We start from the raw sequence: 72,089 nt of genomic DNA, 5'->3' as shown, positions 1-72,089 counted from the left end.
TTGACCCTAAGACCCAACGGGATGAGGTGTCTGAGCACCAGGTCCCTGTGTGCGCACAACTAATCGCGAGATTGTGCAAGTATGAGCATGCGCACCCCTCCCCGTTCTCTCAAAGGAACAAGGGCTGCCTCCACGACATTGGTGAAGACGCGAGGCAACAGGGACAGCCCGAAGGGCAGGACCTTGTACTGATATGCCCGACCCTCAAACGCGAACCACAGGAATGGCCTGTGCTGCAGGTGGATTGAGACATGAAAGTACATGTCCTTCAGGTCGATCGCAGCAAACCAATCTTGGGAACGGATGTACTCGAAAATGCACTTCTGCATCAACATCCTGAACGGCAGCTTGTGAAGCGCACGGTTCAAAACTCGCAGATCCAAGATCGGTCATAACCCACTGCTTTTCTTGGGCACAATGAAGTAATGGCTGTAAAACCCCAACCTCATATCGGCTGGAGGGACCAGCTCTATCGGGTCCTTCACCAGCAGGACTGCAATTTCCGCATGCAAGACAGGGCATCAATAGCCTTTACTGAAGTGATCCGGATGCCCCTGAACTTGGGGGGATGCTGGGCAAACTAAATCGCATGGCCGAGTCTGATGGTCCGCAGGAGCCACCGAGGCGGACTGGGGAGAGCTAACCAGGCTCCAAGAGACCATGCCAGAGGAACCAAAGGAGCCACCAACGTAACCATGTTGGGAAAGCGTGGTGGAACACAGGGAATCGGCCGAGGCCTGTGACGGCCTGGCCTGTGACGGCAGATGGTGGAGTCTGGGTGTGAAGTATAACACTCACCTGATTCCCCCATGTGCGGGTGGAAACACAGGGTCCCGGCTTGAGGCTTGTGACAACCCGGCGTGTGACTTGAATGCTACAGTCCTTACCTGGATCCATGAATGGGCAAGAGGGGTTCTCTTGGGCAACCCACTGCTGCCTGCTGGTGAGAGAGGAGGAGGGAAGTGACCCTGTGATGCACAGTTTACAACTCTCCTCCTCTTGAGGTTTTGGGTACCACTGGCTGCTGGGCCAGCGGCAGAACAAAGACAAAACGAAACAAAGGATTCTCCACCCGGCTCTACTCCGGGGGAAGGAGTGGTGCAGTCACCATCTCCCGACGAGCAGTCTCCTCCATCTCCGGGTTGCCCGTCTCAGGGCGAGAACCAGCGTGACCTCCACCGAGAAACAACTCGTCCAGCCCCAAATGATCGGGACACAGTGGAGGATTCCACATGAGCCAGACATTCTCGACGGCCCAGGAAATCATAGCCGTCATCTCTGGGTCTGGCACAGACAACGCTGCCACACCCGAAGCGGGCAACAGCCGGGTCGTCATCCCCAGAGAGAGAGCGCTCGCTCAACGCCCAGACATGTGAGACAGTGTTTGTTACCATCCTGAGGCACCAGATAGCGACTGCCGCCATGCGACCGTGACCACCGCTGCCATGCCGTGCCATAACGCATGCACTCACTGGCTCTCTGCTTTGCAACACTAAAGTAGAGAGCAGTAGGTGATGCACTACTGCTTGGCTTCGAAGCAAAAGGATGAATGAATGGGGTGCACCTGCTGCCTCTTACACTCACAAAGGGATCAGCGGCAGCTGGATGCAATAATCGCATGCCAATGTGCATTGGCTCATTTAGTTACACTTGAAGTGGATCTCTGGCGAGATCCCAATTCATCTGTCATCACCGACGTGACGTCGAGAGTGACCGACTGAAAGGGAACCTGATGTACTCATCTGTCATGCTGTGTTCGATCACCTTGCACTGCAGAGCATAATTGACATAGCACCACTACAGGTAGTTCTACCAGAAAGACTCAGGGAGGTAGAGATAAGACTGAAGTATTTATTTACAACAACACAAAAAATAATTATTTTGGCGTAGGCCCCATCCGTAGCGTGGATCTGAAGTTTGTAGATACCAGATAATCCTGCCGAAGACGAAGGCAGGGCGGAGCCTACCCCCCGCATGGACAGGGCCAACCTGGTGGTGGTGGGGAGGAGGAGGATGGAGGGAAATGACAGCGGCGGTATCTGCAAACACAAAATAGGATGTGAGTAGTGCGCTTTTATATCCATCGTGTTGAATGCCGATTGGTTAGACCTTAATTGTAATGTGACGTGACATTTAGTCTTCCTAGTAGAACTTACGCTTACGCTTCCATTTCTACCAGAAAGACTCAGGGAGGTAGAGATAAGACTGAAGTATTTATTTACAACAACACAAAAAATAATTATTTTGGCATAGGCCCCATCCGTAGCGTGGATCTGAAGTTTGTAGATACCAGCTAATCCTGCCGAAGACGAAGGCAGGGAGGCATTAGCCTACCCCAAAAGAAAGAAGAATAATGTAATACGCACCAGATGAAGTATTTCTTAGAGGATCCTGGAACATGAACGAAAGAGATAAATTGAGATAATTAGCCAGACAAAAATACAACATCAGATTATAGCTAAAGTATTAGCTTATATGGCAATGAAGATAGACCACAGAGCCTTTGAGAGAGGCCACGATAGGCCGGACAGTGAGGCAGATAGACAGGCCACGATAGGCCGGACAGTGAGGCAGAGAGACAGGCCACGATAGGCCGGACAGTGAGGCAGAGAGACAGGCCACGATAGGCCGGACAGTGAGGCAGATAGACAGGCCACGATAGGCCGGACAGTGAGGCAGAGAGACAGGCCGCGATAGGCCGGACAGTGAGGCAGAGAGACAGGCCACGATAGGCCGGACAGTGAGGCAGAGAGACAGGCCACGATAGGCCGGACAGTGAGGCAGAGAGACAGGCCACGATAGGCCGGACAGTGAGGCAGATAGACAGGCCACGATAGGCCGGACAGTGAGGCAGACAGACAGGCCACGATAGGCCGGACAGTGAGGCAGAGAGACAGGCCACGATAGGCCGGACAGTGAGGCAGATAGACAGGCCACGATAGGCCGGACAGTGAGGCAGATAGACAGGCCACGATAGGCCGGACAGTGAGGCAGAGAGACAGGCCACGATAGGCCGGACAGTGAGGCAGAGAGACAGGCCACGATAGGCCGGACAGTGAGGCAGAGAGACAGGCCACGATAGGTCGGACAGAGACACAGAGAGACAGGCCACGATAGGCCGGACAGTGAGGCAGAGAGACAGGCCACGATAGGCCGGACAGTGAGGCAGAGAGACAGGCCACGATAGGCCGGACAGTGAGGCAGAGAGGTAGGCCACGATAGGCGGGCCACAGTGGGAACGGCCCCGGCGGGCCACAGTGGGAACGGCCCCGGCGGGCCACAGTGGGAACGGCCCCGGCGGGCCACAAAAAGAAAGCCACGAAGGCCGCAGAGAAAAGGCCTAGCTAGCCCGCAGAGGAGGATGTCCAAATTGACCATAGTGAGAAAGCCAAGAGGCCGTAGAATGGAGTGAAATGCAGTATGCACAGAGAGGAAGGCCATGTAATTAGACCACGGTGGGAACACCACGAGATGGGTAACAGAGGGGAAAGCTACGAAAGACGGGCCACAAAAAGAAAGAACAAAGTTAAGCCACAGTAATCAGAGGTTGTTGGGAGTAATATGAAGAGGAATTGTACCACCACCATTATTTGCATATAGATTACCTTGAGGACAGCTTGATATACCTTAAGATGTTTAGTATTTCAGGTCTAATGTGGAATTCCAATGCGGAGGATGACCATCTTCCCAGTAGCTTCATATCTGATGTTTGTACTCCGAGTTCAACAGCATTAGTGACCAGTGTATAGAAGCGGTGACAGACCGCAGCTTCTAAACGTGACTACATGGAGCTGAACCAGCCGCAGAGACAAAGATAGGCCGTCAGAAAACATTACAAGAGGCCGTAGAGAGTATAGCTACTAAGGCCATGACGGAAGCCTGCGAGAGGCAGTGAAAGAGTAAAAGTAATGAATAGGTGTAACACCACCACCACCAGTATTTGCTTAATTTACCTTAAACACACGCATTACATTACATTGATGGGCAATGTACTTTTCTTTAAGCTATGTGATGTGAAAGCCTTGTGTAGATGACAACGATAGACCATTGTGTGAGAAAAACCATGATAAACTGGACATGGGGAGCATGTGAGAAGTAGTCACCACCAGTAGTTTGCTAAGAGTATTATACTGTACCTTGAGCATTACGTGAATAAAGTCTGATCTTGACGGACATCCAATGAGGAGGATCATGAACATAGCAGCCTGAAGGCAAATTACAGGAATTCTAAACCACCTCACTGAGAAGGTGATTAGGTTAATTGATAAGAGGTAGCATTAGGGTTCTAGCAGACATAAGAGCATATACACAGATACAATTCTTTAGGCTAGACTCCTGCGCACTCTTGATAAAACTCCATCTAACTGCCAGAAACTGCAGAGCAACCTATCCCCCCCCCAAAAAAAAATAGAAAATGAGCCAGATCAGCATGACCATAAAAAACTTGGGTAAAGTTGGTTTTATATTCAGTGACATGTGAAGGCCACAATAGGCCAAACTCATAACTGTAATGGACACCGTCCCTGATGACCATCATAGCAGAGTTATGCAAAGTGCCTCAGCAGTCTGTGTAAGGTGAAGGCAGCAACAGCCGGGTAAGACCAAACAAGCCTCGATTATAACTTAAAGTCTGCGTGAAATCAATTGACTTTACTAGCACACATGGCTAGTATTGATGTAAATGATCTGTGCAAGTTAATCCGCTGAAAAAGAAAGAAATAATCTTCTTTGTAATCCTTAATCAAAATCTGAACATTTACTTCCACTGTGGAATGGCATTCCTTTTCTAATGACGTCAGTTTGACGGCATGGGCAGAATATCCTTAAACACACCCCCTCCAGCCATTAGTTTGCGATAAGTGAAAGACAGAGACTAGAAGTGCAAACAAAAACCATGCCCTCTATTCAATATTCCGTTTCAGCTGGAAATACGTCACCACACTGAAATAAAGTCAGCAGCGACCTCCAGTTCACGTGGACTTTAAAGATGAGCCGACTCTTACCTAGAACTCAACTGAAAGATGACCATACACATCAGCTTGATAGAGCCTGCTTCATAATAGCGCCAATCCAGAGAGTGACCTGCGTAAAGATGAGGTGAGAGCCAAAGTTCTCTGCATCTGCAGCCATGGAATTCCCACAAAGCTTGATGACTCCATATAACCATGGGAACCCGACGAGTGACCCCCATTCCTTTACGAGGCATTCAGAATTATTGTAGATAGATGCAGATGAAACGATGACTGAATAAACAAAGACAAAAGCATATGATTAAGACAAAAAAAAAAAAAACTTAAAGGTGTGCAAAACATAGCCCCTTTTTCAGAAGGAATAATGCGAGCAACGATCTTTATCAGTAGGCTAAAAAGATTGTAAGCCTTTAATAACAAGCCTTAAAATGCCTTAAGAAAGAGTTGTTCCGAACATTGAATGTATTAGTTTGATTAACATCTTGATCATGCAGCGCAAGTTTGCTAGATAAACCATCACGCAACACCAAACGCTTTATCTTAAACGTTTGAGCAAATAACCTTGCAGAGAATAAAATGTATGCCCAAGCGCATAAAACAAAAATGATACTTATAAGGTGTAGGCTGAAGAAAGCGAGATGCCGAAAGAGACCGTCAGCAGGCCCAGAGAGATTCCATGCGTGCAGGTTCACGTGAGCGTACAGATGAAATATTTTGTTGATAGAGACACAAGCAGCGCCGCGCCGACACGACAGCTCGGAAAGCACCGGCGTTGCCATGTCCTCGATTTTCTGAGGAATTGGGATATTGTAACACTGTTGCTGCGGGTTGCTTTACATGTCCACGAGTTGAAGCGACCCCAATAATGTGCTATTTAGCGCCTGGAATGTGAATTTATTTTTATTTTTTTTTTATTTTTTTTTCCGTCAGGGAAACGCGTTTTCCCTTCTCGAAACGCGATTGGGATAGTTTTGAGTAGCAATTGGCGGTTTTGAAAAACCTGGCAACACTGGAAAGCACTCGGAACTCCGCCAATGTTTCACTTCCTCTGCCGAGGAAACTCCGAAGCCTGTGTATCATCCAACGCTACTAACGACCAAAAACATTCACGACACCAGAGCAAAGCAAACTATCTAATGTGCATCTTGAGAGGAATGTCAAACTCGCAATAGCTTGCAGGAGACGAACTTAACTGCAAGTAACCCAGTGGAAGTCAGGCAATAGCCTAAACGACAGTTTGCGCAAAAATGACAGCGGCGGTATCTGCAAACACAAAATAGGATGTGAGTAGTGCGCTTTTATATCCATCGTGTTGAATGCCGATTGGTTAGACCTTAATTGTAATGTGACGTGACATTTAGTCTTCCTAGTAGAACTTACGCTTACGCTTCCATTTCCAAAACGTAAAACCTGAGATTCAAAGATTTTAGGGGTCTCATCTACTTTCATATCACACCAGAGGACCTGCAGACAATCTTCAGTAAGCAGACAGACCTGATGAAACATTGCCTTGATATCCCTGCTTACTGCAACTGAATGTGTTACCTAAATCTAATAAGTACACCTAGCAATGAAAGCTCCAAGGGTAGGGCCTGGCAACAGATAACTGTTTGAAACTCTGCCCATGATGTTGGCGGGAACACTTGAAAACAATTCAGGACTTCCCATTATAACTGAAAGATGATGTTTGCTGTCTCCGTAGATACTTTCTGGACAGCTCACCTCTGTATGAGTTTTATTTATTTATTTATACATTTTTTCCACCTCTGCACTATAGGTTTCTGCTTTCACTGGGTCATTTAACAAACATCTCTAATAGTAAAGGCATTGCCAGTTGAATAATTCTGTTCACTTCTGTATGGATTCTCTTTGTTTCAAGTAACAAGCTGCCTCATGAAAAGTGCGGGGCCCTGGAGGGGAGGACTGGAGGTCCGAATCTGATAATAAGATAATATAAGACATAATAAGATGCGGCTGATCTGACCTGGTCAGTGGTAAGTTTAGCAAATGATTTGCATTGAGTTAAATAATGTTCTGTAATATTGCAGAAGGCTCAAATAATGTTCTGTACTTTTATTTTCATGAGATTATTTGTGAGAACGCTGGCGCATTTGTGGTGCCGCTTCATGCTGCTACCTGTCTGTTTGCTGATACAATTTTGGATATGTGTCTGCTGGGATTCGACCGACCTGGATTACTTGGAATTTTTATTTATTTTTTTCTCTGGACTACTTTCTTCACTCAGTAATACTTGGATGACTGACCTGGCAGGATTTTTCGTGATCCTCTCACACCGATCGGCTGCGAGCCCTCTCCTTTTCTCTCCATGTCCTCCTCGACATCTGACACAGTGAGTCCCCACTCTCTTTATCATTTTGTGTTGTCAATCCTCGTTATGGTTGGGTAGCCTTCCCTTCTGTGGATTGTGGATTGATACGGTTCTGGCTAATGCAGTTAAACCGATAATCTGTTCATGTTTACCCTTAAACATTTGCAATTTCTACTTTTAACCATTACCACATTAATAAACTTACTCCTCCTGAGATGTTTTTGGCTGACGTTAATAAAGTGACTTCTCCTAAGATGTCCTTGCAATTTTCTTCTGCTCAATGTAGAACTTTAAAAGGATCTCTCCGATTGGCTTCGGACACTTATAAATGGTTTGAATAACTTGGAATTTTGCGCAGACCCTGCTACATACACCATTCATGGAAGAAACTTCGGACTTATCACTGCTCGTCTTCAAATAGTATTTCAGTTATCAGTACCCACACCCGTTCTTCTAGGAAAACACAACAAGAAAATTGTGTAGTCAACTCTGGAAATCTGAGACCATCCTTGGGATCTGTAATACTGCATTTTCAGATATGCGGTGTGCGCAATTGAACACTCGCTCCTTAACTGATAAAGTATCTGTGATAAATGACATTATCATTGACGCAAAACTGGACATGCTACTTTTGACGGAAACTTGGCAAGTGCCCAATGACTTTCTGAGTTTAAACCTTTTAACTCCACCTCTCAACCTTGTCTCCATCGTAGAGGTGGAGGGCTGGCTGTAGTTTGTCATGAGAGTATCAAAATATCTAAGATCGAGTCCCATGACGTTGCATCTTTTGAATATCTTGCATGGAATATGACTGGCAAAACATCAATGGCTATAATCTTAATTTATCGACCTCCAAAATTTCATGCAGATTTTTTCTCTGAGAATAGTGAGTTACTTACTCTTGCCTGTGCTAGTTATTCATCAGTAGTTTTTTCTGGGTGATTTTAATATACATGAAAACACTATACAATGCAATGAACTGATGTCTGTTCTGGACTGTTTCAGTCTAAACTCAACATGTAACTTTTGCTACTCACTCTGAAGGTAATATACTAGATCTTATATGTACATCTGGATTATATAATATTCTTGTTAGTGGAAATGATTTTGACTTTTCTGATCACAAACTACTAAACTTTAGTTTTGGTTTTCCAATTTCTACATCGCCTGTGAAAAAACTCACTTATCATAAAACCTGTTCTGTGGATCCATCTGCTTTTTCTGATAAAGTAAGGGTTTCTACCATGTCAGATTGTTTGTTATCCAACTGTCCATCTAAAATATGCAGCATCTATAACAATACAATTTCCCAAATATTTGAGAAACATGCCCCTCTTAAAACTGGACTTATTGCACACTCTTTAGCTTTGAAAGAACATTTGCTCAATTACCGTACTGCCCTAAATGCTTCAAGATCCTCATATGTTTCTTTTACTATTAAGAATTCCATGTGCGGGCCCAAATCTCGGTTTGCTATGGTTAACAAACTCACCAACCCTCCACAACATGTTATTTCTGGCTCTGAGGTGTTTGTGAATGACTTTTAAAAAAATTTCTGAGATAAATTAAAGTTAATCACAGAATCCATTTCCAATGACACCCCTCATACAACTGACTTAAATGTTAACCTGTTGTCAGCTGACTTGGCTCACTCAGCATACTCTCTTTCTGCTTTTACTCTCACCACTTCTGCTGCTTCTGATCTAATTGTGAAGTCAAATTCTACATCCTGCCAGACTGATCCTATACCTACTGCTTTGCTGAAGATGTGTGTTGCTGAGGTTGAACCTTACATAACACAAATGATTAACTGTAGTTTAGCATCTGCCATAGTTCCAGCAGAATTAAAAATGGCTGCGGTGACCCATACTTAAAAAAACTGGCTATTGGCCATCTAGACATGAACAATTATAGGCCAATGTCAAATTTACCATTCATAAGTAAAATTCTTGAAAAAGTTGTGGCTTCACAATTGAGATCTTACTTAAATGCTAATGGCCTTTTTGAATTCAGTCAGGATTTCATTCATCACATAGCACTGAAACTGCTCTTCTTCATGTGGTTAATGACATTCTTCTGTCTATGGATTCTGGGTTAATAAACATCTTGATTCTTCTAAATCTAAGCTCTGCATTTGACACAGTTTGCCATGAAATACTCATCTCTCGTCTTTCTGATATCGGTATCACTGGTTCAGCTCTTTCCTGGCTCATTTCATCAGCGATAGGAAATATTATATCACCATACAAGGGTATAAATCTGTCATTGCTCCAGTCTCACAGGGTGTTCCTCAAGATTCAGTTCTTGGCCCATTTCTGTTTATCATTTATATATATCCACTTGAAGACATCATACGCATGCATGGACTTCAGTTTCATTGCTATGCTGATGACATTCAAATTTACCTAACCACCAGCTCTGATAGGCCATCAATGCTTGACTCACTTACTGCATGCATCAGGGATATCAAGCAATGGATGTCTTTGAATTTCCTAAAACTAAATAATAACAAATCAGAAATTGTAATAATTGGCTCTGTTACATCAGTCAGAAGGATGGACCTGTCCTGTGAAATTGATGGGGTTCATGTTAAGCCTTCTTCATCTGTCCATAATCTTGGAGTCTTATTTGACTCATCTCTATCTTTTGCCTCTCACATTTCTTCTGTTGTTAAAACTTCTTTTTTCCATCTTCGTAATATTGCACGTCTTTGACTTGGGGTCAAGGTTGTGGGTTCGAGTCTCAGGCCGGCAATACCATGACTGAGGTGCCCTTGAGCAAGGCACTGAACGCCCAACTGCTCCCTAGGTGCCACAGCATAAATGGTTGCCCACTGCTCCTAGTGTGTGTTCACTGCTATGTGTGTGTGCACTTTGGATGGGTTAAATGCAAAGCACGAATTCTTAGTATGGGTCACCATACTTGCCTGTATGTCACGTCACGTCACTTCACTTCACATTTATTTAAGAAAACAAGCAGCAATTGAATAGAGTGAAAGTCTAAAAGGGTTTTTATTTATTTATTTTTTATTTTATTTTTTTATTATTATTATTTTTTTTTTTTTAAGAATACAATTAGAATAAAGAGTGCTAGAGTTAGAGGGTCAAATAAAGATGGAAGAGATGTGTTTTAGCCGGATCTTTATTCCACCAGGAGGGAACATTTAATTTAAAAGTCAGTAAAAGTGACTTTGTGCTTCTTTGGGATGGCATAATCAAGTGACGTTCACTTGCAGTATGCAAGCTTCTAGAGGGCACATAAGTCTGAAGTAATGAATTTAGGTAAAGGGGTGCAGAGCCAGTGGTAGTTTTGTAGGCAAACATCAATGCCTTGAATTTTATGAGAGCAGCTATTGGTAGCCAGTGCTAGTTGATAAACAGACATGTATTCTTTTTGGTTCATTAAAAATTAATCTTGCTGCGCATTCTGGTTTAATTTTAAAGGTTTGGTAGAACTAGTTGGAAGACCTGCCAAGAGAGCATTGCAATAGTCTAGCCTGGACAGAACAAGAGCTTGAAAAAGGAGTTGTGAAGCATGTTCAGAAAGAAAGGGCCTGATCTTCTTAATGTTGAATTAAGCAAATCTTCAGGAGTTGACAGTTTTAGCAATATGGTCTGAGAAAGTCAGTTGATCATCAATCATAACTCCAATAAACAATAAGTTAATATCAAGAGACTTATGTTTTAGACATCATATTAGCTGTTTTTGCTCTATTTCATCAACAAAAATAATTCCAAACACAGCCACAATGCTGAATCAACCGGTTCAATCACAATGACTCACTTAACAGTAATTTGCTGCCACCTACTGGCGGTTTTAATTGTTTAACATTTACATTTAAACTATCTTTTCATTTTTTAAATATTTTCAAATATGAGTATTTAGCATTTCGTGTTTAAAATTTCAAAACCTTATTTATGCATTTGTAACTGCAGGTTAAAGCATTCCATGTCCCTCTAAGCTGCATTAACATGTGTAAATACATCTAAATGCCACTTCATATGCAACTTCTGCAAAGATTAATTTTGTTGATACTGATTTCATTTGTTTAGTAACAGCCTGAGTGCATTATTGTTATAATTTACTGATTAAATGTAAGAATTTGACTCAAAAGATAATGCAAACTTTTAAAAAAAAGGCTTTATAAAGGTAAAATGCCAATAAAAGGTAAAAATCAATTTAAACTCATTGGAAAATATAAATTTCTATCACTGCTGTGAACTGACCTCACAGAATATGAAGAATATCAAAAACTTTAGGAGTCTGCTGTCCATGGTAGTCTTTAAGATATCAGCACAATAACACACTCGGCAAAATATTGTCTAATTATCTTTATCGATGAAATTCCAGAAAATATTGAGATATATTTTTTTGTCAATATTGCACACCCATAGTACTGACACAAAATGATTTGCAACGGTCGCTTTGTCACATCCATGGGTAGACAGCCTCAAGCTGTTGATATATAAAGTCTTACCTCTGTGCTTTTACTCACAGAAATGCAAATCAATTTCTAACCATTATATAATGTGTTTTTTTTTCTGGATTTTTTTTTATTGGTATTTGGTTGGAACTAATTTTTTATTTATTTTATTTTATTATTTTATATTTTGCTTTGTTTGTATGTATGCATTACTTGGGTTGTAACCGACATCAACAGCACCTTAAAATTAGTGGGGGAATGTTAAACTCTCTCCCCCTCATTTATTTCTCCACTAGAAGTTAGTAATGTATGCAAAATTCCATCCAGATAATTTGTTATTTAGGGTGTGTTCAAAGTATGTATATTTTTATCAACAGGTACTTCAAGAGCTGTTTAGTGATATTAGCGAAGTTTTTGTTCACTGATAAAATTTTGACTCTTTCCGATATCAGAGATGGGGGCAGTTGTGGCCTAATGGTTAGAGAGTCAAATTTGTTACCTGGAGTTTATGGGTTCGAGTCTCAGTACCAGCAGGGGTTGTAGGTGGGGGGAGTGAATACCTTCACCCTCAATACCACGACTGAGGTGAGACCCTTGATCAAGACACCAAACTCTCAACTGCTCCAGCGGCTGGCCACTTCTCTGGGTATGTGTGAATTGTGTTCACTATTCACTGCTGTGTGTGTGCACTTTGATGGGCTAAATACAGAGCAGAAATTCTGAGTATAGGTTACCATACTTGGCAACATGTCACAAGGCTCCCACTCTGCTCCATTAGTCCATCTTTATATAGTCCTTGTTAGGTTTAGCTGATTTTAGTTCCTGCCTGTACAGTAGGTTGGTATAACATAAACCAGACAGTTATCAGAGATCCCCAAAGCTGCCTGTAAGACAGAGTGATATGCATCCTTTACTGTGGTATAAGAGTGGTCAAGTATATTACTGTCTCTGGTAGGGCTTGTTACATGCTGTTTGTATTTTGGAAGTTCATGTGGGAGATTATCTTTATTAAAGTTTTGCTTTATAATGTTTTGGACTTCATTTCCCAGAGTGCAACAGAGGTGGGCGGATCATTGACATGTGCATTTGTTATTGTTTATTACACTCACACACTCAACTTAAGTCTCATCAAGATCATAGGCACACATACAAGGACATGGAAGACCTCAGGTGATCTGATTCTTCGATAAAACTAATTTTGTATTAAGGTAAGTGTAAAAATTATTCAGATATTTTAACTATGTTGTTCCTGTGACATTTTAAATGTATACTAAAAAACATTAAATTTTAAAAACATTTTTTATTTTTATTTTTATATATATATATGAATGTTAATTTTCCGCTGTTCATGAATAAAGTTTGGGTAGCTGAATTGGTAGAACATTCAAACTCAAGATGATAGGTTTAATTCCTAGGGAGCATGTATATTGAGAAAATGTATGGCTTGATTCCATTGTAAATTAATTTGTGAGAAACTGTCTACCAAATGTAAATAAATGTGTGAAATTAGTGACATTTCACTTACTGAAAAGATCATCATAAGTAAAGCATTTGCTGACATATTCAGGTGTCAATATATCTAAACAAGGTTTTATATCTAAAAAAAACTACAATGAATTTTTAAAAAAAAAAAAAAAAGGCCTGAGGGTCATATTTTATGTTTAAGTGTATATAAAATTATTAAATTAAAAGATTATAAATGTTGTAGATCATTAAACGATGATGAGTACAGGCTATTTAACATGACTGCTACTTCTGAGAAAACATTCAAAGAAAGAATGCTGTTACCCCACTCTCATGCAGTTTCACAACACATGGAAATCTAATAGCATGCGTATGCAGTGTCAAGCATTTCTGTAGTTTGTAGTTTAATGGAAAGACACTAAATATAGTTGACTACACAAACATGATTGTGTTGATTCACATTTCCAGTCACTTTAGTTATTTTGAAGCAGTGTTTTTTTGCACACTGTTTGACTGATTTCTTTGTCAGTGCAGTCATATTACCTGATTTATAGCCATTGCTATGGAGGAAAAGAGAACTGTGACTTTCCGAGATGTTTCCAGGAGCTATTTCTCACAGACAAGGGTGGACTGTCGCTACACTATAAGCAGTCATCACAGCTGGAGCAGTCATGACTGGATAGGTCTTTTTAAGGTAACTCCTGTACTGAATTAAACACTGTGTTTATTTAGTACAAAACAAAATATGTGGAAAGGATTAACCTGCAAAGCAAATACATTTTCTGTTATCTTATTTCACAGGTGGGATGGCTGACAGTGAATGATTACTACACTTTTGCCTGGGCTCTAGCACCAGAAGGGTACCAAACAGGAACAGATGCAAACTGTAGTGTGGCCTTTCAATGTATGTTTATATTTGATACATAATATACTATTTTATTTGTGTTTATTTATATACAGTAACCCAGTGTTTCTGAACCGTTTTCCTGAAGGCACATAAGTACACATTTTGGATGTCTCCCTTATCCCCATCCATTTCAAGTCTTGGGCTGTGTTCAAAATCGGTCCATACCCTTATTTCCTATGCCCTACATTAGTCCATTAATACAGTGCAGTTAAAGAAGTGAATGAAAACAAGTGAGTGAATTCTGACACTGAGTGTGTTGGAAGGGCTGTGTTTGCTCTTCAATAATCATTTGAAACTTAGGTAAAGAAAACATTTGACTTAAAATCTGTCATGGACACTAGTATGTATAAACCTTAATTAAACTATTTAAAAATCAGTTAAAAAGAAACATATGTATGTATATTTGCACAACCCTCACAGTGCATTATGGGTATTCTCTAGCCATTGAGTGTACATCAGTTTTACGCATGCTATTGCAGTGCATTATGGGGATTGAATAAGTGCACTCAGTAATGTTTTGGACACCACTACAAATGGCCACCCCTGTTATGTCTGAAAAAGGCGACTCGTACTTGAGCTTATTTTGATTTTTATTGTTCTCGTCTTTAACATCACTAAATTGTGTGAAAACATTGTCAGCGTCACTTCACATTCCAAACCCTTAAAGTAACCATTGTTCATTTTATATTATTAATTTAACAAACATTTTAATTCAACAAACTATCAGATTATTAGTCTAACTAAGCCTGTCACATTTCCCCTCCCCTTCCAATGAGCTATGTGTGAAAACATTGATTGCGGGGTCACTGGATGCTAGGGGCAGAGGGCAAGAACTTGGGTGTGAACCACATCAGAAGGGCACAGTACTTTCCTAAAATGACTGACATGTCAATGGAAACCATCAGATAGTTGGAAAGTGTGAAGCGTGTTTTCTTGTGTGGCCACTGAACCCACACCCAGTTCAGCAGGACAGTTATGGAAATCCGCCACTTTTTCTTTGCATTATATCTGCCCTGTGCTTTGAGCTCTTGTCCACGTATCCTGACTTACACCACTGGGTAGGGGTGTGCAGCGAAGCCAGTATTTGTATCTGTATTTGTATCTGTATCTGTATTCAGATAAAACCGGAAGTAGGTGGAGCTTGAACCAGAACTTTGTACAGTATTTGATAAGACCGTTATGTTTATGGTTTTACAGCCTATCTTTTTTTTTTCGTATCACTGAACAAATATGCAGTGTTTAACAAATTATTTTTTTTTTTAAACATCTTCTAACAGTTGGAGCCAATTTCCTTGTATAGGCAGTGCTTCGAGATGTAGTGCGGTTCTGCTTTGATCAACGTGAGTTTGAGTCCCAGCTTGGTGAACCTTTCGTGATCCAATAAATAGATATTTAAGTATCTAAATTAAAACAGTAAGGGTTCCTACGCAATTTAGAAATATGGAAATTGATTTAAGTCATTTCCAGGAAATGGATGGAAAAAGGCAACTGCAACACTGCTATTTTATCTGTGCTTATTTCATTCATAAACTCATTTAGCTACTTCACACACTTGTTACTGCATTGTAATTTTAGAGGATTATATAAAACAACATGAATTGCTGTGACTCACCGGTTCCAGCGGAGTTTCACTCCCCCCACCTACAAAAAAAGTATTTAACTTAAGTAATTTGCAGGTCTGGAAAACCTATGGGGAAAAAAGAGAACAGAGTATGGAAAAATATTTTGACTATTTGCCCTATTCAGTGTTCTAAAATATAAAATTTATGATTTCTAAAAATAAATTGATCATTTAAGTAGGAAGATTTCATTACAAGCATTTAGTGAATGAATTAATTCAAGGCTAACATTTCTTTATGCAGAACTATTTAAACGAGTCCTTTTTAACAAGTTCACTATACAAATGTGCATGTGCCACGCAAACAGCAAAAGTTAAGGAAACATGTAGGCCTAGTAGAAAATGTATCTGTATTTAAGTTGATTATTAGCCTATACTCTTAAAAGAGAGCTGGTTTGGTTTTTGAGAGACAGAGACGCGCAGAGACGGCAACGCGGCTGTTTGATTGGCAATCGCACTGTGCTTATTCATTCATGTATCATACCGTAGCCTATAAGGTTTAAATCATTGCCTTTTATATATACACAAATAGTAGAACGTGTATGATTTAAAATTTTAGGTAATATTAGGCCTACTCTTGCCAAGCTCTGATTTCTGAGAGATGCATGGAGTGGCAACAGATTTGCGCTCTTTTTATCCATAAAGTTTTCGTTCATTCACTTCACACACTCACTGAGTTGATTTAGAGGTTTGTGTAAAATATTGCGCTGATCATCTGGCTCACCTGTGAATCTAGCAAACACCAGACTGTGCTGCAGCCTCAGACAAATATTCGGGCAGAATTATTCGTTATCCGTTATTCGTTTTTGAAGCCATTATCCGTGCCTTTCCGAATAAGGTATTCAGCTTCGGGCATACCCCTACCACTGGGTTTCTACTGTGAGAAATAGGAGGGCGAAGTCTGTAGTTGTGGCATGCTGAGAATCTCTGTAGTGTAGAAGAGTCTAAAACAAGGCCCTGTTGAAAGAGCTGTCTTGAGCCAAGTAAGCACTCAGACCATTTTTCAGTGACTGATTAAATCTCTCTACAGCCCTATTTGACTGTGAGTGATAGTAAACTCTTCTTATGTGTTTGATCCTTTTCCTTTGGATGTAACTGGCAAACTCAGCAAACACTAGTTGAGGGCCATTTTCTGTTGTCAAGTTGTTTGGCAGGCCCCAGCTGGCAGAGAGCAACTCGATGCAAAGAGCAAATCAATGATGGAACTGGACGTAATAGAGCCCACAGTGCAACCTCTGGCCAATCTGAGTGTAGATTATAAACTACCACAAGGCAATGCAAATGACAGGGCACAGCATGGAGTCCACCACAGATTTCAAGTTGAATATGGTCCCAAGGTTTAGCTGGCCAAGGCAAACACCCCATTGGGCCAGTTATCTTTGTCACAAGACATGGATTACAGTCCTGAACAAGGTGCTCAATGTCTTTGTCCAACCCTGGCCACCATACAAGATTCTTACAATGCTGCTTCAAGTTTAACTGTGCCAATATGGCCCTCGTGCATCATGGCAAGTACTTGTCCTAGTTTAACAGGGATAACGGCATAGTGTCTGTGCAGCAGGCGAAGACTCTGGCACTTGATGTATAGCATCAATATTGGAGTGGAATGGTGAATGGCCTTCAGCTGAACCATCATAGCCAATTAAGTCAACCTCTGGTACCACAAATAAGCATTTCTCCAGATTAAATGTCAGATTATGTTGACTGAGTGCAGCACAAAGTGTCCCTTAAGCACTGTTTATGAATCACTGCATTCTGGGCATGGACAATGACATCATCAAGGTGTACTGTAGACGGCAATCCCAGGGGCACCAGCCATAATAGTGGACATGATTTTCTTTAGAAGCAGCTAGGGGCCGAACTGAGTCCAAATGGAATCCATGTGCAATGGAATACACCAACATGCATAACATATGCAGTAAGATTTCTGCGGTCTGGGTGGACTCATAAACAGTTCCTTTTCTAGGATATTGCTGCCATGGCTAGTAATGTGAAATGGAAAGTTGGGCAGGTCCTTGTTGCCATACTAGGCAGGTGTGTGTATAAGACAAATATCTTCTATTACACAGCTTCCATATGCAAACAAATTCAGAGAGGGTGGGTGGAGGGGCAAGCATGGCAGGTTCATAAGTGGCCATATTAAATAGTGAGACATAAGCCCCGGTGTCCAGTAGTAGGGGAATACAAGAATTGGCATACACTGAATGGATAATAGCAGGGGTTGTAGTGCTAGCACATGGATTTCTCTAAAGTGAGATCATCATCTTCCAGTAGCAGCTGCTCGAACGCATTTATTGTTTGGTTTTCCAATTAATTGAACTCATATCATCTTATCTGATAAAGTACCAAAATAGAACAGTTTTGCCAGCCCTCTTAAGCCAACAATTTATTGAAAAATCGACTCAATACCATGCGGTCTGTGTTGTCAGAACTGCAGCCATTTCTGAAGGAGACTCTTTTTTGCCCCAAAGTGTTGATTTAATAGTGTTATCGCAGTGGCATGATTGTCTGCGTCTCAGAGTGTGGAAAAACATGCTGTCATTCGGCACCAAGACAGTGAAGGAGTATGCCATTTTCAGCTACATAAGGACAGTATCTGGGCCCATTGCTAACAGGTACATTTCAATGGATGTTTTCCATTGCTCCTGTGGGACCATAGGCTCCACCAGGATGGGGCAAAAAAGAGGCTTGGGGGAGATAATGGGGACACGGGGAAAATCATCTGCCATCCTCGTCACCAGTTGTTCTGTCTGTAAAGACGACTCATATTTGAGCTTATTTTATTTATTTTTTTGTTCTTGTCAACCTCTTTCACATCACTGAACTGTCAGAAAACATTCAAGTGTCAACATCATGTCCTGTTCCAAACCCTTGAAGTAACCTACATTCTATTTTATTAATGTAGCAAACACATTATTTTAAATAACCATATTTTTTAGTCTAATTAAGCATGCAACAGTCCCCTCAAATAGTGTTTTAATTTAGTGTTTTAGCTTTAAAAGTGTGTAGTGTTGGTGTGCCTTCAGGTATGGGAAACACTGCAGTAGCCTTTAGTTTGATACATGTATAAATGTACTAATGTTGTCATATGTCCAACACCAGCAGAAACAGAAAGTGCAATAACAACTTCAGTTCTTGGTAGAACAAGAACACTCATTTGCCATCTGATACTTTATAACTATTGCAACACTACTGCAAGTGCCTGACATCCTTAAGGCTGTATCAGGCTGTTTATTTTTGTCACGTGTTTTGGTTTTTGGAGTTTTCTGATCTTTATTCCATTCTTCCTGCCATCTTTCAGCGTCTTATCTACCAAAACCTGGTGGGGAGGCATATCAGTTTGCTTATGTGGATGAACGTGACGAGATATGCGCAGTCAGTTCTCAGTTTACTTTTTGTGCTCCAAGACCTCTGGATGAACTTGTTACACTAGAGCAGGAGAAAAATGGCGAGGAAGAGGAGGGGGAAGATGGCCTGCTGGTGGTGGTGCCAAAGGCTCTGATCCTGCAGGTGGGGCATTCTGCAACAGAAGAGACCAGAACAGATTTGACAATAACAGCTTTTCAATTACCCTAGTTAAGATTTGGATACCCATCCGTGTTTAAAAATGTATGCAATATATAACAAAATGATAGCAAAACAATAACAAAACAAAGTTTGGTAGGCTTTGAATTATGAAATAATTACTGGAATTTGTTAGTGAAAACTACACCTGTGATTACCCTTTTAGGACAACTGTGTAAACTCAAGGGGAAAGGTGGAGTTATTTAGGGTATAGTATAAATGACAGATATTCTGTATAAATCTTACTGTATTTAGCAATGACATTCAGATATTATATAAGTGTGACTTTAGTGTCCAAAAACATTTTAGGCCTGTCGTATCTGTCATTCTGTACAAAATTAAATTTTGCTAATCATCTGCATTTGTTTTTAAATATTTCTGTTATTTCTACAGGATCTCTTAGAAGGATGTCAGCATGAGTTACATGAGCTGCGTAAGAGGTTTGAGGCTGCTGATGCTGTGGTCGAGAGAGAAAGGGAGAGATGGAAAGCTGAAAAACATGAGCTTGAAAGAGTAAAAAATGAGATGAAGTGTCAGATTGATGAGCTAAAAAGCAACCTGAGGCAAAGCACTGAAAAAATTGAGGAACTCGAGCAAAAACAAAAGGTAGAAACAAATTTTTGGTCATGTTTCTTGATCACCACTAATCAGAAAAAAATAAGGACACAGACACCTGCTGTATATGAAACTTTAAACTCTGGTATATTTGCTATCAGGATGTGCAAAGCACTCATGAAAACATGGCTGCTGAACTCAGTGGGCTTCTAGCAGAGAAAGATAAAAATCATCAGCAAATCAAAGAACTCCAACAGGTTGATGCCACTCTGACTCAACAAAAACAAGACATAGAGGCCGAACTTGACAGGTGATTTGGGACCCATGCCAATCTTTACTATAGTACAATTATTCTTTATTTATGGACTGTTAATTTATCTGGATTTTAACCAACTGGTTAAATCAAATAGTGTTTAAGGAAAAGAAAAAACAGCCATTTTTCTCTGCAGAATGAAGGAAAGAGTTAAAAAGATGACCACACAAAGGCGAGATGAAGAAAAGGAGAAGAAAGATTTGCAGGTGAATTCAAATAAGATGTATTCAACACTACCAATTACAATCTACATTGCAATATTTTCTGCATTCTGTGAAATAATTATGAATAATGAACTAATTTGTTTTTACAATTTTAACTAACTAGTATTACATGGACTAGATTACATGTGAATTAATATTTTCTCTCCAGATAGAGAATAAGCAGGCACATGCTGAGCTGCGGACCTTGCAGGAGCGTCTGGAGGCCAGTGAGCGTAGCACTGAGGCCCTCCGCAGGGACCTGAGTGAACTGGGCTCCCTGCAGAGTCACAGCCATGCAGAGCTGCATCAGGTTAGGCTTCAGTCTGCACAGATGAGTTTACAACTGTCCCAGGCCAACCTGTCACTGCGTGAGGGGCAAGCCACCTGGGCCCAGGAGAGGGAGACTTTAAGACAAAGTGCAGAGGTAAGAGAGACATAAGTTATAATAAGAATTCTCCACATTTTTATCAGTACAGCCACAACACCACTAGTAAGTACAGTATGTGATTCTCAACCTCTGTGCTCTTGTTAAAGTTGGATAAGGATCGTATTCAGAAACTGAGCCGTGAGCTTCAGAAGAAGGAAGAGTGGCTCCAGGAGGAGAGAACCGAGCGAGAAAAACTGGAAGTGGAGCTGGGGAACGAGAAGGACTGTAACCGGGTAAATACTCCATGACACGTGCATGGCCTATAATTAAACTTTCACATCAGTCAGAGCTTTCTGGATAGCCAGCACATACGTGGGTCAGGTTACTGGTCTTGGAGCAACACCAGTATGAGGCAAGAGTTGCTTTAAAAAACTTGTAAATAAGCTGACCGAAATAGATTTGAAAACAATATGAAATGCATGTGTATGTTTACAGAAATGTTTTCCCCCTCATCATTTATGTTAGTGGATACCAGGCACACTGGTTAAACTGATTAATAAGAAATACTTAAAGGGGTTAAAGGGGTAATGGCATGAGGAATCCATTTTTTTTTTATTCTTTGATCTCAAGTGGTCACAAATACTACAAGTTTCATGCATCAAAAAATAGCATTTGTTGAAACCGCTTCCAAAATGTATTGTGCTTCAATCAGCATCGAAAGCAATTCGATGCATAGAAAGCAAATATGTGACCCTGGACCATGAAACCAGTCTTAAGTGTCAGTTTTGTATGGTTTATTAGGATAGATACAACTATTTGAAAATCTAGAATCTGAGGGTACAAAAAAATCTAAATATTGATAAAATTGCCTTTAAAGTTGTCCATGTTTTTATATATTTACAGTAGGAAATTTACAAAATATATTCATAGAACATGATCTTTACTTAATATTCTAATGATTTTTCGCATAAAAGTAAAATTGATAATTTTGACCCATACAATGTATTTTTGGCTATTGCTACAAATATACCCATGCAACTTAAGACTGGTTTTGTGGTCCAGGGTCACATATATGCACCCAAACCCAGAACATACGTATTTACAGGTAAACCCCCAGGAAAAAAAAAAAAAAGTGACTTTTAATGTTCTGTTGACTCATTCAGACATAAATAATTTGTGGATGCTAGCTTGTTGTCAAACATTAGCTGATACCAGAGGTCTTGTAGTTATCTTTGAAGCTAGCCGAAGTAAATATTTGCCATTGATCAGAAATCGGTTACTTGGCAACTCACCCATGCATAAACACTTCTTCACAATGAATCTTCACAATCTTCTATCTTCGGGTATCTGGTATAGTAGCTGAGGTCTTCTACATCCCTAGATGTAGAAGTGGGCTGGTGTTGAAGAAATGCAAAAAGTTTGGAAGAAAGGTTCATGATACTTTCATCTGAAACTTCCCATCATGGTCCTTGAGAAATAATCTTTGGTACCATCTTGGGTATCTTGACCCATGTTGAGTAATATTACACCGAAAGTACTAGTGTGAAAGACCCCTATGGGGCCATTCTCATGTCGTGTCTTTTGCACGCTCAAGTTTTATATTTTAAATGTAGACGCATGCCAAGCACACTCATAAAAGAAGCAACAGTGTTGAGATGCTCAAGTGCTGAACCAAGACTAGACCAAAGTGTCAGGCTCCAGACCCCATATCCTGAACATACATAAGCGCATGATCAGGTAACCAGAACCGTATACTTCCATTAGACCAGCGGTTCTCAATTCCAGTCCTCGCGCCCCCCAGCTCTTCATATTTTGCACTTCTCTCTTTGTTATTAACACACCTGATTCAGATAATCAGCTCGTGAGCTCCGTGCACAGTAGTCCCTACTCCCTACTCCCTGAGCAGGGGAAATCTGTTGAAGTTTACCTCACTTCTGAACATTCATTCACGGATTTGCGATGCGCAATATCTTCACACACAGACAAGTGTGACATCATATACCTCTGTAAATAAATACAATTTAAATTCATGTCTCGCACACTTCAGTGCACTTTGAATGGAACATATACATTTGCTTTGAACTGGAATCATGGCGGAATATCCTGTGATGTCCACTTCGCAGGGCACTTACAGTACGTTCAAATAGACAGACATCTGAAGCGATAAGAGCAACATACAAAATGTGCTGAGCAGGGGGTCTCGAGGACTGGAATTGAGAACTGCAAAAAAAAAAAATAGAAAAAAAACAACCACAGAACAAAAAAAAAAAAATAAAAAATAAGAACATTTTTAGAATTGACTCTACTGTAGAAAACAATGCAAAAACAGGATCCATTTGGCATTAAGAGTTTGTAGTCAGCAAAAGACTCTATCCATGTAGTCAATGCAAAAACAGATTTCGATTTGGCATTTGGTTAAAAGAAACAAAAGAAAGTTGTTACCCCAAATATACTTCAACCATATCAGTAGTTAGAGACACCAGGGTGATTGATGTTGTCTTCAGAAAGTCAGTTCCAGGAATTAAAGGGAATGTCAAAAGTCTATCATCCATATATAGGTGTTGTGCGACCTGTGTGGTTGTAAGCCTGATAAGTCTTCTCCCACTGGTTGCTGACAAAGTGTTGGCTGACAAGGACATACCATCAAAACATTATGATCATTAATAAAAGAGAGTAAGAATATGGTGGAAAATGTTTTGAAAACTTCTTGACTGTTAAAAAAAAAAAATAAAAATAAAACCTTTACTAACATTATATGTGAACATATTAAAAAGGCATGTCATGACCCCTTAAAATCAAAATAACATTAAAGTAAATAATGTGAATTTGAAAATATTTATAAACGTTTTAAAGTCTGATATATATCTTTATTCATGGAGACACAAATAGCACCCTAGACCCTTAGTATTTTTTGATAATGACACTTGCATATTTTCATGATAAATACACTGAAAATTAGCCCCACCACAGACAGCATAGAATGTGATGTATGAAGTTTTCACTGTAGTCTTTGGATATTACTGCATCATGTGTGTAAAACATACAGGAACTGAGAGCCAGTCTGAGAGCCCTGCAGAAGGAACAAGAGCAGCATCAGCTGGAGAAACAGGTGAAACCATGCTTATTTCTGACTGGTGCTATCTCATCTGATGCCATGCTGACTGGTAGTGTTTTATTCACAAACAGGAGCTCTTAGATCATATCCATGTGCTGGAGCTGAGACTAGAGACAGAGACAGATGCTAAGTGGGCTGAGGCTGCAGCTACTCCAACATGTCAGTCATGTCGTTTCTTCTTAAACATTGTGTAGGCATACAAATAAGTTTAGTAAATGTAGTTCTAGTGATACTGTAGTAAATCTTCTTCTTATTTCTTGCAGCTAGCATTGATAGCCCTCCATCAGTTGAAGAAAAGCCACTGCAAGAGTCTTTATCTGAGCAGTCTTTATGTGTGGCAGATCATGAACAATCCAGCTTTCATGCATCAGCAGAGGAAAGCCAAAAGGATAATGAGATCGATATGAGGGTAAGTAACAAAAATCAATGCAGTTCACTGCGCTCTCTCAGCTGGTTGGGTGCCAAGACCTATATTTATTTAAACATTGCAGAGCTTGGTCTGCACTCTGAAATGTTTTGTTTGAATTAAAGCACGGGATAAAAGACAAATGTTTCAGCTATCTGCTATTGTCAGTGTGGCAATGATTATATAGTAATCGACAAACATCAGGTGATAATAATTAATAATTATTCAATCCACAGACTCCAGCTTAAAATGAAACCTAATTAATTGTAACAATAGCACAATGGTTATGAAAGTTTATTTATTTAGTTATTTTTGTCTGATTTGCTATTGTTTCCAGTAATTAATCTTTGATGTTAAACTGTAGATTGATTAATTATGATCACCTGATGTTTATTGATAAGTCATTATCAATTAACTTATTATTGAGAAACAAAGAATTGTCAGACTGACAAAGGCCCACAGCCAAAATTTTTGTCTGCTTTAATTCAAATAAGTTTTTTTTTTGAGTGCAGACCAACCTTTGCAAAGTATCACAAAAATGAAATTTGCTTAAAAATCAACCAAAACTTCAAAAAACATTTAAAAGGGATTTTGCAACAAATTTACAAAAATTTATTATTTTCAAAAATATCCAAAAATGAACCAAAAATTTTAGTATGATGTGGTACCAAAATAAAGTGAACCAAATCTATCTACAGTGCCCTCCATAAGTATTGGAACAGTAAAGACAAAATTGTTCTGTTTGCTGTGTAGTCAAGAAACCTGTAAATATGATTAAATGATGAATATGAGAAAAAAAAAACTACAGAATGAACATTTAAGAAATGTAACCCCATTGTTGTAATCTCTCTTAAGATGTGGTATCAGATTCGAAAGGTCTTCAAACTTCCTTAAACATGTTCTCTTACTCCTATAGCCTATAACCACGCATTCCCTCCCTCGCAAACAGACAAAACTTTTTTATCATGGAAAGAAAACGGAATTGTATCCATAGGTGATTTATACATTAACAATGTATTTGCTTCTTCTGCCCAGCTTAGACAAAAGTTTGGACTACCCCTTTCTCATTTTTTCAGGTATTTACAAGTACGAAGCTATATTAAAAGTAATATACCTAGCTTTGAAACCTATAAACCCCCTAAACATCTTTATTATTGTATGACCTCTGAACTTAACATGAAGGGGCTTGTTTCTAATTTTGTTGAATGCTTAAATGACTCCAGAGTTCCTCCTACACAACATTTAAAGATGTCCTGGGAAAAAGGCTTTGGTATAGATATTTCAGAAGACTCCTGGGCCGAGGTCCTCCGGGGTATTAAGTCTTGCTCCATCAGTTCTAATTTTCAACTGATACAATACAAAGCTGTGCATAGATTGCACTATTCCCGTACAAAGTTACATTCTATATATCCCTCTGTCTCACCTCTGTGTATTAAATGCAAGTCCAATGAGGGCACACTGGCTCACTTATTCTGGTTCTGCCCAAAAATATGTAAATTCTGGTCTGAGGCCTCTTGTAGAGACCTTTATCTTTAAGATGTTCTTCATGATCCTCTTGTTGCAATATTAGGCTGGGCCCCTTCTTTAGAGACCTTTAGCTTTAATCAAATAAAGACGATACAATATGGGATGACAATAGCGAAGAAGGCAATTTTGTTGACATGGAACAAAGAGTTTGTACCTAAATTTGAGATGTGGCTGGCAGAGTTTAGCAGTGTGCTACATATGGAAATGATTAGATATGAAATTGCTGGTAAACATTTTAAAATTTTGGACTTATGCTCTAATGGGTGTGGTACTGTAGATTATATAGCGTCTTGCAGGGTGCAATAACTCACTTTTTTCTATAACTGGGTAATCATTGGTACTGGCATTTTATTTTAAGTATTTGACTTTAATGTATGTGTATGTAGATGTTTATAATGTGTATTTGTCCATAAGTATGTATGGATATTGTATGTTTCTGTGTATATATGAACTCATACATATGTATATATAGGCATTTATCATTATTGTTGTGGTTTTTTTATCATTATATATTTACTTTATTTATTTGTTACTTATTTGCTGGCATGGGGTGGGGGGTTGTTCTGTAAAAACGTGAAATGCTTTAAATAATATATATATATAAATAACTACAGAATGTCACATTTTATTATTGGGTGAATCAACACAAAGATGTTTTACCAGCTAAGAAGATCAGCACTTTTAGAGTTACATCACCCTATCTGATGTGAGCATAAGTATTGGAACAGTTGCCTCACAGGTCTTTCTAAGTGTTCAGCTGTGTCCTGTTGCATTAATTCTTCAGATATTAAAATCAGGGAATGTGTCTTATCAGTTATATCCACTGATTCTGCTTTCTAAGTCTTGCATTCGATGATGACACACACAAACCAGGATGAAGATGAGGAAGAAAAGAAAGCAATTTGGATGCTAAAAGAAAAGAGGAAGTCAATTAGAACTATAGGAAAAACAAAGGGCATGAAGAAATCAAGAGTTTGGAAACTACCGGCGACAACAGCAACCAACAACGACCTGATCTGAGAAAAACAACAGTAGTTTATGACAGACAAATCATAAAAGCTGTGAAAATGAACCCTAAAATACATGTCTGTAAAATCACCAACAACCTCCAGAAAGCTGGGGTGATGCTCTGTCAATCTACAGTCCACAGGAGAATTTGACACAGAATTACAGAAGCTACACAGCAAGATGCTAACCTCTGATCACCACCAAAAAATAGAAGGGCAAGATTCTTCACAAATGTGAGCCAGTAGAGTTTTGGAAACTGAGTTGATGGAGCAATGAGACAAAGATTTTACCTAAGTGATTGGAAAGCAAAAGTGTGGAGAAAAAAGGGAAAGGAACTGCAAATGATCCTAAGCATACAACCTCATCTGTAAAGCTTGGTGGAGGTGGTGTCATGGCATGGGCATGCATGGCTGTCTCTAGAACAGCTAGAACACTTCATTTTAAAGATGACTTAATGTATGATGGCAGTAGCAGAATGAATTTGGAAGGGTACAAAATCATCTTGGTTACCAATATTCAAGAAAATGCCACCAAGCTCATTAGAAACACTTCATATTGGATCAGGACAATGACCCAAAACACCCTGCAAGTTCAGTCAAGGGCTTTATAAGGGCAAAGAAATGTAAAGTCTTAGATTGCCCAAATCAATCTCGAGATTTAAATCCGACTGAACATTAAATTCACCAGCTGAAGAGGAAAATAAACGCAGAAACTCCCCAAAACAAGCAACAGTTGGAATTGGCTGCATTAAAGGCTGGAGAAAAGCATTTCAAATCATAAGACCAAGAGTCTGGTGATGTCTATGGGTTGGAGACTTACTGCTCTGTTTGCATGCAAGGGATCTGCAACTAAATATTAGCTTTTTATCTTTTACATCTGATTTAAATTTAACTGTTCCAATACTTATGCTCACATCAAATAGTGGGATGAACTCTAAAAGTGCTGTCCTTTTTATTTGGTAAAACATGTATGTGTCGAAAGACCTAATTATAAAATGTGACATTCTGTAGTTTTGTCGCACATTCATCTTTTAATCATATTTGCGAATGTCTTGACTCCACAGCAGAGAAAGCAATTATGTCTTTACTGTTCCAATACTTATGGAGGGCACTGTATTTCCAACAACTGCAAAACTATTACAAATATTTTGCAACATTAATTTGCTTTCTTTGCAATAACTTAATAACTACAATTTGTCACAATTTCAAAATATACAATGGCACCAAAAAGTATTTGGATATTTTTGGACACCCATTTGAAGATGTCTGAATTTCAATGCGTTTGGATACAAAATACGCTGGAGCTGTTGAATGAGATTCATTCTTCAGAGCCACTTTTTAAACACTTGGTTTCTTTTTGTAGATGGATGTATAGTCAGTTTCCATCAAGTTCACATTGGTATTCTTTCAGGATAACCATTTTTTTTATCTTTTATTAGCATAAGAACATTGACAACCAGGAAGCGCATATTTTGAATAATATATCCTTTTATTCTTCTAACTATAAGTACCAACTACATGTCAACTACCATTCATTAGAGTATCAGCAGACTGTCTACTTAATATCTTATAACATTTTATTTTATTTAGTTTTCCCCCAAAAGACATTCTATGAGTAACTTTTGCCCGTACATGCACATTCTACTAACCCTAACCATAATCGTAACTGATATTCTAAAGGGAGTTTGTTGAGATGTACAAAGTTGCAAAGTTACTTATAGCTAAAAAAATGTCTGAATAGGACTGTCAAAATAAAGTGTATGAAAGTTAAAATAAATGCTATTTGGTTTAATATTTTCACATATAATTCAATGATATGTATATTTTTATTTGTGGCTCAAGTGTCCAAATACTTTTTGGGGAGAAACTACATGTTCCACAGTTACTACTGTATGCACATTCAAATAAAATCGTTTTAAATAGCTTTCTGTGTACCCAACCCCTTACAAAAAGCAAGAGGACCTAGAAGTGGAGCCTTATTCCAGTGTCATTGCTGACAAACCTTTACTGCTTTCTGAACACAACAACAGTGTATTCAGGTGATTATGATGCACAGATTCAGGAGCTTACCTGTGAAATCAATCAAGCCTGCTAATGTCGGTGTATTTCAGGAACACAGATTTGTTCCCTTTTCAACCATAATAAAAGCATTTGGAAATGTTACAGCTTGCAGTATGTTTCACACAGATTCACCAAAATCTGAGATAACAGTGCTCTCTTTCTCCCCAACAGTGGTCTTGCTGATGCCCCCATGTGGTGAACCAGATGTGGAATAGAAATGAATTGTGTGCAGCTTGTTTACATCAGAGCATGGTCATGTGCTCCTGATCAGTGTGAAATATCAAAACAGTTTTCCAAGCTGGCTTATTTTATAGCCAGTGTGTTATCTAATATATACTAAAAGTGTAGGTGTGGGTGTTCCAGTAGTGTGAATTTGTTTGTTTGTGCCAGTATGAATTTCCTCCAAGAGTAAGGTGATATACAGGAAATTTAGGTATGTTTTCTAGATACTCCATTTATAGCATGCATGCATACATACATAAAGGCAGTGGATTGGGTTATACTTTATTTTAAGGTGTCCTTGTTACAGTGTAATTATACATTTAAGTACTGAGTAATATTAATTAACTACATGTACTTACTATTTGGTTAGGGTTAGGATTAGGGTTTGGTTAAGGGTTACTTGCGTGTAATTATGCATATGTTATTATAATAGTAAGTACATGTAACTATTAAAAAAAAAAAAATAAAAAAAAGAAATACTGTGGATTGTTATATTTTAGATATAGCATGAATAAGTCAGGTGAGCTGCAATTTTAACTAATGAGATCATTACATTATGAAATTAAATAACATTAAAGAATTTTATTTTCTTGTTTAGCTAGGTGTGCTGGGTATAGTTGCCTGTTCTATATCACTTAACAATGACGTAAGTGCATTCAGGTGCTAAGTTTCCCTTTTACTGTAGGTGGTTTTTATTGTTTGTTTGTTTGTTTTTTCACAAGTAAATCACAATTTTATCACACTTTGTTCTGTTCATAGTTTGTGTTGCTGTTATGCTATCCATTCTTGATCTAAAGTATATGTGGTCCTCAAGCCTGGACAGTTTGACATTAAATTCTTAAAACAGTACCTTGTTTTAATGCCTTCTCTAAACTTTTAACCATTGAATAAAAAGCAGAGTGATGGCCCTAACTTTGTTAATTAAAATGAGGGAAGGTGTGTATAGACCCTCAATGATTACACCTGTCTTGCACCTCAAGCATCAGTCCTTTACCAGATGAGCATGCTTATGCCAGTCTTATTCTTTTACCATTATTAAGTTTTCAGGGCTCTGCTGGCTAAACTTTCCAGCATTAAAATAAGAAAGAAGATTAAAATCCCCAAAATTAACATTTGCTGAAAATATACTTATCCTCCAGCCATCCAATTTGCATATTGTTTCTTCGTCTGAATAGATCTGGAGGAATGTAGCATTACATCTCTTGCTCTCCAATGGATCTTCTGCAGTGAGTGGGTGCCTTCAGAATGAGAGTCCAAACTAATTATGGAGAGTCCATAATCCATAATAAAGCTTCCTCCAGTGAAATCTATTGGTGAGACAGTGATGTATTGCTACATTTCTCTAAATCTGTTCAGATGAAGAAACATAATCATATACATCTCGGATGGCCTGAGGGTGAGGACATTTTCAGCAAATTATAATTTTTGGGTGAATTATAACTTTAAAAAAGTGAAAGATGTACAGCTTGTAAAGCTCAAGCAGAAAATTCTAGGAAAATAGCCATGGTTCATGAAAACCACCTTTGTCTTCAGCATATTAACATGTAAAAGTGAAAAGTGAAAGTGACGTGACATACAGCCAAGTATGGTGACCCATACTCAGAATTCGTGCTCTGCATTTAACCCATCCAAAGTGCATGCGTGCATGCGCGCACACACACACACACCATATTGTTGCAGCACCCGGGGAACTGACACACACACACACACACCACACACACACACACAACCCCAGTGGGCAGCCATTTATGCTGCGGTGCCCAGGGAGCAGTTGGGGGTTCGGTGCCTTGCTCAAGGGCACCTCAGTCGTTGTGTTGCCAGCCCGAGACTCGAACCCACAACCCTAGGGTTAGGAGTCAAACTCTCTAACCACTAGGCCACGACTTCCCAGTGAAAGACTTCCCCTTTCTTGCATGTCCTCACTGTTTTACATTACTGTATTACAGTAGCCTTATTTCTAGCATTTCAAATATACATGAAGACAGAGGCACATAAAACAAGTTACTATAGAAACAGCCCTTGAGGTGGTCAGATAAATGAGGCCAGTAAAGGCTATAGCTTGTTAAAAAAACAAAAAAAACAAATTCAAATAATAATGTGAAGCACATTATCGATCTTGTTCAAAGAACATTAATCATAGCAGTCATTTATTTAGTCTTATTCTTTTTGCCTGTATTTTTGTTCTCTATTTATTATAAAGAATGACCCTCCTAACCAAAAGCATTTCTGGTGTGGTGCCAAGGAGTCTAAAACAATTGATGCATACTGTATCTTCCGTGTTGAGTCTAGTTATTTTCAACAGAAGCATTCAATGAGAGATGCGTACAGTACTAACTGCCTACTGTATGTTTTTGCTCTAAAATCTCACTGTATCCTTTTGGCCCATTAATAAATTGTGGAACCTGCGACTCACAAATATTTTCTATTATTAAATAATATAATATGTAAATATAATTTCATATAGTAAAGATAACATTTTAGTAATGAGATCCAGAAGCGTTAAATACCTTTAACATGAAGGTGGATCGTAACAATATTGAGTTGTCTTGTAGTAATTTGAGCTTTATCTTCTCACAGTTTTCATACACTGCACTGCATTGGAGATTTCGTTGGTCACTAAGACTAAATGTGGAAAGCAATCAAGCATAAAATCCATCTGGTTTTATCCAATAAACATTTAGCAACTTGTTATTGAGCAGAATGGTTCTTATTGTTGAAAAGCTAAGCATTTTATTTTAGAAGTACAACTCCCTGGGTAAAGGCCAGGTGCCTCATTTATAAAATGATGTACAGAAACCATCCTAAAATTGATCTTATGATCATTTCTCATTTCATCATTTATTGAACAATTTTACTCACCAGGGGGCAAATTTGTTAAAAAAGTCTGCAATGGCACAGCATGAGATAATACAGCAGGATGAAACAGAATCTGGATCTATGAAACACTCCCAGTTAAGATAAATGCTTTATAAGAAAACACAAAAAGTTACCTCTCCTAGTTGAAGAGGAAAGTATGACTGCACAGAATTTGATGAGAAATTTCTTTATAAAATCAAAACATTTGGAAAACAAAGTATTTTAAAAAAGAATGTAGCCAGACATTATGTGGACATCATTTAAAGTCATTAATACTTAAGGACTTTAACTTGCATGTACAGTAAGATTCTTGTAACAATTTCCATAAGTTGTGCAAGGCATTTGGAACATTTTTTGCAAGGCACATAACCGAGACAAATGCTAAAAACAAGAAAATGCTAAATTAGAATGGGGAGATGGGAGATGGGACATGGCGGAAAATATACAAACAAACATTAAATGCTATTATATTTAAAACATGTTGCTAATAATAATAATAATAAAAACAGATATCCTTTTTACAAGAAAGAACATAGTTTGTGAAACCATAGTTAACGACTTTTAGTAATTAGAACAAAAAGAAGAAAATACAAATGAACAAAGATCAATACAAATAATTTTGTAAAATTAAAAATATGCATTAAAACACAAACTTGTCTGTGTATTCTTCTTAGCAGTTCTAAACCTTAACCATGTTTCCTATGTTTTAAAACCCAGAAGAGACCAAGTCACAAATAAAATGACAAATTTAGCAACAAATAATGCAAAAAAAAAAAAAAAAAAAGGAATATACACATATTCCAAACCACCAAGGAAAAAATTGACCTCTACTGCACTAAATGGCAAAATACAAGCACAAAAGATAAACACTATTTAAGAAATAAAAAAAATAAAATAAAAAGCAAAGTCTTGAATTAAATCCAATATCTCATTTTTAATTTACGAAACAGACACTGAGTCTGGAGGGGAAAGAAAGTATGCCAAAAAACATGTGCTCTGATAATTCGCAAAAACATTAATATCCCGTGGCCTTCTTAAATTACACTTTGCCATGGACCGCTACATTAATACATTTATCAATGCTAAACTGACTTGGAAGGGTTAATGCATTTATAGGGACTTTTATCATATTTCCAGAGACGTGGCTATTTTCTCTTGGGAATAACATACACACATATGTGGATGCATGTACATGCCAAAACAAAAACTGCAAATTTGTCTTTGGTCTGAGAAGAGATCAATTCTGTTGAGTAGCACCGTTTACTGCTGCTGCTGCTGCAGGCCATATTTACCCTGTCACATATCCGGATCAGTGCATTTACATGAAGCTGCTAGACATTATGATCACTGCAGATTTATCCAGCATACTCTGTGGTAATCATGCATTCATTTTGTTCTGAGATCAATGGAAATGATCTCATTTTGTTGTCTAAGCACATCTACGTTTTGGTTGATTATTAAAATGGCGATACATACAGACAAACTCCTCCACACTGTGAGAGGATATCAATAAGAGATAGACAAGGAATTATGGGAGCGGTCAAAAACCCAGTTCATAACATGCATCACTGACTACAGACAGAAAAAAATGTAACAAGACGAGGATAAATAAGCAATAAATAAAAGAACATGTATGGCCTATGATGTGTTTATGTTTGAAATTATTTTAAGAGAAAACATTTCAAAACAAGTCAAAAAGTCTGAGATGTCCTCTTGATGTATTAAAATAAAATGGTTTGCAGTAACACAAAAATAGAAAGATAAAAGTAAAAAAAGAGATATCTTTACAGTTTTAAGCAAATAGTATACAAGTATGCATGCACGCAGCTTACAACCTTAAAACATATGGCTCTATCCCAGATATCTTGCTGTGCTGCTTCTATATATCAGAACATAATCAGAAGCTTTTGAGTTGTTTTGGTAACACTGTTCTGTCATGTGAGGAGGTATAACGTTGTCATCAGTGGCGTGCACAGACCTTAGCAGGGCGGAAGGACAAAAAGGATACTGAAAAAATGCTATAGACTACAGAACTCACTATAGAACTAATTTTGTAGGGTGCTTTTTAATCAAAAACATCCTACTCTATGATAATTCTCACCTACAAATAATTGTTAACATAGTAATAGCATGTTATTAATACCATAGTACTCTTTGAAGTTTTGAAGCACATTTGTATTAAAATGTAAACAACATGGTATATGAATATGGTAATCATTCAATACCATGGTATTAACATGCAGGTGTTATTCTGAATGATTACCATATGTATAAATACATGGTGATCCAACACACGTCAAACAATGCTGTTATGGAGTTTAAAAAAAAATGGCTTATTGGTTATGGTTAATGTTAGGGTTAAAAAAAAATCTTTGGTTGAATTAGACAACTCTTCCATTATTTATGATATGAATTGTACAAAGCGACCACTCTTATTTTATCACTCTTATGAAGCCGGTAATTCTGTCTGATTTAATCAAAATTCGATTTTTTTTTTTTTTTTTTTTTTTTTTTTATATATATAGTTTGATGAACATCTATCAAAGCAATTCAGTCACTTTCTGAAGCCTCTCCAATCTGCTGGAGCTGTGAAACTCTTTTATTATACAGCTCAATAATTGTAACATTTTTCTTTCACACCTGCAAAGAAACTAATGTATTTATAGTCAGTTATTACGAGACTGAAAGGAAACAGTTTGTGCACACCACTGCTCATATTTGCTGAGATGCTCGGCTTATGTTTGACACTCTAGAGTTCTTCTTCTTCTTCCTTTTTTATCTAACGTATCAGTGTGTTATTGCTTTTAATACCTAATCACACAACTCTTCTAAATCCCAGAGAAAAATGATACATTTTAGCTTTCAATGTTACTTTTTGCTTAATTATATAGAATAGCTGAAGATAAAATATATGTATAGTGCATGCATGTTCTGTGACATGTAGATCACCTTTGGTCCTTGATTTGCCCTGAGTGAAAGGTTTGATATGTAATAATGTGATGTAGTCTTTTTTTCAATCTTTAAATTTCTTTGTATAAACTTCTAATGCCCAAAACCTAAAGTTGGTGTAAGTGTCAAATTTAGATGTAGAGTTGTATGGCTGAAGGGCTGGGAATTTGAAGTGTTTCGTAAAGAGGCATGTCATCAATAACACATAATAACACATAGAAAGAAGCACAGAGTTGCTGAAAATATTCACAATAAAATATAACTGAGACAATGAAACATCAAGAGTACAAAGTTACATTATGTAGTAAATGTATGTTTTTGGACCATTGTTTTGAATTGCTTATTTACTGTATGTGACTGTTTGCAGTTCTTTTTATCTTTTCCATTGATCAGTTCTGATTATGTATCCACATGCATTCATTAAAAATGTTTCCCTTACAGAACAAGGCTTTGGGATGCATTCTGAAATATTTGGCATCTCCAAATGAAGTACAAAATATGCATACAACAAGTAACTTCCAGATATGGCACCATGGCGTATCTTTCTCTGGTCTTGCAATCTTTTTCATTTCTCTCTTTTTAGTTAGAGAAACACTGTCTGAAGTAACCGTGTTGGCTTGTTCTTAAGGTTTTCTCTTTTTACGGTTCATTGTTACTGCTTTTGAAAAGTTGAGGGAATCCAGATGTGCAAAGTTGTGCATGTTTTTTGTCACATGAAGCTTATTTTTATCATTATTTTATTTTTTATTTTTTGAGTCATTATTGGAAATTGCTTGACTGAATGATTTTGTTTGTATCAACTGATCAGGTGTCTGGAATACAAATGTTGTCCTCTGTTATCTGTACAGTATGTATCAGACCCACATACATACTGTCCTCCGGCAGTCACTGTGCTCTTCCAGTCGCACTCTTCCTAGCTCCACCCATGTCCACTTGCAGGAGTCCCCATTCCTCATCCTCGCTGTCCCCTGCTCGGTCCCGTCCCTCCTCTGCACACTCATCGTCCTCATCCTCTTCATCCTCCAGAGCAGATTCCTCATCCCTCTCACGTTTGATGGCCTGGATGGCTGGAGGTGGCAGGGGGGCAGAAGCACCGGTGTCTTTAGAGTCAGAGCTCTCCTCAAAGGCCTCAGGATTCTCCAGCATCTCTCTGATCAGAGGAGGCATGGGGCCTGGGATCTCCATCTTTAGAGTGATGGCTCGCTCTGCTCCTAAACAAACACACAAAGATGACAGTGAAAGTGAAAGTGAAGTGACATGTGGCCAAGTATGGTGAGCCATACTCAGAATTAGTGCTCTGCATCTATCCCATCCAAAGTGCACACACACAGCAGTGAACACACACCCCGAGCAGTGGGCAGCCATTTATGCTGCGGCGCCTGGGGAGCATTTGGGGGTTCAGTGTCTTGCTCAAGGGCACCTCAGTCGTGGTACTGAGGGTGAAGAGAGCGCTGTACATTCACTCCCCCCACCAACAATCCCTGCCGGCACGAGACTCGAACTCGCAACCTTTGGGCTTATCTAACCATTTTTATGACTGCAGAAATATGTTATTTCAGTACACACATTATCCCACCGGTCACAATTGTGGCCGAACATAAAACACAATTTTTCACACACTTTTCCCAAAAAATTCCCAAAAATAATTATTGATTATTTCAAAGGGTTAGTAATGACACATAATTTGTATATTTTCATGTCTGGGAAAGATCTGTACCCGACCCAAACTTCTTGGACTTCTTGGACCCGACATGCATAAATTAATAAACAAAATAATGGAAAGTTGGCAGATTTTAAAAGAACTTGGGTCTTTTGGGGTCCATTCGGCAAAAGCACATGCATTAAAAATAACCTGAGATCCAAGGCTACTAATGTCAGTGCTAACTTGTGTCTGAGGCATTCATCAAAGTTTTGCACCCAAACCTGCTTGAGTCTCCGTCTTTCAGTGTGTAGTAGAGTTTGTATCGAGTAGAAGTAAGCAGCTATCAACTAAGCGAGTGCACTTTAAACATATGTAAATGTAAACATACTGTATGTAAACGCAATGTAAAGTTCCAAGACTTTATCACATTCTTCATACTGAGTACCACACAGACATAAATAATGCGTACCTTTAGTGCTGATGCCTCGGAGGTCAGTGACCTTCATCAACATTCGTGGGAACATGTGAGGCTTGTTGGGGCGTCGCCGGCGAGCGTAGATCTTTAATGCCTCTAGAAGAGGCTCCTGTAGCTGGTCCACCCGATGAGGTTCCTCCAGGTCCATGCGGTCTACTCATTCATCCAGACACAGAAAGTCATGACATGTCAATCAGAGTTCAACAACAGCAGAAGGATAGAGAATCATAATGTTTAGCAAAGAAGCAGGACAACCAGAGCAACTACTGCTGAAGGTGCAAAAATTTTAACTCGGAGATAAGATTAGCACATCACAGAACTTGATCAGCTATTTATTGTTAACCCATGTCATAGTTTCCACACACAACTGAGTTTCTATCTGTAAGTAGTTGGAGAAGAAGTTAACACACTGAGCGACAGCAGTACCTCCGCAGATGAGGCAGATGGCGCTAAGGAGCCCTGTCTCTGTGTCGTCCATCTCCAGGGGCAGGAGCTGCCCGGCGAAAGCAAACACCAGGTCTGTGAGTGGGCCGAAACCAGCGTTGTGCATCTGTGTTCTGTTGAGGGTCAGACCATCCGAAAAGGTCATCGTGTCCTGTTCTGGAGTGTAGCGAGTACAAATCCGCAACATCTGCAAAGTTCAATTTCACAATTAAAAAAAAAAAAAACTACAGTACGTGAAAGGGTACGGTGTTTATTTATTTTTTTCTCAGAATCCTACACCCTGTGCACTGAATTTTTAAAGGCTAGTTCACACTGCACAAACAGACACTAAACCGACAGTCACCATATTACAGTATGCCACACCTCAGATGACAAACAAACAAGTGCTGACCAATGCCAACACACACTGACAGGCCATCTACACACTGATCCAACAAAACCAGATGAACGTGTCTGTTGCAGTTTGTCTGCGTCTCTCAATGCAGAATAAACAGTTTAAAGTGATAGTTTTAAAAAAAAAGAACCTTTCTTCTGCTGAACACACACCAAAAAGCTGTCTGGTTAACCTCATTCTGCAAAATTTCTTCATGTGGTTGAGTAAATGATGGCAGTTTTTTTTTTTTTTTTTTTGTGAACTATCCCTTTAAGATGAGTTATCTATTGTAGAATTTACTACTTAGAACCATGCATTCTACCAACTTCCCTTTTGGTACATCTAGTCTTTCAATGCAAGAATGAATTTTGTTTGTACTCCCCCTAAAACATAATCTTGATGTTTTTGTTGTATTTACCAGTATATCAAGGCAGGCAGATTTCAGTAAGGTGATCTGGTCTGCAATGGTCAGTGAAGTGAAACCTGGCAGACGTTTGGCAAACTCCACAATCTTTATAATGCACTTGGTGGAGAGCTCACTGAACTTATCCCACAGTCCAAGATCCAGCTGAACCCTATGATCCGCACTGGAATTCTGAAGGAAAAGTAAAACAGGAAAAAACTTTGAGTATACTTATCCATACATCTCCATACGATAGATAGATAGATAGATAGATAGATAGATAGATAGATAGATAGATAGATAGATAGATAGATAGATAGATAGATAGATAGATAGATAGATAGATAGATGTGATTACACTGGTGCTGATCGTTATGATCTTGGCCCACACGGTCACCGTGATTTTGCCAAGTAAGACATGTTCCTGGATCAACATTACTGTCCGAAAATATAGACCTAACCCAATCCCTACCCCTAACCTACGCTTCATTTATTCATAAAATCAGAGGGAAATGATATGTTAATAAGAGAGTGTAGAAGCATCTAACCCTGACTGTAAGTCTAGACATTTCTTGTAAACTTATCCCTCAGTTCTGATTGGTTGATTGCAATGTTGTTCCTGGATCAACATGTTGTACTTGGTGAAATCACATTCACCTGGCCCACACAGTCCTGCTCATGTTTATTTAGCTGACAGATAGAAGGATGCATGTGAATATGAATTAATGTGTGAGAGCTCAGGACTCACAGTCGTGTATTTTCCGAGCTGACAGAGCGAAGGGAAGGTTTCCCTGTGTGCTTTGCTGACTTTATTGACCAGTTCTTCCAGTTCTCCACTCAGCTCGTAGCTTTCTGGAAGAACCACCTCCTCTTTGATGTCCTTCTTTTTCTTATTCCTGTCATTCCGGACCGCAAAGATAAAGAACAACACGAAATGAAGCCAACCATGTAGCATTCATGAATAAAAAAAAAAAAAAAAAGGAAGAAAGAAAAAACATGTTAGATTTTCTTTAAGGGTTTTATTCATACAAGATAATTCAGAACATTTTTTTTAGGCAATCATACAGTATATTTTTCACAAACTCGTGAATTCACGCTAAACTACAGCTTGCATGTCTTTATTGGTTGTGTGAACTGAGAAGAGTATAGATGGTGACGTACTGCTCTGATTTTTACCTTCCTTAGACATGCCAACCTCGAAGCACTTCTGCAGCCGGCAGTACTGACAGCGGTTCCGTGTCACCTTATTGATCTGGCAGTTTTTGTCTCTGTGGCAGGTGTACACCATGTTCTTCTGCACACTGCGACGGAAAAACCCCTGTTATGAAGATAAGCGAGACAAAGAAAAACAAAATATATAGACAGAAAAAAGGTAAGTTTAAAATCATGAATCATGGTTTTCTTTGTGATTTCAGGAAGTTTAGATTATGAAAATTACTCAAAAATGTGTGTAATAGAGAACAGATTGTATTAGCCTTAACAGAGAAATCAGTAGAGGGCACTAAAGAGTATGTTTGAATGAAATCAAAAGTCTTGATCTTGGCAGTATCACTAGGTGGCAGCACTCAAATCATCACATATGCTTATTTGATGCATGTGATGTGTTATAATGTAATTACATGCAATAGAAGTGTCTTATTTGTCTAAGTCTTCACATTGGGCTGTATTTTCCCACTACAAGGCTCAAACATGATTAACATTGGAAATTGCATTCTCAGGTTTTGTTTTGTGTATGTCATGTATTTAAAATGTTTTCGAAATTTGTCTAAATATAAATAACACTCTTCATAGAAAAAAAAAAAAAAAAAAAAAAATATATATTATGTTTTTATGAAATTAACTAGGCTTTGTCAAATAAAATCGGTGGATATATATATGGTCTGTATAGGTTTGTTTGTTTATGCCTGTTGCAGCCCTCACATTTTGTTTGAGAGCTGACCAAACCATAAATGAAAAACTAGCCAGAACTAGTTGGTCAAAAGTCCTGGCACCTTGCAGCCCCTCACAAGAGCTGACACCATATAGCCACCTCACACGAAGCAGAGGACACGGGGGGGGTGGAGAAGGAGAACTGGGAACCATCTCCTCTGAGCTTGTGCTCTGGGTCTCCACCGCTGCAGAAATCAGGAAGAAAAGGAGCAGATAATTAGTGCGATTACAAAGGTAAGAATATGGATGTTTTTTCGAACGCTCTATCCACACAGGCAAGTTCTGCACTGGAAAACATCACCACTCTTCAAAAATTTGAACATCTATTTATACTGTTAATATCTTAAACATTTATTTTCATTTTAAACAACAAAGTCACTTTCACTCCCTTTTCCTGAGTAATTGTTTAGAGTAAGCCTGGGCAAAGTTGTGAGATTATTTAACAACACTGCACCATCAAAAATCATGACTGAATCGGAATGTGTTCCATTTGAAATAATATTAGCATATTTAGAATGAAAGAGACAAAAACTGGATGGTTGATTATTGAAGTTGTCAAATGCATTAAGAGGCGTCTGCCCGGGGGTCTGAGCTCGAAGATAAATATTAAGTGAGCGCACTGAGGGGCAGAGGTGTTGAAAGAGAAGAGAGATGGGAAAACCGAGCTCCGGGACAGATGGATGAATTGATAATATGCTTTGACTGACACCTCAGCATGTGTTCAACTTGCTGTCACGCACCCAAATGGTAGCACAGTCAGATTCATAAACATCCCGGACACCAGCCATAGAGACGCAGACATATAATCTAACACAGTTTGCCCAATTTAAACACCACCGTGTGAATCCAGTGTAATATATTTTGCGTAAGTCCACACTGTCACTCGGTTCAACTTTCACCTCTAGACACCCTCTCCCCCCTCATGCTCTTGTTTCCTGGACCCTAAATTCCTCAGGCCTGGATGACTGGCTTTTTACTAGAGGTCCAGTCTCAAGATCACCCGTAAAGCCCGTCTGTGGTCTGACCGAGGCCTGAGGCCTGCATGACCAGCAGTTTATTGGCAGTGAGTCACCTTGGCCAGCCATTCACACCAGCAGCTGTCCCCTCACTCTCCACTTGTAAAAAATGAGAGAAAAACAGCTAAAACTGGGTCTTCAGAACTCCAGATTTTACGGCCCACAGAGGCCTTCGCCCCCTCCTCCTACTGAATAGAGCGGATCCCCCAAATGTGCCTCTCATTCTCTCTTTCTTCTCCTCCCTCTGTCCTCCACTCTCCCTCCACGGGCATCGTTTAACAAGAGTGCAAAATGAGAGAAGGTATAGATGAGAAAGCTCATAAAGAAACAGGGGGAGCTGGGGCTGGGGGAGGCTGGGAGAGACAAATGAAGAATGTGTGAGAGAGGGTGAATTTCACTTTGACCTTGGCTTTGACAGCAGCTTTGGCTTCTCGAGACATGAACGTGAACCGAGGGTCACATTAATACTTCCAATGATCTAATCGCAAGATCGCGAGATAAAATACGCAATATCGATGATGTGACATTTGGCAAACTATGAAAAGACATTTTATTTTATTTTTTTGCCAACAGCAGATATTCAAACTTCAAAATATGCTGAACTTAGTCCGGGTAGATGTTGTTTATAGTTTGACTGGAATGAAAGCAAAGTTGTGAGAGGAACAATTACAATACAGTACTGTTTATTCAGCCCAATTCATGGAACAAAAGCAGAACACATTTCTGTGTCAATTGTTTATGAATCTATGTGTGTAAAATTATGCATTCAGTTAATATATCTTCATAAATATACAAACACTGATTAAAAACTAGCTAAAAATTAAATAAATAAAAATCTTAAGCAGCAAATAAGCATATTTGAATGTTTTTGATCATGTGATAATGAAGACTGGAGTAATGATACTGAAAATACAGCTTTTCATCACATTTTAACTTTACACAGCATCTTAAAAAATAAAAATAAAAAATAATAATCAGGGCACACAGGGCTGAAAAAGACATCTGTCTGGCACATATGTATAACATTCACAAAAAAAAGGCATAGTCCCTGTAACATTATGTAGGTTAGGGTCAAGCACTGGTGTTGTTTTTCTTTGGATTTTGTGCAGTTCTGTCGTGCATATCAACACGTCTAGGTCTCTGGAATGCTGATAGACATAGTTCTTACACGTAATGTTCTGTGAAACACAAGGCCGAGGGTGATGGGCGAGTGAGTGGGTGAGAACGCAACCTGATCACTGTGTTTAAGTAGTAACTTAGGCTGAATTGGCTTTATGTGTTTATGTGGCAGCAATGCTTGAGTGACACAGAGCGGCTCTGAAAACATCCAGCTCCTTCAGTGCTTGGGGAGTGGAAACCTGGCACCACCAAAAAAGAAATGACTGACAGACATAAAGGGGAAGAAGGTGGAATGCTATTCTGTTCCCAATTTCTTTCTTTATTATATTTAACATGCTAGTTTTGACTTGTGGAGGATATGGTCCATTTTGAAATAAAGCAGAAGAAACAGTTAAATGAAAGAAATGATTTTCTATATTGGCAATTGACAGCATTAACAGATTTCAGAACAAATGAAAAATGTATAACTCCAGTCTAACTCCTGTCAGTCATTGTTTTATGAATGGGATTGAATTATATTTGTCACATTTAGACTTACATTAAAGCACTGATTTACACAGAAAGAAAATGATTTAATTGCATGTTCTCAACCCATATTTCTGCAGATTATGTATGTTTGCACTGTTTAGACAATGAACACAGTGAAAGGTGATGCAAGTTTTATCAGTAAAGGAGCTGAGGACTTCAGCATGACAAGCCAGGTTCTCTCTGCTGGCTCAGATTGTGCTGGGAAAGACATAGACTCGCTGACGGAAACACTGATTTAACAGCAACCTCAGCAAAACTAACAGGTGACCACAGTCTCTCTGACATCAGAAATAAGCAGGTTCTCACTTTATAGAGGAGCATCTTGCAAAGCAACACATTGCCTGCTCAAGACTAGCATGTGTTAATGGTATATTATCATATTTGTAGAAGTTTTCAGCCACTGATCTTTAACCTTCTACATAAGCAAAAAGGTTTACATTTTCAGTGCATAAAATGTAAAAACTGTACATACATGGTTTAAGATTAGATTCAGGGTTAGTACCTTGTTACTGCCATTTACTGTATGTAATCAGTACAATAGTATGTACATGCAGAAAAGGACTAAAATAAAGTGAAACCCATGTCATAATGCATGTACTAGAAAAAAAGAAAAGAAAAAAAGAATAATGTTGTTAAAGGATACAGGAAAATGAAATTCATGAATCAGTTATTGAATGAAAACAAATATATGCAAATTGATCAAACGCTGAGATCACTGTCAAAATCACTCATACATTTGTTATGTATGTCCACTATATTTAGGATCTACACACACACACACACACACACACACACACACACACACAATAGTTTGCAGTCAGAGATGAATGCTTCTTTTGTATCTTCTGCGTGGTTGTGTGTGTGGATGGACTGAACTGCATGATTGAGTCAACTCAAAAGTTACACTAAAGCATTCATGAAGCTCTTAATGCTCTTTTACATTACATCTACAAAATTGGGCAAACGCAAATTAGTCATTAGTAGTCATCAAACATATTTTAAGTGAATACAAATCTTTTTATACAGATGCAAAGAAAACTTTAAAGATCACCCAAGAGCTCTATAATAGTCAGTTGTGTGGAACTGTTTGAATAGTTTCTTTTTTTTTTCTTATCAGGAAAAACAACTCCTTTAAGTCAAATGCTGATGCAATCAATTTAACAGGCTTTCTGCGTGTTGTTAAAGTTTGTAACATCTCACCAACATTCGACTTGAAGTGCTACTGAGAAATTTAACAAGTTGGGTCAATTCAGGTTTGCCTCCAGAACCTTATGTTAGGGTTTAGATGTTTGCTATATGTTGTAAATGCCAATGTTTCTGACCATTTGGCCTGACGGAAGGGTTCCTTTAGACATTAATGCATATGTGCACTCTTCAAATTAAAGAAACTGATTGAAATGTGTGTATACTTAAATGCATACGTATCTATATAAGTCTTCTCACCACAGGTCGAGAGATGTAGTTCATGAGACCATGGTTGGGGGTGATAATTTATATTGCAGTATATTAGTTTAACAAATAAAACAGTGAGAATTGACGAGATAACATTTTATTTTGTGATGTAAAGTTGTTTGAACAGCTGAAAAGTCATCTCTTCCATGAGAACTTTACAGTTTCTTATGTCCCTCCCTGTTCAAGCTAGACAACATTTGAAACTGTATTACTACCACTGCTCATGCTCCTCGTGAGTGGCTCTGGATAAAAGTGTTTGCTAAATGACTGCTGTACAGCACAGTTAAAGGAAGCTCCACTCAATGTTTAAAATATTCATTACTAGTTTTAATATTTTGTATGTATTATTAGTAGCAATAATAGTAGTCTTTTATTAGTATTATTAGTGTAATTAATTAATATTCATACTCACTGTGTGTGTACTTGGATATACTTTTGGGGGAAAAATAGGGATAACATGGTTTTTGGGATAGGGTTAGAGTTAAGTAATGCAGGGTTAGTCTGTAGGAGTTATGCATGCATACATACGTGTATTTTTCAAATCACATGTCCTCTGTAGGATGCTGGAGTCTTTCCCAGCATGTCTGAGTGCAGAACGGCTATCACAGGGCTAACACACACACAGACATACACACATTTACATCTATGATCACACCTACAGACAATTTATTGTCTCCGATTTAACTATCCAGCACGTCTTTGTATTGTGGAAGAAACCGTAGCAGCTAGTACTCACACATATACACATACACATATACATACACATGCACATGCACATACACATACAGACTTTTTCCTGCCCTGACATGTCACCATTTTGAAATTAATCCCCTTAAATATTTCAGCTTTGAAAACACATAATGCTCGTGCCTGTGAACTAAACTTCTTGTTTTTCACATTTACAAGAGACACACGCAACAAAATCCACAGTCTTTAGCTTGACTAAAAGCTCATTTAATCCTATAACAAGCTGTTCTCAATGCAAACCAGCACCTGTGTGAAACTACATACTAAACATACACATACACTACGGCTGACCCGTTCAGCTGTCTGTCTATGACCAGACTGTGAACATGAATAAAGCTGGATATTAATACTGTAGATAGAAATTCAGGTAAAAACGATAAAGAGGGTCAGTACCGATAGCTTTGTGGGCAATGCACCAACATACAGTGCCATTGTGCTATGGGCGACCCGAGTTCAAATCCCACCTTAAGGACCTTTCCCAATCTTGCCACCCTCTAAAATATGTGTTTATTTAAATGCAATTTGAGGACTTTTTATATGGTCCAACCCGTTCTCATGCCAATTCGTACATATTTTACTAGGTGGCTAATTCATATGAATTCATACGAATGACCACACCTAACCCCGCCCCTAAACCTACCCTCACAAAAATCATGCAAAATCATGAGCATGTGTGTTCTCTGGGATCAAACCCATTATCACACGATTGCATATTGTCATATAACGCAGTGCTCTACCAACTGAGCTCTATGAAACCTGAATTAGGACTAAGATAAAAGAGTACAAAGCATTAATATGAGTGTGGCCTTTTGGCGGCGCAATTGTAGTATATGCTCTGATGTGTAATACATCAATTATTACAAAAAACTACCCATGCATACATATTGGTTGGAGGACATGTTGCTCACTCTGTGGCTATGTAATAAAAAAAGTATTTTTGCAAGACATTTCCATAGACTTTTTTAGATTTTCATTTAGACTTTTTTGTTTGGTTGAAGCACCTGGGGCCTCATTTATAAAGTGAGTGTTTGCTCAGATTTGATCTTAGAGTGTGCGTACACTTAAATCCACGTCAGCGCTCATATTTGTAAAAACTGGCTTTGACGTGGAAAAGTGCTTAGCTTCACGTCAGGGTCTGTTATGGGTTAATGACATTAATTAGGAGTCGTTTACAAGGCAGAGAGCTGAAACCATTCATTTGTGCGCAAGTTCAAGATCATTTGCGATTCATAGATTTCATATATGAAAGCGTTTTCTGTACCTACGTTCATTTTATGAATCACACGTACGCCTATTTGAGAGACAATCGTCAATTTTAGGATGGTTTATGCACAGCACTTTATAAATGAGGCCCCAGGACTTGCTGGAACAGTGCCGTGATTATTTTATTTTGGATTACCATATAAAGTCAGTCCATCTCAAGTGGCCTGATATTTAATTGATTTTGGATTATATGGATATTTGATTTTACAATACCAATACATAGAGTTAATTAAAATGAGGTTATGCATGCAGTAAAATCAGATATTAAATTTTGTCTGTTCGACAAAATGTAACGAGTGAATAAGGACTAAATCAGTGAAAGTTAACCATGGTTTTAGTTTACCAAAAAGTATCAGTTTATCAAACATCAAAGAACAACTAAGCATAAACCTCTACAAGCATCTCCCCCAGATCCTCTGCACACATGGACCAACACATGTCCTGATGGGCTGAAGGAAGACTGCAAAAACAGGAGCTCTTTCTTAGAAGCAAGTTGTTAAACTTGGATTGCCCCTTTCATTCAACAACATGCATACAATGCTTTCTTCTTTATAGTACCTCATAAACCGACCCTTTTATTTTGCCTTTTCAGGGTGAAGCTGAGTCAACATTTGGCCACCTCCTCCCCAGCCTCAGTGAACATCGTAACAACCCACTCAACCGACAGGCTAAAAAACGTATTCCTGATCAACAACTCAGTGTCAGTCGTCCCGTACCTGACAAGAACTTAACCAAAGAACCCATAGCATCCCGACAAGAATTTAGCCAACAAATTATTCCATCCTAGTAAGAACTCAATGTGTAAAGCTGTAAAGATGAACTTAATCCTGCCAAAACATCACGATTTGTTAAAAATATACTGCATTGTGGTCAAAGAGTTGAATAATCTCTGTTTCCATTTTAGTTCAACAGTGTTACCAAAATATAATCTGTTAAAGTAAATCACTTTGCATTCAGTAACAAGACTGAGAACAACTTGACCTTGAGGGGTCTTCAACAAAAGAAGAACTACAAAAACCCTAGCTATAACCAACAATCAAACGAGAAAACTAAACTTGAAAACTAAAGTTGAAGTGCACAGACCCCAGATCTAAGAGTTACTAAGCACTTAAAATTGGAGACAGCACTGCCCACAATGGATCCCAAGGCTAATGAACTAGCTAAAGCTAACAAGTTCAAGTTTAGCTGCTGAGGTACGATTCTGAGACCTGCTGTGGCATCTTGAGGGTGGTTCAAAAGGGGTGAGAAAAGCGATCAGGCTATTGTCAATGGATTCATTGTGGGGTTGGCTATAAAATGGCATTACAGCATAGGGGCAAATTCCAGCAGGGGCATGTGAAATCAGTCGCACATAGAATAAAACACAGGCAAATTTGCATGGGCTTTGTCCAATGATTAATTTTCCTAACTGTTTCAGTTTTTCCCTTACTAGTTTCTGTCTTACTATTTTGCAATGAGTCTCTAAATAGTTCAGTGAGTCAGCTCAATTACTGTATGCAACAGACTCCAAATGATTGGACAAAGAACAAACTAAAGTGGAGACAATGAGGAGGGTAGTTCATATTTTTTTCATGTACCAAAGAGTAATTCGGGATGAACCAGCAGACTGGAGAATTCTGTTAACAAGTTGGAAGATCCTCTGGTGTTTTCTTTTTTTGGTGAATTGGTGGAACTTGAATTCTCACTGTGCTATTTCAGTTAATTTATTTAATATTAAATGTTTAGCGAATGTGCTAAAATAACTTGTGGCATTTAAATTTCATAATAAATACACAAAGTATTTCCATATGGAACAAACTTGCCAGTGGATTTTCCTGTGGCCATAAAGAAGCAAAAGATGAGAAGAAACCCCCAATCATCAGTTCTCTTCTGCTCTCTGTCTGTCCCCATGGGCTCCCTAATCCTTTAATTGAGTTCATTGTATTCATAATTGAATAATTAAAGACATCTATTAGGGTCAAAATGGAGTGACACAAGAGACTCCAAGCACACACACTCACACACATGAGAGAGATTAAAGAGTTTTCTGGACATTATTGAAAACTAGAGTGTGTGCATTATTTCGTATTTGTTTATTACATACATTTACATAAATGTTTTGGATTTTATTCAATATTCCTGACAATAATCAAATAGCTTATGTTTAATAGTATAACCACATACTTCGTGTCCAGTAAAGGCTATACTATACTTGAACACATAGGCACTGTATTTACATATTCATTTTTAATTGTTTCCACCAAATTTATGCATGAAACATGTAGTTACAGCACATCTATATGCTTTCAATGTTTTACACTATGCTCTTAATGATGTCACTTTTGCAGAAAAAAAAACTGTTTATAAACATGTAATCTTTGTTCTTATCATTACTAATTGTAAACATCTATCACAATGAAACAATTCATACCAATGTTAGTTAAACAAACAAAAAAGTTGACAGAAGAACAGTTTACAACATGCGCACAGCTGTAAAATTGTGTAGTGGTAGGCTTATAAAATGTGCAAAAGTACATTATTTATCAGCACAAGTCAGTTTGTTCTGTGATCTAGGCAAAACTTCTGGCAGCCAGCCATTGGGAAGTTAACAAGAGTACCATTTAAGTCAGTTAACACATGACAAGATGCTGAGCACATACTACAGTCACTCAGACTCCTAGAATACTTTAATAAATGCTAAGAGTTAAAAGGACACAGAGTTGGAGTGAGTATATTGGAGGTACAGAGACATCACACTTACACTGCAGGCTAGTGTTGTTGCTCCATGAGAAAGGTTCTAGGCCAGGGAAGAAGGAGCTTGCTTTCCTGAGCATGCATGAACTCTGAGTGGATACGTCAAAGAGGGGTCTTGCCCTTACCCCGAGAGCCTCCACACAGTCAAACATGATGTCCAGCCTTCGCCAAGAACTCAAACTCTGTCCCAGATGTTCTGTACTGTGTCTCAAGCTGTCTGTCAACTGCAGATACGGTTAAGCCACACAGTAGACGATGACCAACAACAACAATGTAGAGTCTGGAGTTTCCCAGTCAATCTGGAACTGCTGCCAAAGCTATCAATGGCAAGAGAAAGTCTCAAGGACTTGAGACTTCTGTTTCAGGTGTAGCTGTGACTGTAGCCAGCAGCTTCTCTGTTAGTAACTTGAACTTGTCTGTAGCAGTTCTTCGTTGAGTCAAGTGGCTCCTGTGCAGCTCTATGCTGACCATCACCCCGTGCCTGTTTTTCTCTGGCGTCTGTTGAGTTTTTGAGCTTTGTCAAACTCAGCCGGACTGTCAAGACTCTTAAGTGTCAGCTAACATACTGTGACTCGACAACCTGCACTATTTCACTCGCCGCAGCTAACTCAGCCCACAACAGAGGGAGAGGGGCAGGAATTACAGAGCGAGGGAGGGGAAGAGAGGGGGAAGGAACGAGGCGGGTGCTTTTGTGGTTGGCTGAAAGACAAAACTTTCCCTTCCATTTTCTGCTAGAGCAATCCTGTCAGCCTGCATCATATTTTATACCTTTGCAAATAAAAACAAACAACATGTCCTCCTCTCACTCCCTCTATCTATCAATCTTCTGCTGTTCTTCCTATGAAACATATCACTTTCCTTTTCATTATGGAGACCCCTTTTGTACTGAAGTGTTGATAAAGATGGTTATGCACCCTTCAGAATTGAAGAATGTCTTTTAAATTCCAATTTCTATTCCTGAATTTAGATAAACTGAATGCAGAATTGCAAGTCTAATTGGAGTATACAATAAGTAAAAGGAGTATAATTTAAAAATAATAATTACAATGAATTGAAATTCAACCGTTTTCTATATACTTTGAATCTTAACTTGACCTTTTAGAAGTTGAAAATGATAGATAAGCAACTTTAAATTACTTAGATATCAAATTTTGCAGTTCTGAATTTTACCCAAACAAATGCAAATCATATATGTAGATTTGAAATGTATTTGTTATATATTTGTGACATTAAATGCTTTATGAAATTCATGATGATCGTTTGATTCAGCTTTTCAATTTGTAATAAAACATTTTGTATTAAACAAAGAAAATGCAAAATTGAAGCATTTTCACTAGTGGTCTTGGACCTTTGGACTTAAATGAGTCAAGCTTCAGTCTGGATCCAACCCTTACGAAGATCTGAGATAACCGAACACCTTCAGAGGACCTCAGATGATGCTAACCCTGGAACAACATATAAAACTACCAAATTTTACTTAACTGCAACGTTTAATCGCAATCGCAAAGTTTAATCGCAACATATAACCATGGCAATTAGCTGCCTGGTCTCATGGCAAAAACATACATGGGGGTACTTTTTAGCAAGACACGAAATACATACCAATAAGTACATATCACTGCAGTTTCCAAAAAAATTAAATAAAATGAACACTAGAGACAGTAAAACTCTGACACCTTTTAATCCTTTTCACACAAATTTACAGTTTCGATTAATAAAGTGTAATTTTCGCACAATTACTTAAATAATGTTATGTTATGATTTGAAAACTAATGCTTTTGAATGTTAGCATCACTCATATCCAGCTTCATATCTATGAGTTTTCATAGACAGTAGGTTTGTTCAGTAACTCACAGAGTATGGAGACATTTCTCTTTGAAGTAAAAATGGTGTTTCAGAAAAGTACCCAGAGGTATGTATTTTTATGAGACCAGGTTGGCAATTAATAGTGTTCACCATCTGTTTTATGTGTAATTTATAATTAACTGCATGATTCTTACTGTACATTTCTGCCATAGACACCACTAATAACCTCCTAAATGTAATGTAGAAACTTCATATTTTCTGATTGGTATAGTGAAAAGCACTATACAAATAAACTTGAATTGAATTGAAAATGATCTTAAAACATTTAAAACCTGTTTAGTCAAGATCCAAAGCCTACAGTGACATCAGGAATTGTTTAAACAATTTTTCATATTTTTGTTCTTCTTCTCACATCCTGTTCTTTCCCAAAAAAAAAAAAAAAATTATATTAATAAAAGTGGCAATAAAATGTCAAAGCTGAACCAAAAAAGTTAACTTTTCCATCCAGTAGAAAAGAAGTGTGTTTTGGTTTGGCTGCAAAGGTTTACGGATGCACAGTGTGACTATTTGAAGCCTACTGCCACCTTTAGGCAACTCACAGCCTGGCAAACCCTTTTAACATTTCTCTCTCTGCAATGTTTTAACTGGCAGTCCTATCATCGGCCCCAGCTCTCACCTCTCCTTGACAGTTTTACTTTTCAGTTCTTATTTTTCTGTTCCCAACTTACATCATCTTTATTTTTTCTCTCAGTTTGTCATTTCATCAAGTGCACCACAACTTAATGCAGTCCAGATCTGTGGTAACTCTTCCAAACAGTTGCTACTGAAATATGCCGAAATCTACGTCAACTGTCCCTGTTGACTCTGTATTGCATTTCTTTATTCTTTTGCAATGTCTTCCAAACTTGTCTTGACCCAGCCAAAGTCTGTATCCAATGTTCTTACTTTGACATGTACGTTTTTCATGGTTGTGTGCATTATTTAGAATGCAGAGCTGAAGACTACATACATATTTGTCTCCACATATTTACAGAGACTGCATCAGTGAGGAAACTCTGATTAAATGATGACAGACTTGTTTTTTTGTTTTTGCTCCAGATGTTGCAGTTTGACATTTTCCTGAGCAAAAAAGCATGTAATATATGAGTTTTAAATTAAGCAATTTTATGAAAAGCCTTTTGTTGCATTTCTGCAGTTTGTTCTTCAGCAGATCACACCGGAGCATCTGCATGGCTGACTCATGAGTCTTATTATAATCACATTTCCTCCAGAAGAGTGTGAGAGAAACAGTGTGGCATTACATTTACACAAACCCACAGCTTATATGATCCACCTTCCTTCCCTCCCTCTCTCTCTGCTTTTCCCTTTTCCTCCCCTCATTCGAGAGGACTGAACCCTGAAAGCCACCCCCAGTGGGGTGCTAACTTCCCCCAAAACTTCTGCCCACCCTCTCTCTCCCTCTCACTCGTTCACTCTCTCTGTCTAAGAGGAGAAACAAAACATTTTACTGAAACTAGTGAACAAAAGTGAAACTAGTGAAAAAAAGGTCACCTTACAACAAGGTCCCATTTAACCCATTTAGTTAGTGCATTAACTAACATTAACTACCAATGAGCAATATGTTTGGTACAGTAATAACTAATCTTTGTTTACACTTTTAACAGGTTTCATTGTTACAGTGTAATTACACATTTAAGTAATGAGCAATATTAACTAACAACATGTAATACTAAAGCATTATGGTTAGGGTTAGGGATTGGTTTAAGGTTAGTTACATGTAATTATGCATCATTTACTGTCATTGCTATACATGTAACTTGTAACTAGGACACTGTAAAATGAAGTGTTACCAGTCTTTGTTAATGTTAGTTACACAAAATACAACTGTTTATTGTTAGTTCGTGGTTAGTCAGCTCAAGTTCATTGAATAACTGATAAAACTTTTGATTGTAATAACATATTAGTAAAGGTTGAAATTAATAGTGACTAAGATTAATAATTGTTTTATATATTTCTTTCATTGTTAGTTCATGTAACCAGTTAACTAATGTTAACAAATGGAAATACTAGCACATACAGCACATTGAACAGCAACAACACTGTGTTTCATAAATTGCTAATTAGTGTTATTGTATATTTGGGAAATGCAGCATAAAAGCACTACATTCTGACTGAGAGAAGTAAAAAACATTTGATCAAGCTTTCACAAAATGTGAATCCAAATTTTACCAAACGCGGTTTACAAAGCTGCTTTTCTTTCGCCTGCCTTCCCATTTTGTAGACATCTGTTAATCTGCACATACGTTATCCCCTATTTCACCCCATACCTTTGCTCTCTCTGTCTCAACGTTTTCACCTGTCTTTCAACACATCCCCCTCCCTCTCTTGCGCTTTCTCATTCTCTTGTTCTCCCTCTCTCTCTCGCACACACACACACACGCACACACTCCACAGTGACACACAACAGGGAGCAGCACTGCACAATCTCAGCCAGTTCTGTTCTCTCCACACCTTGAGGCAATTACACCCCCCTTCAAACACACACACACACACATGCAAGCCAAGGCCCGAGGACTGCAGAAAGGAAGGGGGAATGCAGACAGGAAAAGGCGCCCCATTCTGTCTCTTTCTTTCTGTCTCTTTCCCAGGCCTTTCTGCTTTTCATCTATCTGCCAATCATTGCTGTCCATCTGTGCCTCTGCTCTTTTTGTATCTTTTTATTATTTTTTTAATTGTCTCTGTCTTTCTCCATTGGTGTTGGTTGCTCATCCACAGGCTTTTGCAGAATCAAATGCAAGTTTTTTACTGCCGAGCACTGGCGTCATGGGATGCCCAGACAGACTGAACAAAACCTACTCTGTTCAAACGGCTCACTCTTCTTCCAGCAAGGAACATAAACCTGGCCCTCATACTTAGTGGTTGGAGCTGCACAGCATTTGGGTTTGGATTTCTGACTGCATGTGTGCTGGATTTGCTTGTATTGGAATGTGTTGTTCCTTGGGGGTCTGTAGTGTGTGTGTGTGTGTGTGTGTGTGTGTGTGTGTGTGTGTGTGTGTGTTGGTCATGAATTGTAATCTGACCCTCTAGGGGGAATACAGTCTTTCCTTCATTAAAGGGCACTTATGTACACACATACAAACATTTGCAAAAGTCCAATTAACTTAATTTGCATTGGTAATAAATCTGCAAATGTTCACTTAAAGAAGAAGTTCATCCAAAGATGAAAATTCAGAAAGCTATCATATATATGCCAAGTTCTGTCATGAAACTGTAGATGGCGTGGGCTGATGGCTAGTTAACGCAAACTGATGGTATTCACAGCATTAAATACTTGAGCTTGTGACTATGAGCTTCTTGCTTTACATTTAAATGGCTGGTTAGCATTCACTAGAGCAGTTTGCGGCAAGCTTTCAGAGATCCACTGAAACTAATGATCTGATCATACAATCTAAACATTCTTATTCTTAATATGCAATAAAAATATATTAAACTATCAAAAAAGAAAAAGTGAGCATTTGGATTTTTAGGCAGAATTAGTTGGGCATACTATACCACAATTACAAGATGTTCAGTGATTTGCTTTTACAGAAAATGTTTTGTTAGCATATAAATAGGTTAAGGGTAAATATATTTTCATTGCAGTGACGTTGATGAATGATAAAAAAAAGGAAAAAAAGACAATTACTGAATGACAGAATTTAAAACTATTTTCTCAGGACACCTGAGCCTGAATCGGGTGGTTGATGGGGGTTACTTCATCTATCTATCTATGTGATTCCTGTTTGTTATTGACGCATATAGTGCATGTTTCTACCTAAGTTTTTAGCTATATTGGCTCAGACAGACAGTTATTTAGGTCATTAGTTAATAAACGGGTACAGCACCCACCCAGAAACACATTTAAGTCAATTCACTAGTTTAAGCTATCTGGTCAACCGATCAGGTACACACAGCAGTGGTCCACTAGCGGCAAACGGGCCCAGGCTCACAGAGATAGCAAACACTCTCAGCAGCAGTACATATGTCTTGGCAATAGATCTCATGTCATCTCTCTCCTGCCTTATGGGGATGATTTCAAGCATATTATTGTATACGTAGCAGCAGTATGTTTTCATGCTCAAAGCAGCATACATATTTTGGCTGTTTTGTTTCTCGTTCCAGCTTTTGGGGGGTTATTTTGTATGGTATTTGTCCAGCAGTAGTATGTCTTAAATACTCACAGAATCTGTGTATGTACTGGCAGTAGCAAGCTCCTGTACTTGTTTTGCAGCAGCAGCAGTGTAGCAGATCTAATCCGCCAAGACCACATACATTAACACTGTCATATCCATTGCCATGCTAAAATCTTTAGAGAGTTGTCATGATAGAAATATATAAAATATATAGGATATAAATTCAAAAAACTTTACTCTGGATCCCTCACATCCAAGCCAGTTTCTTCAGGGGGGAAGAACTACTTCACAGTCAAATCACTTTTTAATTATGGTCAATACTGTAATCACAATTATATAATATGATTAGGATTGTTGCAGGATTTGTTTTCATTCTTTTGTTAATTAAATATAAGTAAATAAATTAAGTATATTATTTGTTGCTCAAATAAGGTTCGTCTTCCACAGCAGAAACTAATACAGAAGACAAGTAAACAGTCAGCAAAAAAAAAAAAAAATAATAATAATAATAATAATACTGAATCTATATAAAACATTTTCATGATTATCATGGTTTCATAATCATTGGATTAATTTGATTAATTAAATCAAATTCGGATTAGTCACACAGACCTATCCAGGTCATATTAATTCATATGATCAGGAAAAGAGCAGCATAACCATTCTGCTAAACATCTCCTTTTGTGTTCCACAGAAAAAAATAGTCAGCCATAAAGAAGGTCTAGAAATGATGTTCAGATTTTTAAGTGATGTTAGAATTTTCATTTTTGAACTATTCCTGTAAATGAACAAATAGAAAGATTCAAGCACAGCTTGACAAATGCTACTGGCATAAAAGTGCACAACTCACTCCTGTTTTAATGTCAGTAAGTCATGCCAGCTAACTTGTGACGGGACAGTTTCCCTGCAGCATTTAGCCAGCTGATCTCTATCACCACCCACTCTTTCTTTCTGTCCGTCTGTCTGTCTTTTTTTCTTTCTTTATTTCTTTTTACAGTTTAAATAACAACCTCTATAACTTTATAATCTTCATTTCAAATTACTTTACTAGAATCCTCCATCATGCAAACAATCAATAAATAAAATATAAAAAACTAATCTCTCTCTCTCTCTCTCTCTCTCTCTCTCTCTATCACACACACACACACACACCACTGGTGGTTTTAAGAATTGGGCCAAACCCCAGAAATTCCAATCCAATTCTATATAAATAAATAAAGAGGCACAATGTGGAGTTTGTGCTTTCACAGCCTCAGTCCTGCAGTAACCTCTGCATTTGGCCATCCTCTGCTTAAAAAAGAAAAACCAGAAGCTCCACTAGATTCATAACCTCATGTGCAGATGAGTGAGTTTGTGGGTTGGAGTGTGTTAAAGGATAGCTTTTTTTGTATGACCAATGCAATCCATTTTATTTATGTTGAGCACACCATTTGAATGAGAATGTGAGATTGCACACTTCAGTGTCATAGATAAGTATTCCATATTTCCTTGTGCATGCAATGAGAGAGAGAGAGAGAGAGAGAGAGAGAGAGAGAGAGAGAGAGAGAGAGAGAGAGAGAGAGAGAGAGAGAGAGAGAGAGAGAGAGAGAGACTTTCCAGTCACACTTAATGAACTAAGTGAACTACAGCAATGATATCATTAAACGAATATACCATATTTGTCCTTTGGGGGCAGTAGAGCTACAGAGGAGTGACTGGTATTTTAAAGTTTTGTTTGTTTGTTTGTTTTTGCTTACATTTTCAAAACGTTGCCTCTTTTTTTCAAAACTTTACACATTAATCCAAGAATTGCACACACAAAATGCAAATTGCCTTACATCTTTTGCAAAATGAAGCACTGCATCCAAAATATCACAAACACACCTCAAAAGCAAACATTTGCAAACACCTTTGCCATAATATTAGTTCCTGTTAGATTTTTGTGTGTTACGTAGAGAATTGTGTGTTGTGTTTTGCAAAAAGTGTCTTATGAAATTGAAAATTAGTGTATGGTTTTGCAGATTTTGTGTGTGCTTCTGGTGTTTTGAGAGTATTTAATAGTTTTATATTTGTACAATATTATGTAATGTATTATTTATATTCAATATTATATTTATTATATGATAAATTATGTTGCACAATATTTTGCACTGCAAATTCAATATTATAAATATTAAATGTTATATTTCCATATTTGTTATTATTGTGAATTCCAGGTTCTTTTGAATTCCATGTTTCTATTTTATGTGTGGTGAATGTCAAATGTAAAGTTTTAGCTCTACAGAAGTCCCAGGTTTTAGGTGCAGAGTAAAAGCATGCAAAGTGTACTCGATTTTACTCAGAATTTGTCTAACATCTCAGGACGTTAAATCTGAAGCCAATAAAAAAGTAAAGTGGTCTTTTATGTACAGTTAATAGAGTTGCTGTCAGTACTGCGGCTGAATAATGTCTCAATTCATAAGCCATCAGACACAAAACACATAATTTAATATTTAATTCATAAAAAAAGAAAAAAAAAAAAACTTCACTTCAGCAGTTTTTATGCCACCACTGCAGAAAGAACAGCAAACATATTTAATGTATCAAAAATTAAGTATTCTCAACCACTGACCTTAACACTTTCACCATAAGCTAGATGGATGTGATATACAGTTTGTGTGTGTGTGTGTGTGTGTGTGTGTGTGTGTGTGTGTGTGTGTGTGTGTGTGTGTGTGTGTGTGTGTGTGTGTGTGTGTGTGTGTGATTTGTAAGTGTGGAGGTGTGTGTGTGTGTGTGTGTGTGTGTGTAAATAAGACCCACTGGACAACTTTAGCCCAAAATACGTTTAGCTATACAACCTGGATTTTGTGCATTGTTGCATTATGTGTCAAGTGCATTATATGTCTCATAAGGCCTTGTTTTTATCTGTTTTAACCCATAACATGAGTCTTGGTGGTATAAATTGATATATTTAGATTGATTCAGTGATATTAAATCATATTTTTGACAAACAAAACCATTTAATTGACATCTACAATTTTTAGGTTACCAAATTTAGTGAACTAGGGTTTCTTACAAGCACACAAATTTAACAACCAGTGTTTATGGCAACGGAACTCTGTGCTTGCAGTTGGTTCAATATCATTATCCTTGTGTGCACTGCATGCATTTTTTTTTTTTTTGGCCTTGTTTTAAGAGTGAGGACAGGGTGAAGGCTTTAAAATACTCTGTTGTTTACGATGCAAACAACTGAGTGATCAGCTATTTCAAGAAACAGACTGTCCCGCCCGTCTAGCCCATCTGCCTCTCTGTCTCTCCCTCTGTATGTTCCTACTCTGAAAGAAGAAAGGATAGATTGAGGGATGGGTAGATGCTATCTCTTATTAAATGGAGCTAATGAAGTGTCTGTGTATGAAGGCACCACATGATGAGATAATCACACTGGATACTGTTAACACAACTATTTTACTTTTACTACTTTTTTATCTCTCAGGAAGACAAAATACGAAGCAGTATCCCAGGTATCATACATCAAACATCCTGTGACCGCTATGTGACTTTTTTTCCTTTTCCTTTTTTTGTATTGAAATGTAATCTTTGTTCAGTTTGCTGAACAAAGTTGTATCCTCCTCTTTCACTCTTTTCTGGCTATAAATGGACATTTGTGTTTATATGCATTCTTCAGCGTGCAAAGGATTTGAATTTGCCTTTCTGTGTTTTTTTTTTTTTTTTTTTTTTTTTCTCTCTTCGTCAGTATTATTCCAGGAGGTGGTGACTGGCATGTGGTCTGTTTGATACAGTGGTGTGGTGTGTGTGTGCGCTTCGGCAGGATTATTCCAGGAGGTGGTGACTGGCATGTGGTCTGTTTGATACAGTGGATGTGCATGTCTGAACACAGCCAACATCAAGAACAAACCCTGAACTGAAGAAACTCAAAGCACACTTTACTGGTAGAATCTTCTATAATAGCTTCATTTATTTTGCTCTTCCTTTTAAAAAAGTAATATATGGATAATTTAAGTGTGTAGATAATATTTTTGAGAGAAGTATTTTCATGCACTTTTATTTGAACAACAATACAATAAAAACAATGAAATTGTGAATTATTACAATTTAAAATAACTTATTTCTATGTGAATATAATGTAAAATGTTATTTATTCCTGTGATTTAAAGATGTTTTTTTTTCCTTTGCCATCACAGGAATAAAGTACATATATAATATTTATTAAAATAGAAAACAGTTATTTTCAATTGTAATAATATTTAACACACACTCACAAAAAAAAAAAACACACACAAAAAAAAAAAACATAAGGGCAACATAAGAAAAGAACACACTATTAGCTCCAGTTTTATTCATAAAATGATATTATTCTGCTACTTACACAGAGCTGCCATCTCTTTGGGAAGGTCCGCTCCAAATCGTCCAAATAAGCTCCCATTGGCCAGAAGATCAAAGGGGGAGTGGTTTCGCATTGAACTGAAGGCAAAGGGGTAGAACCCTGTCATATGACTCATAGGCCTCTCCCTATTGGTTGCCATTTTGATGATGGCAGTCCTCCAAAATCCAAAACTGTCCTATGGTCCTTTCGTTGAGATGTTAAATTACCACTTCTCTACCTTTTCACTTTGACACTTTTTATAAAAAGGAATTCTCTTACTAAGCTGTGTGCAATAATCGTAAATCCATTATAAACATTTGCACAGCACTGATCTGAATGGAAGGTGATCTCAGCAAGTGATCCAGAATTGACGCACAGTAATCCAACAGATGCCTGCAGAAAAACACAAGAGGAAAAAAATAGCATTTAAAAATAATCCAACCCCTATGCACTATTAACAACAGTTTAGCACAAGAGGTCAAATCAATAATTTCTCATAAAATTGGTCAGGATCCAACTGGTGAGGCAACGTCAGACAGAAGAATGTTATCAACATATAAAGAAAAATAATGCAGAATTTGAACTGTCTGCATCTGACAGCTATGAGATCACTATCTTCTATGTCAGAGTAAAAAAATATAATTTTCTTCAAAAAAATATACCCTCTACAGTTGTGTCTTAGTTTACTTATTTTTTGCTCAGTCTTTACGCACTAAGTAATGTGCATTTGATGTCTGGAAAAACAACAAAAAAAAAATCTGACCATTCAGATTGAAACACACACATTTCCAAGAACCTAAAACTGCAGTCTGATTTCAGACCACATATGAATGTGGTTTGGTTTGGGTTTGTATAAGCCAGATTTCATGTGGTTTTCTGCTGTAAGGTCTGTAAACAACTAAATAGGTTTGAGCCGGATAAGCCAAAAAAAATAAAAATAATAATAATCCTGCCTGTCTGGGCAAAGATCTTTTTACAAATAATCTATCCTGAATTGGTGAACAGTTTAGCCAGGTCCGTCAAATCAGTTGTCACATTTCACGTAAATGGCATGCTTTTAAGAAATGACAAGAAATACCTGAAACTTTGAGTTCTAATCATTTTGTGTGCATATTTCTTCAGGTAAGACATTTTACCTTGAAGACATCTGAGATATAAAAGACACAGCATCATAATCAAACAGTCATGACGCCATTTGCTTTAGTGAGAACCACTGTGAAAGAAACTGAGATCCAACAAACAGATGAAATGAGGGGGAGAAACAGAGCGAGTCTCTTGTTGGGCATTCATTTGAACGGCCTCCAAGCCATGAAGTGATTCCAGGCGATGCCATATGATTTAAATCAGAGACACAGCTCAATAAAGCTGCCTCTGTTCTACTGCCACATGCCCAGGGTGGAGGGCACCCAGCGCTCGCTTAACCCCCTCCTTCTGCCTCCATCAGGACTTGATGGAAAGTTCCAGAGCACAAACCCATAAATGGTGAAGCTGACTTTCCATATCTTCATGCAGATTACAAATACAAGTTTTCTTAACTGACACACATGACTGTAATGGATTGCATTTTTAAAGAATCATGTTTACATTCAAAGAGCTGTTTTGCACATTTGAAATGTATTATAGTAAGGAGTTTCCATTGGCATTGTTTCATTTCACAGGTACATTACCTGGTACCTTTTGTCACGATTTATAAAGTGCACTCCTTTTAATCTACTTATAAGTGGACTATTCTCTCTCTATCTTTGTCTGTCTCTTAGCCTGCATGGTTCTTTCTTTTAATTGCAGTCTGTTGCTCTGTAAGGCTGTGTTCATTTGGAGCAGGGCTGCAGTAAACTGTTCCACATGTGAGGACTGTGCAGAATGGCCATGTTTCAGAACGCATCAACAATCAGTCCCACTCTGATCATGCACACACAAACACTGAACTACATTCAAATACACCTCACTGTCCCGTGTACTTACTGACTGACATGTATATGACCTTTTTTTTTTCATTTCATTTTACTTTATTATTTTATTTATTTATTTATTTAAGTTCCAAATTCTCCAGAACTGAATTTCTTATATTTTCTAAATCCCTCCCTTTTTGACTCGCTGTCCTTTGAAAATCCCCCTTCTTGACATGTTTTCGTCCTCAGCGGTTTCTTCATCTCATTCAAGATGACAGTTTTCAAGATGTTTTCAACAAAGCGATGAGAAGAACAATCAAAAAAAAGCAGAACAGGATGAAAGAAAACAGTGATGTTTTAGAAAAAAGCAGAAACATGCAAGGTGAAAAAGAAAAGTAAAGAAAAGAAAAGAAAAGAAAAGAAAAGAAAAGAAAAGAAAAGAAAAGAAAAGAAAAGAAAGGTTATAGGACTTTGCATGCAAAAGCTTTGTGTGGGAATGTATTAAGAGTACAGAAAATCAAACAGAATCATTATTAAGTACTTAGAAGTAAAAAGTGATCAAAATGAGAACAAAACTGTAAACAAAAGTGGAAAATGCAAAGCCAGGAATGAAACATTCCTCTATTGTGCAGAAGTTTCTCATTAATTAGACACACATTGGGCATAAGTATAAGTCTGTTTGTGTGTGTTTTAAGTGTGTGTGTGTGTGTGTGTGTTTGTGTTAGGGGTGAATGAGGCCTTGCAGCATATAAAAAGCAATGGTTTTATTTCACCCAGTAAAACGGTGCAATAACAAGCAGTTATACAGGAGAATTGCCTATATGGGTTAATGACAAAGTGTACCCAGCATTCACCCAGAGCGTACCATATACAGTATTAATATATATGTATACACACATTCTTTAAATAGCATTTGAAGAAGACATCACCAATTTTATGCACACATTTGTTTTTATAGAATAATTGCGGGACCTTTGTTGATTTTATATTAAATTATTTATATTATTAAACTTATTATATTTGTTATACTGTATCATGACTGTAACCAACCTCTAAACATAATTACGTTTTTACTAAATATTTTTAGCTCCTTCATTAAGCCATTTTCCAACCACATTCAGTACAATTATTAAATTAAAATAAAATTGAAATAAAACTATTAAAGAAATAGTTCACCCAAAAATGTTATTCAAAACATTGGAGATATTTAGCATTACATAACTTTCTCACTATTGGATCAATGTAGTGAATGGGTGCCATCTGAATGAGAGTCCAAACAGTTGATGAAAACATCACAAAAATCCACAAAAGTAATCCAGTTAACACACGAAAAGCTGCATTTATCCCAAAATATCTTTTGCTCCAGTGAAAAAGTCCATCCCCATCATCTCTCACATCAAAGTCCACCTACATATTTGTTAAAAACTGTTTTGGACAGTGCTTGATCTGATTCAGATGAGAAGTCCTTTTCACTGGAGGAAATGTTATTATGGTATTTTAGTCAGACACGGTGGTTTGAAGTTAAAACGTTTTAATAATGGATTTGTTTCTTACAAACATGCAAGGTTTTTTTTTTTTTTTTTTTTTTTTTTTTTTTTTTGATGGACTGGAGTGATTACTTGTGGATTATTGTGATGTTTTTATCAGCTGTTTGGACTCTCATTCTGACGGCACCCATTCACTGCAGAGCATCCATTTCTGAGACAGTGATGTAATGCAACATTTCACCAAATGAATTAATTCGTTAAGGTCCATTACCCATGCTTAGCATCTAGTTTCTATATTTCTTTCATCCAACCCATGTCCCTAGCCTCCAGATGGACACATGCTGCAGGGCAGTATGTCTGCTCTCTCCTGTGGCCCTCCGCAGGGTGCGCACCTTTACACTGTCAACAAAAGCGCCTGTGTGTGCCCTGCCTCAATGCTGCATTTATATGACAGCGTTTGCCTGGTCTGGGTCTGCTCTCATTTACCAGCGTGAACAGAGGGAGGGGGTATAAAGAGAGGAGGTAATGAGGTAATGCCCACAAACTTTCTATGATGCAATATTGGGAAATATTTATCTCATGTGGGTAGCACAAAGACAGCATAAACACAGTCAATGCTGAAGGTCATGTTTCTAAATAATCAATGGATCTCATCAAATTTTTCAATATATGAACCCTGTCACATACATATGTGTGTGTGTGTGTGTGTGTGTGTGTGTGTGTGTGTGTGTGTGTGTGTGTGTGTGTGTGTGTGTGTGTGCACCCTTTCAATCTTAAGTCCCATTTTCTCCCATTCTTGTTAATTTGCTATTTTATGTGTGTAACTACATATCACCCATAAAATAGCAAATAAACAAGAATGAACAAATACATTTTTATTGTTTTGAGGTGCAAAACTGTTCTGCCACTTAGTAGTATTTAGCCAAAACGGACAGGATGCCAACATGGACAGGTGGCATGGCATGTCCTCATCGCAGAAAACTATTGACAAAAACTAAAGCTAAAAGAAACTAGGCGACTTTATGTTACCAAGTTTACTATGCTTTCTATACTACTACTACTTCTGAAACGTGCCATTGCCATATGTAAATATTGTTGGCATGAGAAATGCTTGTGATGTTCATTTGTAATCCACTTTGGATAGGAGTATCTAAATGACCAACGGTAAGTGTGATGTCCAGTGAGCACAACCTGACTTTAAGGTAACATTGGTTCAAATGATAAATATCCTCTTTTGTGGTAAACAGATTTTTGTGAATATTTTGTTTATATCACATAAAAACCCCTCTATTTTGGTGGTTGCCATCCTGAAAACTGTTGATCTATCAAAATCTGTCTATTTTTTTGTTTGAGCATCCTGACCAGTTCAACGCAGCAACACAGGCTCAACCAATGGCGTGAATTTGAGGCGGGACTTTCTGTTTGGCTGACCAATTAAAGACATGGGGAATGTCCAGGAAACTTGTGTGAATAGAATGATGTTATTTTATTCATTTATTTATGCATGCAGTTGTGTTTGGTGACACTATTAGCGCTTCAGCTTTAAGTCTACTGAAGCCGAATGAGATTAAAATGCTGTCATAACAGTGACATGCTCTTTGAATGCAAACCAAAAACTACACAACGCAGAACCCATTTTAATGACTGTAAATTGCTCTAAGTCCTCATAGTAACACCTTAATTTATGACTTTGTGTAGGAACATCCAATTAGCAGTAAAAAGGAAATTTTGGACCCGGTCAGACACATCTAGTGTGTAATGAAAGAGTGCAGTTTTCCTGGCCAACAAAACACACAGTCTTCTCTAGACTCATGAACTCGTAAACTGCATGTGTTAATTTACCTTCTGTAGAATATTTTCAAAGAAAGGCAATATTATGACATTATAACACTATATGTAATAGCCTGGCACAGAATGGCATAAATTCATCAAAGTAAACTTGTCAGTAAATGAACAGTTCTGTATTCATGAAGTGCTCTCTTTGGATTTGAACAGTGCTGCTTGGGCACTACAATTCAACACCAAATGAGTTGTTCATGTTAAACAAGGTCTTTATGTCACTATGAACGTGGATTTTAAAAAGGTCTGCCTCAGCACCTGGTCACGGCCATGTGTGACAAAAGCTGACTTTGCTCCAGGTTCGAGAGAGCTTGTCTTTGATGCGTGCTAATGAATGAGGTTTGGCACCTCCAACAAGAGCCCTGCAGTTCCCCAAAGAAACGACGAACAGCCGCAAAGGCAAAACATGTCTGGAAAAACATGAACTAAGAGGGAATAATTACGTTGCTGAAATATGAGCCATAAATCAAGGTGCCTTGAGGGAGGTTGTGAACTTCAAACCAAAGGATGTGGTGCATTAAAACACAGACATATTAACACACATATGCAAGGCAGGGATTTTCACATGCATGCCTACGGGCTCAGCAAATACAGATGGCCATTATTGTACACAAGCGTGCATGTGTCAAAACTGAGACTCAGAGTCACATATTTCACATTTAAATGTCCATGCACACAGGTGTGAGACAGCTCACAAATGTTCACACATGTGCATGCACATTTTAGGCTCTATTCACAGCATGCGTACACTTTAAGGCTTTAAATTTTACACTTAAAGCAAACTAAAACATACAGATGCAGGTAATGGCTTAAGTTTCCATCCTCTAATAAACTGGAACACAAGACTTCCCTCCCTCCAAAATATTTTTATGAGTGCGGTCACTGTTGGTGCACAATAACTTCAATTTATGAACGTCATTATGTCGTTGGCTGTGTAGTAAAAAGTGGTCAGAATATTCGTAAATATTCATAATGGCCTCAATATTGCATACAGTTAGTTGACACCAGTAAGGGGCTCTTTTTTAAGTCCTGGTACAGCGAACAGGCTCATCAAAATCATAGCCCAACCAAATATTCAAAATTCTGTTACTATTTACTCATCCTCATGTAGTTACAATAAAAAAGTGTTTTTTCGCCTTTACACTTAAAGTTAACAGTGCACAAGTTAAAGAGCATGTTTTGGACCCAACAAAAATTCTTTAAAGCATCTTCTTTTGTGTTAACTGAAAAAAAGGAAAGCCATACAGGCTTGAAACAACATGATGGTGAGTAAGTGGACCTGAAACGCACTCTTCAAAAGTATGTAAATGCACATGCTTCTGGCTTTGCTATAGGGGTGCTACAATAGGTACTAACATCACCTGTCTTCTACATTCAGTTTACTCTTTCAAGGTAATTTTCTCACTTTAGAGCAAGACCAGCAGTCTAATTTCAATTCTGAAATGCACAATCCACATCCGGATCTTTGAATAATCATTCAGCATTTATAAAATGCTTGTATTATAGAAATTTCTGACACAGATGACAACTTCTTTGACTAGGAACCACACAATGGTGCCGTTATATTGACCAGATTCTGTTGGTTGACCCCAGTAGTTGAAAGGTCCCGGCTGTAGTCACCTTTTAGTGCCTGGAGCAACGAGTGTGGGTCAGAGGTCATGTCTAATTGAGATTGTGCCCAGGTACTAAATATAGTTTTAAAAAAAGAGAACATCAGGACAGTTTTTACCTCATGAGCATATCATCTGTTATGTCTCAACCCAACACATTTCTCTAATAACCCGCATGCAAACTGTTTTTAAAATTCCAAATGGTTTGAGTCACTCCCTTTGTTCTTTTTTCGGTATCTCCACAAACTTTTGTATGTTTCCTTTACTCTATTTCTCACCATCTTTCTCACAAATAATCAATCTAAATGCACTGCGGATGCGGCAGCAGTAAAGTATTAACACGGGCCCGGTGCAGACTGCCAGCACATATGGAGAACACTTCTACACAACTTCTGCATGAATTATGTAGCTCCTTTCCATCTGCAGTGAACTTCACTATTGTATTACCTGCTCAGTTTCCTCTGTCAGGTGCACAGGATGTGAAACAAAATATATAAAACAATGGATTCCTATGCTGCTGATTTAGATAACTATAGGTAAATGTGTGTCTTACGTGACACGGACAGAAGTAAAAGAAAGGGGCTGATGGAAGCTGCTCAGAACTGGCAGACAAGCAGAGACGGTGAGAAGTCGAGAGACAGACAGCATTCTCTGCCTGAAGGAACTGTCATTCACAAAAAGCTGAGAACAATAAGGAATGGAGGGAGGTGCAGTTAAAGTATTTAATAGAGAGTGCTCTCTCGCTTTCTCTCTGTCAATCACACACAAACACTGCACCGGTGCAAACAGGAGCAATGCGTTTAAAGTGCAGCTAGACTAGACGAACAATGCCAGCCTGACAGGTGAGACGAGCCCAGCTCAAGACATCATGCTGACAGATTGACTGATGAGCTATAAATCACACATGCATGCCCTAATTATTGTGCTTGTGCATCTCATGAACACAGTTTAAAAGAACCATTCAGTTTACAAACTATTTTAAGGTGTGTTTATCAGTATAAATCATTTCCATACTGCAAACAATTGCTCTGTCGATCAGGATTGATGGTGTTTATTTATGAACATGGATGCATTTAATCTCAGCTCAGCCATATGATGATGGTTTCAGGGCCTGGCTTTTAACTTAAATCACAACGTAAATAATTATTTTTAGGAAACATATTCACACATTTAAGCTAATGATGCATATAAGCCTAACGAGTTTTCACACACACACACACACACACACACACACACACACAGAGAGAGAGAGAGAGAGAGAAAGAGACAAGTACACAAGCAAACCTCTATCTTTCAAAGACAATTGTTTATATTGACCTTGATAACCAAAGTGTCTGCATAATCACCATAGTAACTACAATTGTTGTAATTATACTGTAGAATGAAAAAAAATTCTTAAGATGCTTTTGCAATCTTTCTGTCAATTTGCCTAGTTTTATTGCAACTATAGCATTTTATGTACAGTCAGGTCTTGATGATTTTGCTTGAATCTTGAATATTTTTATTGTACATACTGTATGCCCCATTAACACATGGCATACAAATACCTGATATTATATATCGTTTGTGGCCTGTGGTCAACAAAGATTTTTTTCAGTTGTTTTTGAGCAGGTCTAAATATATACATACAGTATCTGGCGAGTCCCTTACATATTACTAATGAAATGTGTGTTAGCCAAATAAATGCAGCGCAACAGGCTGTGACAAGAATAATCTGTGAGCTAAAACCTACTTCATGCTTTTGGAGATCATTAAATATGTGGGTGGTACTTGATATGACATTGTTCTGATCAGAGGTTGCTGTTTCAAAACTTGGGAAATTTAGTGGAGATCGCAATCATGTATTATTCATTCAAACAAATTCCTTGGAAACAAATAAATAAATAAAAAACAGATGCAAAAAAGACAATTCTCGGCATACAGTAAGACTACAGAGATATGAGGACAGCATAGCTGATAAAGGTTTGACATTAGAGGTCTCTTCTAAGGCTACGTTTACATGACAACGGTGAAGTCAAAAATAGAAAAGATCTTCCCTTGTGTTTTTAAAAAGTTTCACGTATACACAACAAAGTTATCAAAATGATTCACATTTACACATATCCGCGAAAATGTCCAAAAATGCTGTATTACGTATGCCAGGCCAGTAGTTTGCGCTGTCACCTTGTTAGTAAACAGTACCTGTAGGGAAGTGACGATTATATGTTTTATATGATGCGTCTCCGCTGTTGATTGTAATATTGGTGAAGTACATCCACACTTTGCTGAAGAAGCGTTAGCAAACTCTTAAACAGCAAATACAGTTCCATGTACTCCGCCATTGTTTGTGTATTGCTTTGTTTGTTTGTTTAGGAGAAACAATTAAAAGTGATCTAAATTCTGATCTTTCCATTGGGAGGTGGTCTGAATGAACTTTCCTGACCGCTCTATACAAAACACACAACATATTTCCAGTAAGGAAGCAAGAGCAATCTCAACACAAACATTTAATCACTCACGATATTCAAAACAGCGGATTTAAATATTTCCATTGTATTTGGATAATTACGTGATTGAGGTGTTAACAGAACCTTCAGCAAAGCTATTGACAATCTCACACCTGTCCACTTGTGATATTAATGCATCTAATAATAAAACATAATAACAACCCTAATCACTACAGTTGACTCATTTGCTGCTCTTTCGTTTAAAAAGACATCAAGCAAAGAAAGGAAAAAAATAACCATGTTTTCTTATAGCAACTACCCAGAATATTTATACATGAATCTGTGCATGTAAGAGTATGATTGGGAATATTGCGTCATTACGGCAACAGTCAAATCGAAATATGACATTCATCAGAAGCCTATTGTTCTGTAGTGGATATAGTCAGTGTGTGTAAAGGTTAAGCAAACATTTGACAAATTTAGAAGAGACAAACAGTTCTTGCTTTGATAAGACACAAATCACCACCTGACTGCTTTGACCAGATGATGCGATTTATTTTACACTGGCAACAAATCTTCATGTCTTCAGATATTTCCTGACCAAATTGTTTTTTAAATCCTTCCTCAAAACCTTATCACTTGCTCAGTGAAACACCATGTAAACAAGTCACCTCATGTCTGCAGAAAAGTTGAAAAAAAATATTCCTGTCATAAAATAAAGTTTAACCACAACATCTGAATTGTTTCATTCTATAGTAACGAGCCCCAAATAAGCACTGTTTGGTGTATCAGTGAAGTTCTGAGAACTTCAGCAGTCTGTCATTTCCTAGCAACAGGTTGAAGCTGTTTCTGTTGATTTCATCAATGTCTGAACATGATGATCTTGATAAGACGTTTTCTGCTGACAGCTGCCAGTTCACCTCACTGACATGTAACATCCAATCCAGCCACACTTAATGGCACACAAAAACATTACACACGCACAATCCAGGCAAATTCATGGAGGAGAAAAAAAAACATTTTTACAACTCTTTTCATTCAATATATCTAACCTTATCATAAGTTCAATGTCATCAAAAGAAAATCCCAAACTACGACACATACAGATCTGTCTGCAGGAATAACCTGTACAACACACATTTATTCTTGCTCTAACATGTCTTTCACATTCACTGTCTCTTTCGTTTTCATGAGTAGGGCTTTATTGTGGGGGGAAAAGCTGTAAATGAAATTAAAACTCTTCTGAAACTTTCTAAACGTATTTCTTTGTGGTCTGTTAAAGCATGGTGGAGATCAGACTTACCTGATATAGTGATTGAAGGTCTGGAGGGAAAGCTTGAACTGAGCGTATGAGAGCAGCTCGGTTGACTTGTATAAGTCAGATGTGTCTCTCTGTGTGAATAAAGAAGCCTGTTGCATTCCGCCTTTTCTCTTTCACTCCCCCCTCCACCACCACTCCCTCTACCTCCTCATTCGCTCTCTGGCATTCTTGCCCTCCCTCTTTCAATCAAACTTTCTCTGCCATGCATGTCTTCTTTACAGCCGTTGTAGTTTTGCGTACAGTAAAGCGTCCCCCTGTAGTTGCTCTCTCTCTTTGTGTTTTCTGTCGTTTTCTGTCTTTCTCTCAGAAAGCACTGAACTCTTTGATTCATAAATACAGCCCTGGTCACGTGATGCGATACTTCAAATATACAGGGCTTTTTTTAGAAACCACAGAATGCCTTTAGGGATGGAAAATCAGGGCCAGAAAGCTTAAGTTTCACTCTCTCTGCCCCCTTCACTGCTTTAGCTCTATCCTGCTATACGTCTCCTCCTATAGCATCTCTTCAGCCCCTCTCAGTTACCACCCGCCTTCTTCTGGGTGTCAGTTTCTACATCCTATTATCCTTCCATCTCCTTCCACATTTGCTCGTCAAACTGCTTGCTCTGCTTTTTTCTTCCCCCTAATTATTTTCCCTCCGTTTGCTCTCATGCCATCACGGTTTCTTTTGTCTATTGTCTTCCTTTAGTCAGGTTTTTTTCATACCTTTCATGTTTCTACTAGATATTGTGAATATTGTATTTCTCAAAAAATCTCATGTCATTCTTTCCACCGAATTACACTCTTAAAAATAAAGGTTCCAAATAGGGTTTTTTTTTTTCTTTTTTTTTCTTTCTCCATAGAAGAACAATTTTCGGTTCCCCAAATAACTTTTTAGTCCCAGTCTGTAGAACGCACGGGTCTAAATTGTGATGTCAAGTCAAGTCAAGTCACCTTTATTTATATAGCGCTTTTAACAATACAGATTGTGTCAAAGCGGCTGAACAACATTAAATAGGAAAATAATGTGTCAATAATGCAAAATGACAATAATAAACACAAATTTTTCAGTTAAAGGCAGTTCATCATTGAATTCAGTGATGTCATCATCCAGCTCAGTTCAGTTTAAATAGTATCCGTGCAATCAAGTCAACGATATCACTGGAAATGAAGTGTCCCCAACTAAACAAGCCAGAGGTGACAGTGGAGAGAACCAAAACTCCCATCAGTGACAGAATGGAGAAAAAAACCTTGGGAGAAACCAGGCTCAGTCGGGAGGCCAGTTCTCCTCTGGACAGACGAAACCAGCAGTTCAATTCCAGGCTGCAGCAAAGTCACATTGTGCAGAGGACTCAACTGGTTCCTGTGGTCTTGTCCCGGTGGCCATCTGAGACAAGGTCTTTGCAGGGTATCTGGGGCTCATTTAGTTGTCCTGGTCTCCACTGACTTTCGGGGGTACAGAGGTCCTCTCTAGGTGCTGATCCACCATCTAGTCTGGATAAGTACTGGATCTGGTGGCTACAGTGACCTCGGAATAAGAGAGAAACAGACTAATATTAGCGTAGATGCCATTCTTCTAATGATGTAGCAAGTACATCGGGTGTTATGGGAAGTGTTCCTGGTTGCGGTTGACCTAATTAATGCAGCCTAAAAATCCTTTAGCAGATTTTGAATACCATTTTTTTTTTCTATACAATGTGGGCTAATATGGTCATACTTCCTGGTTCTAGTAAGAACTCTAGCTGCTGCATTTTGGACTAGCTGGTGTTTGTTTATTAAGTGTGCAGAACAACCAACCAATAAAGCATTACAATACTCTAACATTGAGATCATTAACACATGGATTAACATTTCTGCATTTGACATTGAGAGCATAGGCCGTAATTTAGATATATTTTTGAGATGGAAATGCTTTTTACAAATGCTAGAAACGTGGCTTTCTAAGGAAAGATTGCTATCAAATAGCACATCTAGGTTCCTAACTGATGACGAAGAATTGAAAGAGCAGCCATCAAGTCTTAGACAGTGTTCTAGGTTATTACATGCAGAATTTTTAGGTCCTATAATTAACACCTCTGTTTTTTTTCAGAATTTAGCAGTAAGAAATTATTTGTCATCCAGTTTTTTATATCGACTATGCATTCCACTAGTTTTTCAAATTGGTATGTTTCGCCGGGCCTCGAAGAAATATAGAGCTGAGAATCATCAGCATAACAGTGAAAGCTAACACCATGTTTT

The 72,089-nt window shown here is 38.1% G+C and overlaps 2 protein-coding genes across 7 annotated transcripts; one reads left to right on the top strand and one right to left on the bottom strand.

Moving 5' to 3' along the window:
* The first annotated feature begins 12,785 nt into the window (after window positions 1-12,785).
* On the top strand, window positions 12,786-29,900 carry calcoco1b (calcium binding and coiled-coil domain 1b). 5 transcript variants are annotated; one of them, XM_042733558.1, is made up of 14 exons: window positions 12,786-12,930; window positions 13,721-13,880; window positions 13,988-14,090; window positions 19,013-19,221; window positions 19,669-19,881; window positions 19,992-20,140; window positions 20,280-20,349; window positions 20,516-20,770; window positions 20,881-21,006; window positions 23,760-23,822; window positions 23,900-23,987; window positions 24,092-24,237; window positions 28,722-28,807; window positions 29,001-29,900. In XM_042733558.1, exons 2-14 carry the CDS (start codon window positions 13,749-13,751, stop codon window positions 29,026-29,028), a joined length of 1,668 nt encoding a protein of 555 aa, XP_042589492.1. In that variant the 5' UTR covers window positions 12,786-12,930; window positions 13,721-13,748; the 3' UTR covers window positions 29,029-29,900. The 5 variants fall into 5 exon arrangements, with proteins under 5 accessions (XP_042589492.1, XP_042589489.1, XP_042589490.1 ...); XM_042733555.1 differs by having other exon boundaries at window positions 28,692-28,807; XM_042733556.1 differs by having other exon boundaries at window positions 13,716-13,880; window positions 28,692-28,807.
* Window positions 29,901-30,875: 975 nt separating this feature from the next.
* On the bottom strand, window positions 30,876-70,421 carry rargb (retinoic acid receptor, gamma b). Of its 2 annotated transcripts, XM_042733554.1 has the most exons (9): window positions 69,855-70,421; window positions 59,304-59,693; window positions 40,183-40,307; window positions 39,355-39,511; window positions 38,942-39,105; window positions 38,209-38,385; window positions 37,400-37,604; window positions 36,968-37,126; window positions 30,876-36,067 (listed from the first exon to the last, which is right to left on the bottom strand). In XM_042733554.1, exons 2-9 carry the CDS (start codon window positions 59,458-59,460, stop codon window positions 35,742-35,744), a joined length of 1,470 nt encoding a protein of 489 aa, XP_042589488.1. In that variant the 5' UTR covers window positions 59,461-59,693; window positions 69,855-70,421; the 3' UTR covers window positions 30,876-35,741. The 2 variants fall into 2 exon arrangements, with proteins under 2 accessions (XP_042589488.1, XP_042589487.1); XM_042733553.1 differs by lacking the exons at window positions 40,183-40,307; window positions 59,304-59,693; window positions 69,855-70,421 and having other exon boundaries at window positions 31,063-36,067; window positions 39,370-39,543.
* Window positions 70,422-72,089: the final 1,668 nt, after the last annotated feature.

The sequence above is a fragment of the Cyprinus carpio genome, chromosome B11, assembly GCF_018340385.1.
Source record: "Cyprinus carpio isolate SPL01 chromosome B11, ASM1834038v1, whole genome shotgun sequence".
NCBI lineage: Eukaryota > Metazoa > Chordata > Actinopteri > Cypriniformes > Cyprinidae > Cyprinus > Cyprinus carpio.
The sequence above is the reverse complement of the archived record's forward strand: the minus strand, read 5'-3'. Positions and strand labels throughout refer to the sequence as shown.

Excerpts from the sequence above, each read along its gene's own strand:
- calcoco1b (XM_042733555.1), top strand. The coding sequence starts at position 13,749 with ATGGAGGAAAAGAGAACTGTGACTTTCCGAGATGTTTCCAGGAGCTAT. Across the intron at positions 19,222-19,668 it reads CAAAGGCTCTGATCCTGCAG|GATCTCTTAGAAGGATGTCA; the intron begins GTGGGGCATTCT and ends TTATTTCTACAG. Across the intron at positions 20,350-20,515 it reads AGGAGAAGAAAGATTTGCAG|ATAGAGAATAAGCAGGCACA; the intron begins GTGAATTCAAAT and ends TTTTCTCTCCAG.
- rargb (XM_042733554.1), bottom strand. The coding sequence starts at position 59,460 with ATGGCAACCAATAGGGAGAGGCCTATGAGTCATATGACAGGGTTCTAC. Across the intron at positions 39,512-40,182 it reads CTTGTGAGGGGCTGCAAGGT|GGGTTTTTCCGTCGCAGTGT; the intron begins GCCAGGACTTTT and ends TCTTCATAACAG. Across the intron at positions 37,127-37,399 it reads CATCTGCCTCATCTGCGGAG|ACCGCATGGACCTGGAGGAA; the intron begins GTACTGCTGTCG and ends ATGAATGAGTAG.